Source organism: Pogona vitticeps, chromosome 2 (assembly GCF_051106095.1).
Source record: "Pogona vitticeps strain Pit_001003342236 chromosome 2, PviZW2.1, whole genome shotgun sequence".
In the NCBI taxonomy this organism is placed as follows: Eukaryota; Metazoa; Chordata; class Lepidosauria; order Squamata; family Agamidae; genus Pogona; species Pogona vitticeps.
Window position 1 is genome coordinate 310,042,658 of NC_135784.1, and position 60,948 is coordinate 310,103,605.

Here is a 60,948-nt window from a genome sequence, read left to right on the forward strand (position 1 = left end):
TTGGAAGAAACTAAAAGAAACTGGCTATTATAGAGTGAAGGATTTATATAACCCTCAGGGGACACAGATTCCGGCACAAAATGTAGTAGGACAAGTTGGAAGACAATACTGGTTACAGATTATGGCTTTATATAATATTTTGAAACAGAGAAGGTATTCTGGAATACTAAATAAAGAGGATACCCCGCTAGAAAAACTATATAATAATAAAGAGGATAATAAGAAGGGTATTGCAAGGAAGTTGTACAACTTGATAAATACAGATAAAGATTATATGATTGGGACAATACAAATGAAGTGGGAAAGAGAAATGACATTGTCAGCATACGAAATAGATGGGTTAATGGAAGGCATATTGGAAATCAAAATGGATAAATTTAGAGAATTGGAGATGAAATTAATATTGAAATGGTATAGGACACCCCCTCAGTTGTCTTATATGATAAAAGGTTTGAATTCAAGTTGCTGGCATTGTAAGAGGAGTAAGGGATATTATGCACATCTTTGGTGCGAATGCCCTAAGGTTATTGAATTTTGGCAGCTGATTTTAGAAAAGGTGAACGCCGTGTGTAATATTAAATTGCAGCTGACTGGGAAAATCTTGTTTATGGGAGTTCTGGGGAATGATAAAGTAAAAAAACCTAAACAGAATTTATTTAAAGCGATGATTATAGCAGCACATGCAGTAATAGCTTATGGGTGGAAGGATGCATCAAAATGGACTTTGGAAAGATGGAATTGGTATTTATATGAATGGATTCAATCAGACATACTGTCGATTTTGACACAGGATAAGGTATGGGAAGAAAAAACATTAGAGATAAGAAAGAAATGGTTGGGATATGTAAGATGGGTAAGAGAAGGGGGGGCCAATAATGTTATATTGGTTAAACTCCAAAAGGTGTGCTCATGGTTGCAGATTTAAAATTAAATGGTCTTTTTTTTGGGGGGGGTGGGATAAGGGGGTAGAAATAAATAGGAAAATGATGACTATGTAAAGACAAGAGAAATGGTTATGTATGGATATGTTAATTAAAAAATTAAAAATAAAAAAAAACATTGAAAAAAAAAAAAAAAGGTGTGTGTGTGTGTGTATAACAGTTCACGGCCCGAACCGGATGTCCCCCGGCACTTTGTCAATTGGTTGCAATTAGCTGCAGGAAGTTGCGCAAGCCGTCCAGGTGACACCCCTGCAGACAGCGGGTGTTGCAGAATTAATTTTATGTGGACTCGGCAACCAAACACGACTCTGGGGGGGGGTGTCTGAAACATGCCCCCTCCCACTGTTGCAAGAGGAGCAAAAGGCTGGGGGGGGGGTGGGAGTCACGAAAGCGACTCTGATTTTCGTTTTGCAAGCCAAATCCAAAAACAAGCCCTTTCAGGGAGCTGCCTTATCCTCACCGTCTTATTGAGCTGAGACAATAGGAGAGTTGTTAGAGACTCCGCATTAAATAACACAGTTGGGCAATTAGACATGCCAAGACATAAACCTTGCGAGGTGAACCTTTCCTGTCAGGCTGGTGTTTGCCAGAAGCTCTCAAAAGTCTCCCTGAGGGGAAAAGGGCAGTTTTCATTGCTTGAGTTGACCTGCAAAGAAAGTTTGCTTTTAACAGATTTACTGCCAGTTAATGGGCAGGGAGTAAAAGACGCATGCAGATGAGAGGCAGATTTCTCATAAATTCCAGTTCTGCTTCTCATCTTATATGGTTCTGGCTTACCGGCTTTGGACATTAACTGGGCAACTGGACATGGCCACAAGAGAGAGAGGGAGGAGTTGTGCGTTGCACAGGTGGGCAGAAAAGGAAGTGTCTCCCAACCACAGAGACATATAGAGAGGCAGTTTAGTGTAGTGGGTAGAGTGTGGACAGGTCCAAGTTCTCACTGAACTCTGAAAAACACCAACTGACACCCTATCTCACCCTGACTTAACTTACCGTATTTTTCCATGTATAAGATGTCCCCATGTATAAGACGCCCCCCACTTTTCTAATCCCAAATTAAGAAATCTAAGTGGGGATTAGCAAATGTAAGGGGAAAGGGATCAAAGCGCTGCAGGATCACTTTGATCCCTGCTTTCCCCTCCACTTGTTTTTGTTCTCTTCTCAGCTTACTTCCATGTACAAAATGACCCTCAATTTTTAGTCTACAGATTTTAGAAAAAAGTATAGTCTTATACATGGAAAATATGGAATTTGCTTTTATTTCTTTTCTTTATAAGCCGCCTCCCCCCCCCCAAACAAGGGAACTCAAGGCAGCTCACAGTATTAAAAAGAACAGATTTAAAAAGACAACAAATTATACATCAAAAGACATTTAAACTGTAATAGTGATGTAAAGACACTGAATGATTCAAAACGTTCAAAATTTTAAAAACAGACTTAATTTTAAAAGAGCATTCAGGGACTCCAGTCGTGATTGTTAAAAGCCTGCCTTGCAACAGATTCTGTTGAGGGGGGGCTGGCATTATTATCATCCTCGTATTGCAAGTGGAAGGCTCAGGAAAAAAGGACAACAATGACATGATTTTAACTACAGTGGTGCCTCGCTTAAAGAGCGCACCGCATAACGACGAAATCGCATAGCGATCAGTTTTTTTGGATCGCTAATGCGATCGCTTAACGTTTTTCCTATAGGGCACAATTCGCTTTGCGAAGACCGGTAAGCGTTTCGCCCGATGATCAGCTGTTCGCCGGCCAAAATGGCCGCCGGAAGCCCGGAAATGGCCGAAAATGGCCGCGCGCGTTTTCGCGCCCTCGTTAAGCGAGGCGAAAGAATAAAAAATGTGTCATTTTACTTACAGCTGAACAGATCAAACAGCAAACTGACAACCAGACTGACTGCCTCCAACAACAGACCTCAAACGACTCAAAAGAGAGGGGAGAAAAGCACTCAGCAGAGAGGCACGGCTCTGAATTCAGAGCCAGCTAAGGACTGATCGGCTAGTTCTGGATAGGCTGACAGTCACCTTAGCCCAGAAAGGCTCTCCCCAAGCCAAAACTCCTAAAGGCCGCATGCGAGGTTGCAAAAACTCCAACAGAATGCCACTCCATCTTCATTCTCCTTGCTCTCTTTTCCAGAGCTTGTCAAACTAACATTTTTCAGGTGCAATTCCTAGAATTATCAGGTGTCAATGTGGCTACTCTAGAGCTCAGAAAAGTTATTTTGGGGGGGGGGGGCTCCCTGGAACCACTCACATGGCCATGTTGGCTGATTCATCCTGGGAGCAGCAGGCCAACCCTTTTTATCGTTTTACAAGCTGGGGAAGTTTGTGCCTGCTACCGTTTCAGAGCCCCGAGACACCATAAAGGAAGGCTGGCTCCAGTCTCTTACAGCCAATGCCTGCTCCAGCTGAAGTTAACCATTTAAAAAAACCAAAGTTTATAAGTGTTAATTAAAAAAATATTATATTTGGAAGCGTTTAACAAGCGTCTTCTCTGTTTGCACACCGTGCACATTTAAATAATCCACTCCTTACCTGTTCCTTGTTATCGGAAAGGTGAAATGGGTTGCAGGAACCCACGTGCGCTGGGCTGTGCAAGGAAAAAGGGGGAAGAATACCCCATAAATAAAGACAATGAGGGCACAGGGCCTTGTATTAGTGCTGGGGCAACCCCGTACCTTGCTTTGACAAAATGTCCAGGAGGAGTTTAACCAAAACGGGAAAGCTTCAAGGTAGCGGTTGGGTTTTCTGCCTTAATGTCCAACCATTTTGAGAAAGGGACACAGAATGTACCGGCTTTAGGATATCCCTGTTTTTGGAGGAATTGCATCTGTCTGGATAGCTTTATAAGGTGTCTCAGTCCTTTTGCCTCAAACTAGATCATGACTTGGATAGCGGGCGCTCTTGTATGGCATGTCACCACAGGTGTCAAAAAGTTCCAGAGAAAACATCCTTTTATACCTGGACTGCTTTTGGAGGGAATGACGCGCTCCTTAGAATTCCGCCTGAGGAATAAAAAGCAACTTGTCAATTATTTATCTGGTCCTGAAAGGCAAAGAAGGAAAGTTAACAGTTTTTTTTTCTCTAGTAAAAGAGGTTGTTGTTTTTTAATTGGGGTCAGAGTGATCTCAATGGGAAGTTGTCTACAGAAGAACACAAGACAGAGAGAAGTTTCTGTGTAATAAAAAAATATTTTTCTCGTAAAAGACCAAGATCCAGTTCTTGGATGGAAAGACCCGGGATGGGTAGGCATGGTCTGGATGGGGCAGCCGACGATGAGGTTTTAGATCGACCACTTCTCTGTGCGAGCTTCCACTGACTGGACCAGTCCTTCGCCCAAGATCTCAAGATCTTCCAAAATGGCCTCCACGTTGGGAACAGTCATGGGCTCAGCGCTGAGAGAGGACAGCATCCGTCCTTTCATGCTCGTCACCTGTGGCAGAAGGGACAGAAACAAACGGTTCTAGGTTCAACTTCAGCTTAAAGACACCAACGGCTGACGTCCTGAAGCAAAGTAGGCTGCCATAGAATAGGTCCAACTGAATAAGGGATGTGGTGGCGCCGCGGGTTAAACCGCAGAAGCCTCTGTGCTGCAGGGTCAGAAGAACAGCCATCGTAAGATCGAATCCAGGCAACGGAGGGAGCTCCCACACTTGTCCCAGCTCCTGCCAACCTAGCCGTTTGAAAGCATGTAAAAATGCAAGTAGATAAATAGATACCACCTCGGTGGGAAAGTAACGGCATTCCATGTTTAGTCGCGCTGGCCACGTAACCACGGAAACTTGTCTTCGGACAAACGTTGGCTCTACGGCTTGGAGACGGGGATGAGCACCACGCCCCAGAATCAGACACAACTGGACAAATTGTCAAGCAGAACCATGACCTTGACCTAGGTCCAACTGAACCAGTGGGGGATTGCCCAGTCTCTTCCTCCTTAGATCTCACTGATTCAAATGGGTCTACTTCTGACTGTGCTCAACGACAAGATTTCAGCCCCTCAGTCACATTTCGGACTCATCACAGTTTAGAACCCAAACTATGATTCCAAGGTCATGTACTGAGGGGCTCCCAATACTCTGCATTACAACAGAGATAAGCAACAACAACAATACTGCTGCTTTGGAAAAGACACCCCACAATTATTAGGAAAGTTGTGATTAAGCTCAGAAGGAGCAAGGAAGTCTGAGGTGGATCGTGACACCCCTTGCCAATCAAGAAAGACCAGCAAACTGACCTTGTGGAGCTTGGCTGTTTTTAAAGTAAAGGTTCCCCCTGACATTTAGGCCAGTCGTGTCTGACTCTAGGGCACGGTGTTCATCCCCGTTTCAAAGCCGTAGAGCCGGTGTTTTGTCCGAAGACCGTTTCCGTGGTCACGTTGCCAGCGCGACTAGATACGGAACACCGTGGTGGTACCTATTTATCGACTTGCATTTTTACATGCTTTCGAACAGCTAGGTTGGCAGGAGCTGGGAGAAGCGACGGGAGCTCACTCCGTCGTGTGGATTCGATCTTACGACTGCTGGTCTTCCGACCTTGCAGCACAGAGGTTTCTGTGGTTTAACCCACAGTACCAACACGTCCCTATCTGGCTGTTTTTACATCACAGCAAAACATTGCCTGTCAGTGCAGCCACCGAACTATAATAAAGATTTTTCTTTAACCTTGGCTTGCCGTGTGTATCTGAAAAAAGCTCAGAAACGGGGACTTGACTACCCTTTCAAGGGCCGCTCGGCTGGCCAGTCTCAGTAGCGTTGACCCATTTGAGAGCAGACCTTGCCATTCCTTGAAAGGTTTACAAACTGCCTCTTTGCTAACCTATAAATGTGCCGACATGCAGGAGCCACTCAAAACGCACAACGGGTTAAAAATCCTCAAGTTGGTGGGGGATTGTTTTGGAACTTGCTTTGTAAAAGCCACCTGCAAGGGAGCAACACAAACCAGATCTTAATTTTCCCCACGTCTGCTGGTGAAATTCTTACACTAAAGGTTGTGTGTTCTGCAATCCGGGTGGGAGGAATACCGCAGCCGTGCCGTCGCCTGAATCCTCTTACTCCCGAAGTGTGTTTTCTCCACTTCGGCAGCAACTGTGCCAAAGTGCCAGCAAATGCGGCTTGGCTGGGCTCCAGAATCAGGGGCTTTCCGCCCTTCCTTCCTCATCTCCTGCCAAAAGGTCAGCACATACCTTCCGTCTCTCAACCGCCTTGCCCACCCCTGCCACCAGCTTCTGGCTGAACATGCTCCTCCTTGGCTTCTCTCCCAGGGAGGAGCATCTTTCCATTTTCAGCCTGCATCCTTACCTGCATCGGTCCAGCCCATCTTTTGCTAAGGCCTGAAAAACAGCATCCCTTCCCCACGGGAACCGCCTCGCCTCCCTTTGCTCTACAGCTCTTTGGATACAGAGGAATGATACGGCTCCTAACAGGGGTCCCTCAATCCCGGGGCTGAGAGCGCTCACCTTGAAAGGCTGCGGCTCAAAGGCTGAAGGTTTCCAGAGGACTCCGATGACCTCTCCTCCGTGCTTGTCGTAGAAGAAGAGGGCAAGGTCACTGAAAGCTTGCTGCGGAGAACAACAACATATAAGAGACAGGGTTGAAGGACAGGCACTATCCCCGATTAAGAGAGAGATACACAGCTCCAAATTCATTCTTGTTATTATAGTTTGAACCTGTTGTTATTAGTGGATGCCATGCTGGGGAAAAAATAACTCAACACACTGTGCTCCTTGTTTGCTTTGCTTTCCCCCCCCCCCCCCCTTTCTCATCTTACGACAGATAACAGAATTGTATAAAACCTCACTGTTTCCTATTCAAACAACTCTAAGAACGGCTTGGAAAACTAACTTTCAAAAGGGGCTAGGAAAGCTAACTACCTTCCTACTTGTCTCATTACCTTTGAAACACAGCATGGTTACACTCACAAGACAGAAGTAATAACTAGTTACAGGTAATTTTGTAATTTTTTACTGGTTATTTCTAAGCTCTGAAAAGTTGCGACATTCATTTCATAGCTAGTTCGGTGGTTGCAACACCATGGTTGGTCTCATTTATTAATCCCAGGGCTCGTGTTCATCTTGTCAGGGGATGAAATCTAATTCCCTGGGATTCATTTATTTTTATTTATTTAAACTTTTAGAAGCACCCCGCTTAGTAGCCAGGCCCCTACGCCTTGTAGGAAAGGTGGTGACAGTGCTGATGGGAGTGTCACCATCCTCTTTCTTCTAAACACTTTTGAAGAACCAGGTCTTGGTTCTTACTTATAAAGCCCTTCACGGAATACCTTTGAGTCCTCCGTCATTTGTCCGAGAACATCAACCCACGCCACCAGATCCTCCCAGGCCATGCGCTTCTGGGTTGCCACACCGAGGGAGGCCAGAAAAGCATCCACCAGAAATCGGGTCTTCTCGGCGGTGGCCCCAGCCATTTGGAATGAGCTCCCGGTTGAGCTGCGCCAGTCCCTTCCCTCCCTCCCTCCCAACCTCTAAGAGGATGCTTAAAACAATGACCTTGACAGAGGCTCTCAAGAGCATCTCACACAAATCAGTTCAATGTGTGCTGCCCATCCAGCTATGGCCTGGGGCTCTTCGGTTTTGACTTGATTCGATCTTATCCCTGTATGTCTTTTATGGCTTATTGTTTATTTTTATTATATTACTCTATTTGCTTTCATCTGACTCTTAGCTGGGTGGTATAAAAATGGAAGGAAGGAAGGAAGGAAGGAAGGAAGGAAGGAAGGAAGGAGCTGATGATGAATAGAAAGAAGGAACAGGAAGGAAATAAACAAACAAACAAAGGGGGCTTCAAAAGTATCATAACTGGGACCTATTTCATGTGCTGATGATAGAACACACCCCTCTGACCAAAGGCCTGTGTTTCTTTTCTATTGACCGATGCCGTTCTCTTGCCCTCCGCCTCCCTCTTGCGCCGAATGCAAGCCTCTGGGAGCCACTGGCCTTCTGGCAAAGAGGGAGATGGAGATCCTACAGGCTGGATCAGAACCTCTGGCCCTCCAGAGTTCTTGGATTTTATCTCCTAGAAGCCTCAGCCTTCCCGGCCAACACTACAGGATTTGGGGAGGGGGAGAAAAGGTTCTCCACCCCTTCCCATAACCAATTCCACCACAAAATATCAATCTTCATTTTTTTCCTATACTTAGCTGCCTCAGAGCCTGGCTACCACAGCATTAATCCTGATTAATGAACATTTGCTATGTATTAGATCTAAGCTGAAGTGATCATGTTTAGCCGACATGGTTCAGAGGAGTATCGCTATTGCCCATAAAACGGAAGAGAACGAATGAGTGGTGGAATACCTTTGAAATGTCATCAAATTAAAATGAGATTCGTCCCTCCTCAACCCTCCCATTTTTGGCAGGAATGTGACTGTTCAAAAACAAGGGAAGCTCCATCCTTATCAAGCATGTAGCCAAAGGTAAAAATCTACCAGTATCTCTAATTTTTTTTTTTTTTTTGCTTAGAGACGTGAAAAACTGAAGGTTCATCTCTGAACGCAGACTCCTCGTCTCCAGCCTCTTAGCCACAGATAAGATTTCAGCCGCTGCCGACTGCAAACCAATTCATGGGTCCAACGTGCCACCCGTGACGTGAACTGGAAATAACACGTCACAGTCAAGACTTGCAACTTTAAATAGAAACAGGACTCTAATAGTTCTGGATCATTGGTAGACGGCCCATTTTAGTGTCCTGCAGATGGACTGATCCACAACTCCCAACATTTCCGACACATATGTTGTTTTTGATATTTACTGCAGAGTTGCCCTCAACCCACGAATGAGCGCTCTCCGACATGTCCTGTCCTCAACAGCCTTGCTCAGCTCTCTTGCAAACTCAATCTGGTGGCTTCCTTTAGAGAGAGAATCCATCTCGTATCTGGTCTTCCTCTTCTCCTGCTGCCTTCCACCTTTCCCAGCATGATGCTCTTTCCCACAGAATCTCACCTTCTCAGGAAGTGCCAAAAGGAGGACAGCTTCAGCATTTTTGCCACCAGAGATAGTTTAGAACTGATTTGATTTAGGCCCCAATTGTTTGTCTTACGGGCAGTCCAGATTTTTTTTTCCAAAGCTCTCCTCCAGAACCCTATTTTCAAATAAATAAATAAAAAATTTTCTCCTGTCCAAGACAGGGTGGCTGGAAATACAACAGTGTGGATGATCTTGGTCTACAGGGACACATCCTTACATGACAGCCCAAGACAAGCAGAGAATGTGGAAAATAAAATAAATATGTGTGTATGTGATTTCTTTCAGATCCTTGGACGGAGGAGATGGTGCAGAATCCCACCAACAAGAACCCCAAAGGGCCTTACGACCAACTGGAGGCCCATCAGGGCATGCGCAGCAAAAACCAGCCATTTCGCATTCTTGTCTGGAAGGGATAACAAGGCCCTGGAGCCCCAACGTCCTAAACCCTTTGCCTGGTCGTGTTTGTTTGGCCTTTGCTGCTATGGGGAAAAAGGGAGACAAGGTCAGATGAGAGACTGAAATTGACCGATGCTTGCCAAGACATTTCTAGCACAGGGTGGCTCTCCGTCAAAGACACACCACTTGCCATATCAATCTTTGGGGTGGGTGGAAGGTGCGGTGGATTAAGAATCATAGAATAACGGATTTGGAAGGGGACTAGAGGGCCATCAAGTCCAACCCCCACAGGGCAATACAGTCTGGACATAGCATTATCGTGGCTGGGCTTGAGTGGCTAGAAGCAAGCAACACCTGGACACCAAGCAACTCATAATTAGCCAGTCGTCCTCTGCCGTTTCAGTAAAGCAATTCCCATGTCCACGTGGCATTTCCCTGTCCTCTGAGAGCTTATTGTTTACAGGGAGAGGGCAAACGGAGGACCGGAGGAGAGAGAGAAAAATATAGCTGCACAGAATTTTAACAAGGAAGAATTCAGCAATTGGGGGGGACGGGATCCTGGACAGATATTAAGGAAGCATTCCACAGCATAAGATGATCCTTCCCAGGGCAGGGAGGGTAGATGAGCCTTCGTGTCACTTTTAGGAAGGACTTATGTGGGGGTTTTTAAAGTGTAAAATAGATTGCTAAAGGCAAACCACAATGTTGCTACAGAGCGGTTGCCACCAAACGCTCCAGGAAGGAGGTGGAGGGAATCGACGGACACAAAGGAAGGCAAACCCCCTGTTCTGCCACAGAGGAACGGAGGGAACCGAATGACATGAGAGAGCCTTTGCAAGCCGTCACTCTCCACCTTTCGCCATGAGTGAAAACAGGTTCCATCCAGATCGGCCTCCTCTGCCCCCCCCCCGGGAGTGCTTCGCCTTTCTCTCAAGACACCCAGATGGGGCCATTTCAAGAGCTTCTGAATTGTGGTTTTTGAAGAAGAGTCCCCAAAGCTAGCCGGCTGGCCGGCCTACAAACCAAACATCCCCCTACTTAAATAGCAAGCATTCCCCATGTTTCTTATATTTAAGCACTGGATGTGGATGCTTGTATAGGAAGAACAACTCACGTCCACCCAAAAGGGATGGTATCGAGTTCTTCAGAGCCCCCACAGAAAAATAAAAAAATCTATAAGATCCACACACAGAAAACAAAGCTCTGGATTGCTTAACATCCTTGCTGGAATTCTCCAGAACTCATCACCAAGCCGAGATGGTATATAACTGGGGCTTAGAGTAAATAGTTCAAATATTGGGTCATGTGCGAGGCCCTTGGCTCTTGAGCCCCGAACATCGGCAAGGTCGGATTTTATATTGAGAAGTCAAACATTTCTGCCGCAAGGTCTGCATTTAAAAAAGCCAGTCACTCCTTTCCCAGGAGAGAGAGAGAGAGAGAGAAAACCCAAAGAAGACAGAGCATGGTTAGCATCCACTGAACACTGACAGGTGGGAAGGTATCCTAGAAAGCCAGGTAGGTGGGGAAATGCCACCAAGCATCCTTAGAAAAAGCATGGTCAGCTGACTGGGAGGCCAAGCAGGAGTAGCCCACATGGCAACATTTTGCTCAATGCCCCACTTTCTTTCTTTCTTTCTTTCTTTCTTTCTTTCTTTCTTTCTTTCTTTCTTTCTTTCTTTCTTTCTTTCATTCATTCATTCATTCATTCATTCATTCATTCATTCATTCATTCATTCACTCACTCACTCACTCACTCACTCACTCACTCACTCACTCACTCACTCATTCATACAGTATTTTAATCTCACTCTAAGATTAGCCACAATCTGGGTGGCTAAGAACATTTTAAAAACCTATACAAAGAAGAAGAGGAGGAAGACCATCACCCCTAATTCGCTGAGAGTTAGCTCCTACCACCACAGTTCTCAAGTGCCACCACACTTACCCGCAGCTCCCGGAGGTAGTTCTGCACCGGGTCGTAATCCACCACCGGGAACGAAAGGGCCTTCACCGCAACATCATCCTTCAACGTTCCCCGGCTGAAGGACTTGACGGGCCTGTCCACCGCCTCCAAGTGCCTTGGGATCTGCTTGGGTCTCAAGTGGATCAGGATGTCGTACAGATCCAAAGGCGGCCGGAAGGCCATCTGCAGGGAGGGAGACCCGGGAGCGCCACTGAGAACGGAACACAACGCCAGGCGCCGCCCCAAAGCACGGCCGGAAGCCAAGTCTTTCTGACCAGCCTTGTTCCTTCCTGCAAAGAGTGATCCCCCCCCTCCAGCACCGATATTTGGGCCTCAAAGCCCAGCCAATTCTGTAGGTGGTTGAAGGAACCTGGCCTTGCCCCGTTGACTCCAAGCGTGGGACTCAACTGCTTTAAGGACTCGCCCAGCGGATGGGGGTCACTTAAATCTCTAGGAGACATCGAGAAAGAGCCAGAGCTGAGAAAAGGCAGTCTCTCCCATGGAAAACATTTCAAGAAACGTGGTGGCTGCTCGGATTATGTCTACATCTGAACAGAAGAACCCAGAGGGATCAGTCTGCTCCAAGAGGTCAGAGCGAGTGTGAGGTCCCGCAGAGGGTTCGAAACAGGGAGAGTTTCAGATTTATTTATTTATTTTTAATTGCAAGACAGCCGGAAGGTTCTGCGTGTTTGGCACAGGGTTTTCTTCAGTTTAATTTATTGATTTCATTTAACGTCCTTGGTCATGCATGGCACGTTTGTTTTTGTAATTGTTCTCGTCTGTGAACCCCTCAAAGTGACTCTGGTCAGATGGGTGGGATAGAAATCAAATCAATAAAGAAAGTGTGTCTGCAAAACGTGTCAGCTCCTGGAATGGGGCATTTCACGCTGAAACAAGCCAGGTTTTTTTGTAAACAATCCATTTTTGGAGTCAGCATCAGGCCTACTGCTTTTTTTCTTCTTGAACTTTGGTGCTCTTTGTCCACCTTTACAGACTTTAATCGCTGCCTTAGAATCCTAAACCATGGCTCAGTAAGTTGTTTATAAGTGTCCCCCCTGCAAACTGGCTTAACGGTAGTCATATGGGGAGGGGGGTCAAAGGTCAGGGGCAACATTCAGAACTAAACAAAAAACAGACTTGGAAAACACCCTTGATTATTGTCACTCAAGAGTTGCAGAAGTGCCTCGTGGCGCAGTGATTAAAACACTGTACTGCAGCTAAAACTGTGCTCACGACCTGGGGTTCAAATCCCAAGTAGCCGGCTCAAGGTTGACTCAGCCTTCCATCCTTCTGAGGTCGGTAAAATGAGTACCCAGCTTGCTGGGGGGGCAATGCGTAGCCTGTATAATTAAATTGTAAACCGCCCGGAGAGTGCTTGAAGCGCTATGGGGCGGTATATAAGTTTAAAAAAAAAAGTGGCACAAACTCCCTGTGTTAGGCACGATGGCACAAAAATTATGGGATGACACAGAAAGCGCCTGTTCAAACATGTTCAAAAGCTTCTGCCATCCCTTTGATCAATGAGAGAAAGAGACACGGCAGCAACCTCACACTAATAAAGGACACTTCCAACACTCGTTCTTCGCATGGATCCGACCACGCCAGCATTCAACCTCCTGTAGACGCACAACAGCCGACGTATCCAGTCCCACCTTTGAACATTTTGCACTTTTCCTGTTCCCTTAAATTTTGCTGCTGTTGTGACAAGACGATTTTCCTGGAGTACTCAGAAGCCCATGTCATGTTCATAACATTTTAATTAGAGACGGGCACGAACCCCTATGTTGGTGGTTTGTGTTGGTTCGTTTACCAGGCACTTGGTGGTTCCCACGCCTGCTCAGAGGCAGCACCTTGGCTTCCCTGCCCCGCCTCCTCTGGGCCCTGCCTCTAAGCGGGCATGTGCTGGGGGAGGCAGGGCTGGAAACCATCAAGCACCTGTCTGTCTGGTAAACGAACTGGCACGAACCAGCAAAATGTTGGTTCGGGCCCATCATTCATTTTGATAGTGCTAAGAAAAATTACTGCATAACAATATTTTGTTTTTACTTCTGGATATTTTGATTTCTTTTAGCTTCTAATCAAATTCAATTCGCTCTTGCACATTCAAGTACAGGGATGAAACTTTTGCTATGAGATGCCAGCAATATATATATATCTCCCTGAGACCTCTTGCCATTATATTCTGGATCACACAGAATTCACGCACTCTCTCTTGGGGAGTACCAGCTTGGGAACCTTATGACCAATTCTCGAACATCTGAGTATGAATTTTGCTTGCTCGACAGAGGGGGAACTAAAACCACCACCCTGCTGTGCTCTGGCCAGCTCTCCTGAGAGACACAAGCCAAATGTCAGATGCTATACAGCAGCTTCCCCTTGACACAAGAGCAGATGCCATCTACACATCTCAACAGATGCTGACAGCTGAGTCATAAGGCCTCCAAACATTCACAAAACAAGTGGGGGGGTAAGCCCCACCAAAAAAGGGCTACAGCTGGAGTGACACATTTGGGAAGCTGGGGGTCATCACTGTCAAGGTTTTTGGGGTTTTTTGGATAATTATTTTGTACATCTCCTTGACAAAAAGCATCCACAGCTTTGCATTTTCAAGCATATGCCATCAGCTAATACGATAATGTCCCATTTCATCAAAGGTTCAGTATTTGTGGATCAGGAGAGGTTGAAGATGTTTCCCACTATTTCTCACATTGCCCCTTCATATGAGCACCCCAGATGTCAATTCCATGCTGGTACCCTCAGACCTCTGTCTAACAGAGTCCCCCCCCCCCCCGGCTCCACTCTGGACGTTGCTTATAGGTACGGATGTACCCACTGCCTATAAAGTAGCCAAATTTGCTTTGGCAGCCAAGAAAATACGAGCCAAGCATCAAACGTCTTGAGAAAGGAGGGAAGCGATGGCATCTGATATTTATGCTACATTAGTGCTATATATGTTTTACATTGCTATTGATCTATTGGGATTATGTAGGGTTTTAAGGAATAAAGTTTCTTCTGTTCCATTAAAAAAAGAATGAGTACACCCAGTTTTACAAACAGAACCTCAGGCATGTTCTGGTCACCCTCCCCACTAAATCAGTTCTTCCCAACCTCAGGTGACCAGATGTTCTTGGACTAAAACTCCCAGAAGCCTTCACCATGAGCTGTGCACTGGCCAGGAGTTTTGGGAGTTGTAGTCCAAGAACATCTGGCTTTCCCGAAGTTGAGAACCACTGCACTAAATCTAAATGAGCCTCATTGTACCTTCACATCCTGGCTTCCCAGAGGGTCCATGAGCTGCCGTTCCAAAGCCCGAAGAGACTCCAAGGCCAACACAAGAAGGCGCTGTAAGATCTGAAGGGTGGAGGGAGAGCAGAAAGAGAAGGGCAGTTGTGGTTTTTTTTAAATTAAAGGGAAACTAAATAATGTACGGGACATGGTGGTACTGCGGGTTAAACCGCAGAAGCCTCTGTGCTGCAAGGTCAGAAGACCAGCCATCGTAAGATCGAATCCATATGACAGAGGGAGCTCCCGTCGCTTGTCCCACCTCCTACCAACCTAGCCGTTCGAAAGCATGTAAAAATGAGAGTCGATAAATAGGTACCACCTTGGTGGGAAGGTCACGGCATTCCGTGTCTAGTCGCACTGGCCACGTGACCACGGAAACTGTCTATGGACAAAACACTGGCTCTATGGCTTGGAAATGGATATGAGCACCGCGCCCTAGAGTTGGACACGACTGGAATAATGTCAAGGGGAACCTTTACCTTTAGCTAAATAATGTAGCGTTTACAGAGAGTACCTAAAGGTGATAGTCAAGACAAGACCATACATTAATAGGTGCAAAGGTATAAACTCAGTCTTCCTGAGAATGGGGGAAATGAATTAAAAACAAAAAAACCAATTAGATTCTTCTTCCTTGGTTTGCTGACAAGGAGAAAAAGCAAATTTATTACATGAAAAGCTGATATCTCAATTTTCTGCTTTGCTGCTCAGCCTTCCAAAATTTGGTACATAGGACTTAACAGAAAAGCTCAAACTGCTCAAACCCGGGATTTATGAGGAAGTGGGAATGGCACACACGTTGACAGAACATCGTACCCATTTATACACGTTCTAAACCCAAAGGAAGAGGATGGTTCTCCATGCTGTTTGAGGGAAAGACTTTCTCAGTTTATTCATGGTGAACAGATACTCTGTGAAATCCCTTAATCTCACCTCATGGATTTGTTATTTTAGGAACTGAATGTTATGCATGCCATGATGTATGCATTCTGATAACAATAACACAAAAACCTTTTTTTTTCAAAATATGAGTCGCACTCTCCACCTTCCAAACACCTGGGAGGAGGTAAAATAAGTTGTTAAAACCTTAAATAAAATCAAGGAATGCTGGATCCAAACATTTGCTCTGGTAGCTTTCCATGGAGAGTTTTGTAAGGGAGGGGATTCAGTCGTGTGAAACCCTAACTATGGTCTGAAGCAGTACACATGGGGGAGAAGGACACCTTTAACATTACATTGGAGGGTGAGAAAAAAAGGACCAGACGGTACGATTCTCTAGTTGAAGCTACCATTGGCAAAGAAACCCCACCTGGAATCTGAAGCCAGGGTAACAAATCCAGCATCTCACCCACCTCTGGACAGCCAACAGCAACAACCATGTTATAGCAAACCACACAAGGACACCCCTGTACCTGTTTGGTTTCATTAAAGGGGGCAGAAGGCTGGGACGTCCCAGAGGCAGTGGGAGAGAACCGAGCAGAGGTAAGGTAAAGGTTCCCCTTGACAATTTGTCCAGTCGTGTCCGACTCTAGGGCGCGGTGCTCATCCATGTCTCCAAGCCGTAGAGCCAGTGTTTGTCCATAGACAGTTTCCATGGTCACGTGGCCAGTGCGACTAGACACGGAACGCCGTGACCTTCCCACTGAGGTGGTACCTATTTATCTACTCACGTTTTTACATGCTTTTGAACGGCTCGGTTGGCAGGAGCTGGGACAAGCGACAGGGGCTCCCTCCGTCGTGTGGATTCGATCTTACGACAGCAGGTCTTCTGACCTTGCAGCACAGAGGCTTCTGCGGTTTAACCCTCAGCGCCACCACAAGCAGAGGTTAAGGAGGGAATATTTAACCTGTCTAGGTAACTAGCACACAAAGGCAGAGGAGGTTCAGCTCACCTGGGCTGAAGGCTTGTCCTTGGTCCACAGCGAGCTACGTTGATCTCTTGGGGTTGCGATAAACATGACGGGGAGGTGAGGCCGGGCAGCGATGAAATGGTTCTGGATCTCCACATAATTTGCATCTGGATGCAACAAAACAAAGGATAACATAGCATCAAATGAGACTAACTAAAGGGCAGTAATGGAGGAACCTCCATCGTGCTTCTGTCAACCGCAGGCTCACAAGGTACACCGGGTAGGTAAGAGGTAAGAAACCAACGATCCTGGATCCAAATCCAGCCCTTCTGGGCTCAAATCTGGGCTTTCCCAGAAGGTCATATTCCTTATTGTTTCGTCGTTCCCCATCTTTCATACCCTCGATCTCGTAATTTAAAAGGGAGAAGGGTTTCTTCTAAGACACCGCTTGCTCCCGGTGCAAAAGCTTTTAAGGTAAACGATGGTGCTCTTTTGAACACCATGCTTTTGCTTTGTGATTTATCCATCCCTGAAATGCAGACCGTGAAAAAGTCTCTGGAATTAAACCCAGCCTTGGGGCTGACGGAGGCGCCGGGTTCTCGGGGGAGATGCTCGTGCCCATCTATGCCCCAAAAAGGGTGAGAGCCGCAGAACTGGTGGGGATCCTATGGATCATGAGATCTTCTCTTATGGAGGCCACAGGCCCCTATCCGAGCCTTCAGACCAAGGTTCTCCACCTTCAACACGGTCCCCTCCAAATTGACGATGCTGCCTTGGGGATGATGGAGATTGCAATCTAATGCATCTGAAGGGCACCAAGTTTAGAAAGGTTGCTATGCATACAGTCTGCAGAATGATTAAGTTCTTTCTCATGCTCTCGCTCTCTCTCACACACACACACACACATAGATACACAAAGCCACCCAACTCACAACACAAGAAAGGTGCTTAGATCAGGCCCATTTTCTCAGTGGACTATTCTAGAAAGGTGGAAAACTTCGGACTCCACTACAGCTCTTATACAAACTCATGTATACTTCCACGGCTTTGCTTCTTTCCAAAAAAAGTTGTTCTACTTTTGCTAAGCACAGCTTCCGGGGGACAGGCAGGGCACACAGTCTCGACCCAGAGAAATCAGAATCAGCTGCCTTTCTGCGTTCTGAGGTTCCGATGGGGGCGGCTCACGTGGTCAAATGCAGCCACAAAGGTCTGAAACTCGCTTGTCCGTTTTTGGCCCCCATAAGCAAACGGTGAGATTCTCAAGAAGCCAAAACTCTGAACCTTGCTTGTTTTTTCCCCCAATTATTCAGAAATGCAGGGTAGAACCAGAATCTGTTGCCACAGCAAGGCCAGAGTTTCACAGACCTGCAGGCGTACCCTTATGACTTGCCAGAATCATATTTGAATGGAAAGAATTGTGCTTCTGTCTTGCACCCTCCTGAGCTTGTTTGAGCTACAGATGCTTCTTCTTGTGACACACCTGCTTTCAGCATACGCCGTGCAGAGGGCAGCCTTCGGAGTCCAGCAGGCAGGCAGCTGCTTCTTCGAGCCATGAGTTTGAAGAGATAACCTTTGCTCTTCCCACCTGCCTCTGGTTTTGCGGACTGGGAACAATGCTATCTGCTCTTTTTCCAGCTCCTCTGATCTATGCTCCCAGCCTGGCCAAGGGAGTCGATGTCTGCCGGTGTTATTCCAAACATCCTAGTTAAATGCCTTCACATCATCATGCTGTCGCGACCGGGGTGGGGGGAGAACAGGACAGACACACATCTAAACAGCCGTATATCTAGGTTCCTCCAGAAATGTGAGCAAGAAAAACCTACAGTATCAAAGCCAAAACGACACTGTGAAAAAAACATATGTTAAAAAAAGGGGGGGAAGACCCCTTGCCAGATTACAAAGCGGAAGACAGACCGGTGAGGGAAGCAGAGCAGGATGCGATTCTCCCAGTCCAAAGTCCTTCAGATAATTCACTATTAAGGTGCTGAGGTGCACAAGAAAAGGCTCCAGAGGTCTTCCTGGGGAGCCCTGGGCACCCTTGCGTGATCTGCAGGTGTTCTAAAGTGAGACCCTTTCCTTGGAAGGAGGCTACTCCGTTAAATAATAACCGTCACATGCCACCAAGTCAGTTCTGACGTATTATGGCAACCCTTGTTAGGGTTTTCGAGGTAGAGAGTACTCAGAACGAGTCGGCCCTTCCCTTCTTCTGGAGGTGGCTCTGGGATTCCTGTGCAGCTGGCCCAAGGCCACCCAGGCTGGCTCTTCTCTCTGGAGGCCCAGTGGGGGAATCAAAGCCCCAACCCTCTGGGGCTCTGCAGCCAGAGACGTACACCGCTGAATTATCCAGCCAGCCCGAAGTCCTTTACTAGAATATAAATCCACCACCAGGATAAAGGTGGCATTCTCCCATGCATTTTTCTCAACATTAAGAACAACAACAACAAAAAAAAACCCTTTGCCATTTCCCAGCCACTTAGTCTAAGTGGGTCATCTTGCAGACGTTGAATGCAAAAGGCATGGAGCTGACAGCCCAATTCAGACACAAAAATTCTTTGCATGGTGCACCTGCTCCAGAAAGAAAGCAGCATCTAACTTGAGAACAGCCACACTTAAAAGCCACTCCTGCCTCTGAGATATTCTTGCAGGCATATTGGCGTGGGTGGCGTTGGTCATTGCTGAAAAATGATGCTCTGAGGACAGTCTTGTTAAAATGGATGTCATTTTCTCTATACTGCTACTATGTGTTACATATTGCATTTTAAAAGGAGCTCACTGCATCCTCTGTTATTCCTCTGTAGCCAGGTTGCTGTTTTAATCATGCAGGAAACTTGGAATGTTGCATTTTATCATATGCATTGAGTTAAGTTCGCACAACCAACTAGAAAAATACCAGGAAATACTCTCTGGTGCTCTCTTATGGCTATATCTGATAATGCACTTTGGAAATATTTGCAGCAGAAAAAACTAAGAAATATTTCCCTTGCCATTAAGATTCCTACTAGGACATCGTGCCTCAAAAGTTTCTGTCAAAAGTATCTCCAAAATGTCTTCAAATTCCCTTTTTTCCACAAAAAAACCCCACAACAACATGGGAAAGCTCTAAGTATTACACCTAAGTAACATAAGTCTCACTCGTGACATTAAAAAGTAACTTTGCAGCTACTAATTATGTGGCCTCTTTGCAAGCAACAGCTACTGACTGATAACTATGCTTCTTGCAGTTAATTATATCCAAGCTTTGAAAGTGAGGCTTATTCAAGACAGCTCGTAGCTTTTTTTGGGGGGGGGAGCAATTCAAAATACGATCAAGGATAAAATTCTTATGAAAGGGTATATAACGCACAGCAGGTGCAGAAAAGTAAAGTTCTACCTAATGAAGCTTAATCTGTGAGCAACTCCTCAAAAAGACAAGACTGGGTATCTTTATTTAGTATTATATGGAGAAGGTGCTTCAGAGAATTTTTTTGGAATTTGAAAAAAGAAAATAGAGTCATGTAGGGGGGAGAACAGACCGTCTCACCTGCAAGAAAAACAAGCACCAGGTGCGAGATTCCTGTCTTCAATACATGAACAACTCTTTAAACGACTGTAGAGTTACAAGTACAGGAAAGCATGCTGCTAATACACCACCTCATAGTGCTTAAAGCATTCTCTGGGCGGTTCACAATTCAATTGTGCACACTGCCCTCTCTCCCCACCCCACCCCCACCCCTACTGAGCTGGGTACTCATTTTAGCCACCTTGGAAGGCTGGAAGGTTGGGGCAACCTTGAGCCAGCTGCCTGAGCCCGTTGGGATCAAAATCAGATCGTGAGCAGAGGCTTGACCGCAGTACTGCCGTTTAACCATTGCGGCATAAGGCTCCTTCCTGGCAAAGCGATTTTGTCATGGGCTCAGGATGGAGAAAAGGAAATATTTCTTGACACAGCACATAAATGTGCTTGCAAAAATTGTTAGCAAAGGATGTAGACAGTTGTCCTCAATTAAACTAGAGGTGACCCAGGAGAGGTGAACAGATCTCAAAAGTGTCAACACATGCAAGATCAGGGTTACGGTACAGCTGGGAGGCCGGTTCCTCTGTGTCTCCTACACCAGTTTCGAGGTGGGAAACTGCCCTCATGGGACAAGCACCGTCTGCAGGGAGAAGTTGGAAACCCAATTTTGAACTAAGAAAAGAGTAGAGGTAGGAAACATTAAGGCCTTCTTGTGAGAAGACAAGTTTAGCTAGGAAAGACAAGGATGCCTCAGAAAGCGCAAGGCAGCAGAAGACCGGACATGAGATGGACTGACTTTATATAAAGGAAGCCACAGCCTTATATTTACGAGACCTCAGCAGGGCTATTAATGATATGACCTTCAGGAGACATAGGATCTCCCTAAGTTGGAAGCAATCTGACAGCACTCAACAAAAAAATTGCAAAACCTATCCCAGCCTCATGTACATAATGCCAGGATTCCCTTCTTCTCCCTTTGTTCTTCCTATGAATACTTACACGTACCTGTAGCTACAGTGGTGCCTCGCTTAACGAGGATAATCCGTTCCAGGGAAATCACTGTAGAGTGAAATCCTGGTTAAGTGAAATAAAAAATCCCATTGAGACGCACTGAAAACCCATTCAATGCGTTCCAATGGGCTGAAAAACTCACCGTCCAGCGAAGATCCTCCATAGGGGCGGCCATTTTCGGTGCCTGTATAGCGAGGAATCTGTCCAAAAACACAGCGGGGAGCCACTTTACACAGCGGGCGGCCATTTTGAAGCCGCCGATCAGCAAAACGTCGTAATGCGAAGAATCGGTTCCCGAAGCAGGGAACCAATTGTTGCAAAGCGGATTTTGCCTATTAAAACATAATTTTGCAATTGCAAAAGCGATCGCAAAACAGTTATCGTATAGCGGTTTCGTCATTTAATGAGGCAATCGTTAAGCGAGGCACCACTGTATTTTTAATTATCTGTTTTAATTTGTATGTGAGTTGCCTTTAGTCTGATTCCTGGAAGGAGGAAGAGGCATTAGTCGGATAAATGAGTACAATAAAAAAAGCAAGCACCGGCTTATCTCCCAGAAGAGAAGAAAAAGAAAAAGACGATCCATACTTACAGTCATTTTAACAGGGCAAAATTGGGTGTTCTTTAAAAACAAAAGGAGCAGTCACGGTCCAAAAGGATTAACACCCACCTGGGCTCTGCTCTGAGCAAAAGTTCAGGTAACCGAATTCCTGAGCAAGAAGGTGGAAGAATCCCGGAAACCTGGATCCATCAAGCCGTAAAGCTGCTTTTCCCCCCCACTTTTGTTTCTGTTCTGTTCTGTTGGAGGCAAGTCTCCACAAGGAGACGCCGAGGAAAAAGGACCTCTCCCCCCCCCCCGCTGAGCCTGAAAACTCACAAACAATTCAAAACCCGCCCCCGCGAAAAGGGAGGCAGAACATCGCCCGGCGCACGACCTCACCTTTGAGCTCGGCGTTCAAGTTCACAATGAGGGGGGTGTTCTTCCAGTCAAAGGTGACCAGCAGGTGGAGGAAGCGCAGGAAGCCCACCTGGGGAGAACTTCGAGAAGGAAATAGAGCATAAGAAGGAGAGCAAAGGAGAAGACACGCAACACCACACGGGCGCTGTTAGAGGGAACATATGAATCCCCGTCGCAGCCGCTCCCCTGGCTGCCCATCAGTTTCCCGGCAGAATTCAAAGTGACGGTTCTAACCTATAAAGCCATAAACAGCTTGACCCCAAGCAATCTCAAGATCGTCATTAGAGGCCTTACTCTCGGTCCCGCCACCTTCACAGGTCCCTTGGTGGGGACACGGGAGAGGGCCTTCTCTGCAACTACTCCCCAGAGACTTTGGAACTCCCTCCCACTGCAATCCAGTCTCTCTCCTGCAAGCAGGCAAAAACCTTTTTCTTCAAACAGTTTTTAATGATGGGCTGCCTGAGCAGGTTTTTTTTATATGGACCTTGTGCATTCAGGCTTTGAATGCCTTTTCGCTGCTGGTTTTCCTTACTGTCTTTCACTGTGGTGTTTGTTTGACCCTTTTCAGTATTTGCAGACTTCATGTTTCTTAGCTTTGAAACATTGTGCTCTGAATGATGAAAACCGCCTTGGGTCTACTTAAAAGAGAAACAAAAAAAGTACCAAAGGTGCCGGGTAATCTCAAACCAGAGAGAGACGCTCCATTTAATTTAACCCGTTGGTCCAGCCGAAGGAGGACTCGCGAACCTGTGTGGTGCAGTGGACATTGTCCAACGAGGACCCAAGAAATATGGCTTTAAATCCCAGCCCGGCCCGGCCATGGAGACACACCGGGGTGCGTGAGTGACAAGGATGGAACACTTTCCTGAACCTCTCACACACCTCAAAAACTCTGTTATAGCCACTATCGGGTTGGAAACAACAGCAACAAAAGGACAATGGATCACAATTGGGGCGAGCTGTCAAAATGTGCCTGTTCAGGACTAGACTAAAGCACCATCCCGAAGACCACTCATCAGATACCTATTTTTAACTTATAAAGGTCCCACATGTTCTCTCTAGTAGGCATCCTTCAGTCCCGAGACTATGGTAGAGTGCTCTGTATGGAGGTCTTGGAACAGCATCTAGTCTGGCTGAGAAGGCCAATTCGAGAGTGACGACAATCTCTTCCACACTGAAGACAAATCCAATCTGTCTCCTGTCTGGCTCCCTGATTTTGCTGGTTTCGGGACTGCTTCTTGGCCTCGGCCTGCTGGACAAGGGTCTCTTCAAAATGAGAGAGGCCATGATGCACTGCCTGCCTCCAGGCTGAACGCTCAGATGTCAAGGTTTTCCCATCTGTTGAGGTCTATTCCTAAGGCCTTCAGATCCCACTTTCAGATGTCCTTGTAACGCAGCTGTGGTCTCCCTCTGGGGCGATTTCTCTGCACTCATTCTCCATACAGGAGATCTTTTGGAATCCGACCATCAGCCATTCTCATGACATGCCCAAGCCAATGTAGACATTGCTGTTTCAGTAATGTATACATGTTAAAGATTCCAGCTCATTCTAGGAGTACTCTAGTTGGAACTTTGTCCTGCCAGGTGATCCCAAAAATGCATTGCAGGCAACATATATGGAAGGTGTTCAGCTTCCTCTCCTGCCGTGCACAAAGGGTCCAGGGTTCACTGCAGTATAGGAGTGTGCTCAGGACACAGGCTATATAGAACTGGATTTTGGTTTATGCCGTCTGCTTCTTATTGAGCCCTACTCTCTTTGTGAGTCTACAGAACATGGTAGCTGCTTTGCCAATGCGTTTATCCAGCTTGACATCTAGGGAGAGAGTGTCAGAGATGGTTGAGCCAAGGTGCACGAAATCATGAACAACCTCCAATTCTTGCGTGGAGATGGCAATAGAGGGAGGTTAGTCCACGCCCTGGCCCATGACTTGTGTTTTCTTCAGGCTGATTGTTAGTCCAAAATCTTGGCAGGCCTTACTAAAGCGATTCATGAATTGTTAGAGGTCTTCAGCAAAATGAGCAACAACAGCTGAATCATCGGCAAAGAGGAAGTCCCGCATGCATTTCAACTGGACTTTGCTCTCAACCTAGAGAGATTATAGAGCTTTACATGCAATGTTCTCTTGGGGGGGGGGAACTACCTTGGTGGATTCTCTACCTCTCAGACCCAGGGAGGGGAGAGGCTGAAAATGCAGTGAGATTCCTCTGCATGCCCTCTGAAAGGTGCAAAACACACTTTTTGGACAAAATAATAATAATTGGGGGACTGAGGTTTTGCAGGGCCATACTTTGCCCTTCCTGAATTCAAAGTTATCTTTACCTTGTATTTCCCTAACCTAGGGACTTCTAACTGTGGACTACAAGACCCATAAACCTTGTTTGGGTATCTACAGGTGTTGGCATCCCTTGGAGAGCCAAAGACTGCAGAAGAGGCCTGACTACATTTTCCTCTTCTTGCTTATGGTCCCCGCTGTAGACGGGGCATAGGACCCGAGTCCTCTTGGCCTAATCCAGAAAAGCACACCTTATTTAGGGAATATTGATAGGTTCTCTCATTTGGGGATGGACCACAAGAGAGAGGGGATGACATCCTAACGGCTCCCTAGAGACAGAAGACGCGGTTTGTTCTGGCCAAGATCGAAGCACAAGGCGTTCGTAAAACAGACGAACCAAAAACAAACCCCAAAAATCGTGCTCATCTCACACACACCCCTCACCTGGGTGCCATGAAGGGCGCCGGGCACAGGAAGAGGAACGCCGCTAACAGGTCCACGCACTCCTCTGAGAGGCCGTCGCTCAGCATCTGGGCACTGATCCAGCGTTTGGCGAGGCGGGAGGTGCCGCTGAAAGCCGGATGTTGCTGCTGCAGGCTGGAAGCGAGGGGGGAGAAGCAAACCGGTTGAGCCCCCCGTTCCTTGCAGCAAGGATGCCCGGTGAGAATCGTCTCATCCGTGGGTAGCCCACCAAAGCCATTTGAGAAGCTCGGGAGCCCTTCCTACCCTGCAAACCCCTGCGCCACCTTCGGAAGGAAGAGGCACTGGCCCAGGGACTGTCCTCCCCTAGAATTTGCCCATTCCTGCCCTACCTCTCAGAGAAAGAGACCTCTGTCGTGTGAAACAATCTTGCCTTGGAATCAGGGAGGTTCCAAATTTGGGGGGGGGGGGGGGGGAGTGAATTGCTATATATTTTTCCCATTTTATTTTAACTTACTGGTTGTGTTTAAATCCCCCTATCCTTCAGCGGGGGTCAAGGTGGCCTCTGCCACTTTCTCCTTCCCCGTTTTATTCTTACACCCACCCTGTGAGGCAGGCCAAGCTGACATAGCAAATGGGTCAATGTCCGCCCTGTGAGTTGTTCGGGTTCAAACCACCCCACTCCAAGCTGGCTCTACGGCCAATTTGTGTCCCACCGCAAAGGCCAAAAAGGGAAGTCAGCCTCCGGAGCCAAGAGAGGACGGGGACTGGAAGCTACACAGGGAGGAGGAGGAGGAAGGGCTCTGAGAAACAGGGAGGCCTGGACTTTAAAAACACGAAAAGGTGCAAGAAATTGGTCTTTCAAAAAGAATGACAAAAAAGCAGGTCTCAGGAGGGGCCACAAGGAACAAAAGCACGGGGTCGTCCACCCCTGGTCCGTAGCCCGATGCCCGTCCGTGGCCTGAACCGGCCCGGGCCGTGAAGACAGATCTCCCGCCCTGCCCCACAACCCACTCCCCTCCCCACAGCTGCTTGGCGCGCACACACATGTGCCAGCGCCGGTGTGAGCATTCCCCCACCACTTCATGCATGCGCCTGCGCAAAGGGGCGTGCGTGCGTGCAGGCTCTCCTGCGCATGTGTGTGTGTGCGCGCCCTGCCTTCCTCAGAAGCTCAGCTGGTCCATGGTCCCAAAAAAGATTGGGGACCACCGCCTTAAAACCACTCTCTGGGTGGATTACAATTCAAATATGCAGGCTATCCCACGCTCCTGCCCCCTGTGAGCTGGGCACTCAATTTACTGACCTCAGAAGGATGGAAGCCCGAGTGAACCTCGAGCCAGGTACCAGGAGTGGAACTCAGGTGGTGAGCAGAGTTTCGGCTGCAGGACTGCAGTTGAACCTCTGCACCACAAAGCTCCTACAACGGGGGGTGGATCTAGGCCATAGATCCTCACTCAATTCTTGCCCAACGGTGGGACCAGAAAGAGACCAGCCACGTCCCCAGAGGGAATTTCCTTGGACTAACAGGCCAGAGCTAGCCAGGTGGCCCTGACGGCTATAAAGGTGCACCGTTCCAAGCAAATAGGAGATTCTCCTCCCAATGGCCCCAAACTGACTTCCTTTCATCTGGAACTTCATTTCTCTCCAGACAGCTGCCAGGGGAGCTTCTCTGAACATATATCTCAGGATGTTGGAACCAATGTGTGAAGAAAATTTTAAAAAAACCTAAATGTTTTTGGACTACAATTCCCAGGGGCCCTATCGGTTGGGGCATTCTGGGAGTTGTAGTCCAAAAAAAGTGACATTTCCAAGCTCCGCAACGCCTCAGCCCCTGCCCGCCTAGGAGAACTCTCCCTCACCCGTGGAGAGAGCTGGTCAGGAAGGGCAAATGGATCGTCTCCAGTTCCAGCTGCTGGGATTCCGGAGTGTCCCGATATTTCAGCATGCCTTCCGGGGTGACCACCTCCTTCAGGATCTGGGGCTCTCGGTGGTAAGCTACTTGGATGCGGAAGACGTAGCCGTCCTGAGAAAGGAAACAGAACAGAAGGCTTCTACAGGCCACTGAGACGTCATCCTTCACTCTCATGCTCTCTCTTCCATTGACCCTGAGAATGGACTTAGCATCTTCAATGCTTTGGTTAAGAACAGTTGAATACAACTCTACAACTTTAGATTAATTGAGAGGTAAGGGATTTTAGGAAATCATAATCTAGTACTAGGAAGAATGGAACACAGGAAGCTGTGTGCGATACTGAGACTGACTTAATCCACCATAGCTTGGTTTAAAAACATAGGACAGCACTCGACAAATCCTTGAAAGGCTGTCCTACAGAGGAGCGCCAGAATCTGTTCTCAATCATCCCAGAGTGCAGGACACGTAATAATGCACTCGAGTTACAGGTTTTGGTGGAACAAGAGGAAAAACTTCCTAACTGTTGGAGCAGTATGACAATGGAACCCATGACCTCAGGAGGTGGTGAGCGCTCCAGCACGAGACCTTCAAGAGAAAGTGAGACAAACATCTGTCAGATCTACTTTGATTTGGATTCCTGCCTTGAGCAGGGGGTTTGAGGCCCCTTCCAACTCACGTATTCAATTATTTTCTGGTTACTGTATTTTTCTGTCTATAAGACTATACTTTTGTCTAAAATATTTAGACTAAAAATTGAGGGTGGTCTTATAAACGGAGGTAAGCTGAGGAGAGAACAAAAACAAGTGAAGGGGAAAGCAGGGATCAAAGTGATCCTGCAGGGCTTTGATCCCTTTCCCCTTGCACTTGCTAATCTCCACTTAGATTTCTTAATTTTGGATTAGAAAAATGGGGGGGCATCTTATACATAGAAAAATGTCATATTCCTCTCCTGTTCTTCAATCTGTATGACGACGCTTTCCCAGCAGGAACATTAGCTCCCCTTCCACTTCATCCTTTGGCATAAACTTCCTGTTCTTTAGTTTTCTCCTTAGGCATTCTCCAAGGGGCAGTGTGGCAGAATGGACGGCTAAGATTTTGGGGGGGGGGGTTGTGCTTTTAATAAGAACTCAAAATAACAAATGAGCAGAGCTAACAAGTTCACCCCTCCAGAAAGAGGCTCATGCATATCTGACGCCTTCTGTTAGAGAGCAGCACAACACTGGGAAGCAACGTAAGCAACCCTTTTTGAGATTCAGCAGAATCCAAGCGATGGAAAGGGAAGTGAAACCTGGAACCGCAAGCCGCAATTCTGAACAGAGTCATCTCTATGTCAGACCCCTCCGCAGAATACCGACCACAAAGGGAAGCAAAGTATACCGCAGAGAAAGGACCTGTGGAGGGCCAGTGTTTCTTCAAGATGACTCAAGGCAAGCCACCGAGGAAAAGAAACACGTGCAGGGGAAAATGTCAAGTTGGATAAATCAACCGTTGACACTCGCGTCCTAGAGAAACTTATAGACCTCCTGGGAAAATCAGAAGCCTATCTACGTCACAGCTGACATTTATTCCAACCAAGAGTTAATTGCAGACTGAAACTGATCATTAACGATCATATCAAAATTCATCTGAGTATCAAAGTATATGCTTTTCCACTGTTGCAATAATTCAAGGCCTCATCAGGGCGTTTACTTCTACAAGCGTTATTTATCTACATTGCTTCTATGTTCCATAAGCACAAAAATTACTTCAGAGCTGTTGTAAAAAGCAAACATCTTAAAGTTATGAAGAAAACTGTAGGCCCAAATGCTTAAGAATATATACGAAAACGGAACTTCAGTTGCAGGCAGAACTTAAATCGTGCCTCAATCCAAAATACAGGAGGAAAAGTACAATAAAATATCAAAAAGGATTTTAAGTTGCTTTCTAAAAATGCAAGAGCTTATAACCTAATAATAACCATGTGCTGTCAAGTCAATTCTGACTTATAGCGACCTTTTTCCAGGTAAAAAAAAATAGAAGTGGTTTACCATTCTGTGCTTCTGGGGATGCCCTGGGACTGTGCAGCTTGCCCAAGGCTACACAGGTTGGCTCTTCTCCCAGAAGGCACAAATGGAGGATCGCACGTCCAGCTTTTGGCTCTGCAGCCAGATCCCTAAACCACTGAGCTATCCAGGCAGCTATAGCCCAACAAGGCACATTTAAAAATAAAAGACAGAGAAAACATCTCATAAAAGACTGAAGTTGTTAAAGCTTAAAAATCTACTAAGGAAAATAATTTTCTTAGCCTTTAAACGCATATTAAGAATACACCTACAAAATATAACACATTTTCTAAATGCTCACCTAGCCATCCACAATGTGAACAGGATTCAAAAAGCCAGCTAACGAATCATGAGATCACTCAACAAATTGATTTGCTGAGATAAAATGTGGAGGCTGCACAACCAGGTCTTAATACACAGAATGAAGAGTCCAAAAAGACGAGGAAAGTGTTTCTGGACAACGCAGCTTCAGAAAACTATTTTCCCCATAATCCCAAAGTCAACATGACCAAAGCGGAGTGTTAATCCTCCAAGTATTATTCCCTTTAGGCCATGTTGGCTGATGAATTGTGGAACCTCTACCGCTAAATAAATAAATAAATAAATAAATAAATAAATAAATAAATAAATAAATAAATAAATAAATAAATAAACAAACAAACAAACAAATAAACAAACAGCTTTCTCCATGCTCCACACACAGGGGTAGGCACAAACAGTCACAGAGAGCGCCTGTTACCTTATACACATCTGTGTGGGTGGGGGCGGGCCGACACAGGAGACGGTGCTGCTTGCGCAGCAGCTCTGCCAGCTGCAGCTGGAACGCCGCTTTGATGCGTCGGATGGCTTCTCGGTCCTGGGGCCACTGACCACTTCCCTCCATGTGGCAGAGCACTGGAGCGAGCGAGAGAAGGGGGAAGGGACAAGAAGAACCGAATAAGCCACAAAGCGGTCAGACGGATAGTCCAGAGCAGAAGAAACGTCCTGCTGTTTCAAAACCAACGTCCAATCAATTCAGCACACTCTTCACAGAGGGGTCAACCAGAGGGTCTCACGGAAAGCCCCTAAGAAGGGAGTAAGGACAAGAGCATTCTCTTGCTCACGACTCCCCCCCCCCCAAATCCTCACAGCTAATCAGGGAAATGCCCTCCCATAAATTCCTCCAACCCAGTGATTCCTGACTTTGGGTTCCCAGATGTTCATAGACTACAATGCCCAGAAATCCTGGCTAGTAAAGCCCTTTTTGGGACCACTGCTCTGGCTCCTTGCTGAGTAAGCAGCCTCTCTTTTCGATCTACCCCGACGGCTCGACCTTCCAGAGCTACTGTATGACTTCAGCTGCTACAACTGAGACAGGAGCTTCTCTTTTTCCACTTCCATCCCTAATCTTTAATACACCTTTATCACATCTCTCCTTGTTTGTTTGTTTTAATTTCTGTCTTGGAACAATAGACAGAGGGATTATATCTGTCTTGAAAGTGTCCCAAGATTCCGTGTTGGTTTTGCTGCAACAGGACTAAGCTCGGCGGCTCTACCCTCATGGTTACTTCTCATAGTGGTTGAGAAAAATCAAGGCAAGAAAGACGACGAAGAGTTTTGTAACGGAAACACGGCCGTGTAAAACCGAAGAGCAGAAGGGAGTTGGCTGGGCAGCCACTCACACCTACCCCCCCCCCCAAGAAAGCCTCTTGCCAGTAACTCTGGTCCTTGCCTTTCACGGGGGCTATGTAAGCCGGGCAGGGTTTCTGCATCAAGGGCAACAGTGACTCTCGGTTCTTGATCCTGGCGTGGTAGGCATAATCGGGCTTCACGGGCACCGGAGGAAAAACCTAAGAAAAAAAATCAGAAAGGAATGTGAGCAGAGGAAGGAAGACGCCACGGAGATGGGGCTTCCAATCGCTTGATTCCAATTCCTTACATTCCTTTAGGGAGTCAACCTATTTCCTATGTGATCTTCCTTTTTTTTTTCCTGCTTCCTTCAACCTTGTCTTTCAGGAACAAGAATGGCAGGAAAAGTTGAAGGCAGCAGGAAATGAGGAGGACCAGACGTGAGATGGATTGATTCCCTAAAGAAGGCCACAAGTTTGAGATTACAGGAGCTGAGCAGGGCAGTTGAGGATGGGAAAGTTTGGAGATTATTTATCCGTATGATCACCGTATGACAATTGGATGGCCCATAACCATGAGAGAGAGACACAGACAGAAAGAGACAGAGAGAGTGAGTGAGAGGGAAATTCTCTTGGTTCAAGCTGAAGATGTTATTATTCTAATTGAAAATTATTCTAATTTGCTGGCCCGAGTAGACCTTTGGTCTAGATCACTGGTTCTTAACCTTGGGTTACTCAGGAGTTTTGGACTGCAACTCCCAGAAGCCTTCACCACCAGCTGTGCTGACTGGGGTTTCTGGGAGTTGCAGTTCAAAAACATCCGAGTAACAAAGGTTAAGAACCACTGGTCTAGATGGGCGGGGTAGAAATCTAATAAAATAAATAAATTTTAAATAACAACAACTTAGCCGCCTAGAGTGGTCGAAATGCCTAGATAGGCGGGGTATAAATACAATAAATAAAATAAAATAAAATAAAATAAATAACTTAGTGTTGTAAAGCCTTAGCCATTCATTGCTTAAAAGTAAACAGTTTTAAATGATCCATTAAAACGAGGCTCCTAACCAATCAGACCAATGATTTGAGAAGATAACAGACTTAATTATTTCTGCTAAAAGCATTTGCAAACTTCCTAAGTAGCGCCCCCACCACCACTTTAGCACAGCCACTTCCCCATCGCTCTTTTTAAAAAAATGGTACTTTCTCCTCCATGGCTGTATCTGAGGATGCTGTGGTATGGACCGGTATTAACCGAACTCAAAGGGTTAAATCCCAGCTGTTCGGCCCAACTGGTGCTTGGTAAGTCATGACTTGTTTTTAACTACCACTGATTCAGGGGGCCTAACTCCACCTGGGACTAACAACTGGATTTAGCCCCAGGAATAATCACTCTTTTGTTAAAATGCCAAACAACTGCTTTAGTCATCTACGGATGCATGCAAATTTAATCTGATTCAACCGATGCATGCAAATTTATTCTGATTCATGTACTGCATTAAAACTCACAGGGTTTAACAACTAGTACTTGCGGGCTGTAAAAAAAAAGAAGCAGCAGCAGGCAGCTGGAAGCACATATTGTAGATGAAAAGGCAATTTAAGGACTGGGGACTCAAAGAGCTAAACATAGTCATTAATGGTTCATTTGTTTTAACTCTTGATTTGTTCTGAAAAACCTGTCCTTGCAGGTTGTTTGCCAGGGGGCATGATTTTCATTTTGGGCATGAAAACCCTGGACTAAAACCGCAGACGAGACTCCTAATGTGGAGGTAAATAAGGCAACGCCTCTTAGGAAGGTTGGGGGCAGGGGGGGCCATCACTGAGTGTCCTGCATGCAACAGGCAGAAGGTTCGAGCCCAGGTACCTCCCACTGCAGGTTAGAAAAGGTCGCCTCTCTCTCTTTCTCTCTCTGCCTGCCTGACATGCTGGAAAGCTCAACATGTTCATCATCATCACATTCCTCCTCTTCTTCAAAAACTCCAGGCATAATCAAATCATAAAAACATTGACTGGTATTATATAACAGATGCAAGTTTTAACCAAAACCAAAGTACAGTGGTGCCTCGCATAGCGAGGTTAATCCGTTCCGGATTAACCTTCGCTATGCTGAAGCATCGTTGAACGGGGCAGGGATTTCAATTGGAACGCATTAAACATGGTTTAATGCGTTCCAAATGAGCCAAATACTCACCGTTCAACGAAGCTTTCTAATGGCCGGCAGCCATTTTCGCGCCCTCGCCTCGCTTAACGAGGGTGCGAAAACGCTGCGCGCGGCCATTTTAGGCCATTTCCCGGCTTCCGGCGGCCATTTTGGCCGCCGAACAGCTGATCGGCGGGGGGCGTTTTGCGAAGATTGGTAAGCGAAACGCTTACCGGTCTTCGCAAAGCGAATTTTTCCCTATAGGAAAAACGTTGTGCAATCGCATTAGCGATCCGAAAAAACGGATCGCTATGCGATTTAATCGTTATACGGTGCGCTCGTTAAGCGAGGCACCACTGTACCTGTTAAATATCGGTGCAGTATGTATGCTGTTCTTAATATTGCCAGGGTTTTTTTTGTAGCTCTGATGGTGTGATTTCTGAGATCTGCAACTGCTTACAGTACAGTACTGTGTGAAGTTTGTTGATATTGTTCCCAAAGCCCCGATGACGACGGGGACCACTGAAGTGTGTTTCTTCCAGAGGCAAGATGTTTCCATGGCCAGGTCTCTGTACTTTGTTAGTTTTTCCAATTCTTTATTTTCGACTCTGGCATCGCCTGGAATTGCAAGGTCAATTCTTCGTTCTATTACTACTATGTCTGGTGTGTCGTATTCAAGGTCTCTGCCAGTTTGGATCTGGAAATCCCACAAGATCTTGACTTCCTCATTTTCTGACACCTTCTCTACCTGATCTTCCCATGAGTTTTTGGAGGCTGGCAAGTTTTATTTTTTACATAATGACCAGTGCACTAACTTTGCCACTCTGTCATCTCTAACTTTGTAATCTGTTTGTGCCATTTCTGGACATTCACAAATGAGAGTGACACAGTTTCATATTTTTCTTGATAAGAGTCAAAATTTGCTATTAGCACTAATTGCTTGGGTCTTAGCTTTCATCACATTGGATTGGAGTGCTTGTTCTTACTTAAGGCTCCCCAGTTTTAGCCATGCCCATATTGAATTATGATCATGCTTTCCATCAATATTTCTCTAGTGTTGTCCATGTAGTGGTTTATTTTTCCAGCTGTTTCTTTTCAAATTGTTTCTTATATTGAGCCTTTGTTTCTGTTTTGAAAATATTCTGTTTTCACTGCTTTCAGTAAATTTTCTCTGCTTGTACTGATATAGTTATTTAGGCTTTATTTTTTCTTCCTCTACTACCGGCTGTATTTGCAGTAATCCGTGGCCTCCAGTTTTTCATGGTAAATAGAGTCTGTCCACATCACTTTTTAGATGTAGTGTATGATGAATGTTCATTAGTTTCAGTGTTTTTTGATCCAATTACTCTAATTTGTTTTGAGTCCAATCTATTATTCCAGCTTGGTATCTTATCACTGGAACTGCCCATGTGCTTATGGCTTTGATTGTATTTCCACCATTTAATTTTGAATTTAAGATTCCGCAGTCTTTAGATATATTCACTTTGTCAGTTCTTTAACTGTGTGCACGATATTATCTGCTTCTAGTATTCCAAGGTATTTATAATTTTCATCACTTGAGAGTGATTTTATAATGTTGCCAAGTTTAACTCTATTCCATCTAGCTTTTGGATCTTGCCACGGTGTATGCACAGAGATGTGCATTTGTCAATTCCAAATTCCAAATTCCATTTGGATGTCTTCACTAAATATTTGCACTGTTTAACAATGATTCTATCTCCGTAGAACTTTTTGCATATTGTTTTAGGTCATCCCTGTATAACAGAGGATTTTTCCTGCTTGTTCTCAAATATGGTAGCGCAATCCAGTTTCATTTAAAATTACTGACATGGGGATTAGTGAGATGTTAAACAGCCGTGGTGACAAAAAAAACACCTTGAAGTATTCCTCTTTCGATGCTAACTTCCCCAGTTTCTTCACCATGGGCCATTAAGACAGTTTCCCATTTTTCCAAGTTTTTCTTGAGGAACTTCTGAATGTTTTTACTAATCCCAAACATTTTAGGCAGCTGTTAATCCAGCTGTGTGGCAATGAATCAAATGCCTTTTTATAGTCTATCCAGGCCATGTTTTGTTTTTCATCTTTTTGCATTCTTCAGTATCATTTTATCAATAAGGATGTGTGTTGGTTGGGATTGTTCCGATGACTACCTTTGTATCATTAAGATGATCTTTTACTGGTTTACTTTGTAATTGGTGCAAATTGGGGAGCCTTTATCTTTCTCTGTTCTGGCTAATATGCATTAATATTTTTTTCCCTCAGTGATGTTTGCCGCTCTGTCAACTCATAATTTCTGGGTTGTTTCATAAGTTATTCCTCTACTGATATGTTTTCTTCCATTATTGTGTCTACCACTACCCTCCATTTATCTTCCATACTATCGTCATTTGTTCTGTGTTGATTTTTCTTTTGCCACCTTTTCTAGTTCTTGCAATTCCAGTTCTGAAAACACTTTACTCCAGATGATGATGATAATGATTAACCTTAGAACTGCAGAGCTGGAAGGGACCCCTCTGGATCATCCAGTCCAGCCCCTGTCAAGGAGGCATGGTGGGGAATTGAACCCTCTACCTCTGGGCCCGCAGCCAGAGACCTAAACCACTACACTATCCAGCAATTGATAATTTATTTTTTATTTAAGGTGTTATTAATGAGTACTACCGAATAGGATATCAGGTGCAGAATAAAACAATATAACAAAGGGCCTTCTCTGGGGCCACTCTCAGGCTACAGGATGCTCCCCCTCGGGAGGTCAGGATGGCCCCTTCCCCTTTTATCCTTCTGAAAAAAGCTAAAGACCCATCTCTTCAGGCAGGCTTTTAAAAACTATAACTAAATCCCTGAACCCCACTGCAGCAGATAATTTTGATCTTTTTCATGTTTTAACCTTTTAATTTTATTTTAATCCACATCTTATTTAATCTGTCTTTTGATATTTAACTTACTGTGTTTTTAAATTGTGTGAATTTTAATGTTGTGAGCTGCTTTGGGTCCCCTGTTGAGAGAAATGTGGCATCATCTTCATTGGGTTCATTTGTTCTGGGTTAGGGTTCATAATTACTCTTCAGTTTTTATGTATATTATGTAAGCCACCCAGAATAGCACCTTTCACTAAGTCGGGCAGTATAGAAGTTGCATAAATAAATATAATATAGAGCTCTGTCTCAGGAGATCCAGAAGACACACCCAATGTCTCTTCTCCCTGCTTCCAGGAGACACTCACATCCGTGTATCGGAGGGCTGGGTGAGCCCCCTGCACAGCAGTCACCGTCAGCGTCAGTCCCTCCAGGTTCCACAGCTTCCGGCTCAGGTCGTCATAGGATCGGACCAGGTTCACAGTGGCCTCCTCGCCCGTACCTGTCGGCTACAAAAAAAAGGAAAAAAAGAAAAGAATTCGGCAACCTTTTCTTTGCTGTTTCCTTGAGGAAGACGCTCAAAGCACAGAGGAGCCGAAGTGCCGGAAACAGCACAGATTCAGGGCGCCATCTCAAGGCAGACCGAGGCTCCTAAGACTGAACTTGGAAGAAAGGACTTCATCCAAGCAGAAGAGGCAGAAGGTTTCAGAGCTTGGGGGTGGGGAATTCCTTCCAGAATCCAAGGAGAAATGCTGAGGGCATCCTTCTGGAAAGCACAGTATTATGTATTTCATTTGTTAAAATTCCCCCCCCCCTTCTTTTCTCCTTAAAAAGGACCCAAGGTGGCTTCCCTCAATGAAAAGCCAATATTTGAATCTAAAAACAGCAAAGTATACAAATACTAACAAGGGTAAAAAAAAACACCACATCAAAATGTGGTAAACAAAAACACAAATTCAAAGCAAGAAGGCACAACCACCGATTTAAAACAACACTCAGGTAGCCAGTCATTGAGGGAAAGCCTGCCTGAAGAGAAGGATTTTTGCCTGCTTGAGGAAGGACAGCCCAGAGGGGGCCAGGCTGGCCTCCCGTAGCAGGGAGTTCCACAGTCTGAGAGTGGTGACAGGGAAGGCCACCTCCTGGTTTGGTTGGAAGCAGGGGCAGCTGTAGGTGGTGTGCAGCCTGAGTTTCATTTCACAGCTTCAGAACCACTTTCTCCAAAGCCTGTGCCCTCCCAGCGGGCTGGATAACTACACCCATCATCTTCCCACCACTATAGCACGATCACGCCAGCTGGCGATAATCGGAGCGGCAGATCATCACGTCTGGAATCCATAAGGGCAGAACACGCTGCTTGACTACTTATGCAAAAAAAGAGACAAAGATGAGGGCATTTAAAGGGTGTTCTTTGAAAAAATTAGGAGGAAAAAAACTACAAGGCCGGTGCAGGATCAAGAACGATGAATTGCAGGACGAATACCGAGGCTAGGCAAGAAAGAAGGGTGCAGGAGCCGAAGACAAGGGGGTTAGCCGGGTTCTAGATCAGAATGCTGCATTTCCAAATGGCATGATTCCTGTCGCCTGTGTAAGGCAGGGATGGTGGGATCTCTGCAGCCCCCAGGCTCAGGGAGAGTTCAGGGTTACCACCTCCCGTGACCTCACCACCATCCTCACGGGGAGAAAAGAGCGATCCGAAATGGAACGTCATGGCTCCACCGGCTTTCAGGGGATCTGATTCTACCTTTCAAGTAGGGGTGGGCAGTCTACAGCAGTCTGGGGGGGGGCTGCACAGGCCTACGGCAGGAACGTGGAGCATAATTCCATTCTTGTGAAATCCCACCTACCCCATTTCCTTTAAAAAAAATTTATTTATAAAACAATAAATATATATATAAATAATAAACAAATAAAATAAAAAATATAAATAGATAGATAAGTAAGTAAATAAAAGTACATTTTATTTTTAAAAAAATTTAATTAAAGCCTCTTCCACCCTCTAGTGGCCAGAAGGTATGGTGTGTTTTTTTCTTGTTCAATTTTTGGAATACGTGAGGGCAGGGGGTGCTGAGAGTCCACCCAAACAGGGCAAAATTGCCTCCTACACTCCCTAGAATGCATGAGAGGGCTTTGTGGGCTACACTTTTACTTGGGGGGGGGGGGGGGCTGGGAGCAGGGACGATGACACCTGCTCAGAGACCACTGGTAATGGCATGGCTAAAAAATCTTGCAAATAAACCACTGTTAAAAACACCCCCAAAGGGGTTTTAAGCTCTTATTTGAGGTTTTCAGTTTACAGATTCTAACAAAATCTGTCTACATTAATCAAAGCATGAAAACACAAGATTTGGCTGGTTTTGTATATGATATGTGGTTCTCTTTTGCCACATGCTATACAACTGAATTACCATATTTTCGTGGGTGGGGAGACAGTGAGAGAGAAAGATAGAGGAAAAGACTCACCTCACGACCAATTTTAATTACGGACTCCAGCTTGGCGCCTGTGTAACAGATGGCAGGTTCAGGAATGTCCATGTGTCTGCAGAGACAGATGAACACAAACTGAGAAGGACTGTTAAGTATGGAATCCCCTTCTTCATCACCACAGATTTCCCCTTCACCTTTTTCTTAGAAGCAAGGATCTGACCCCTGCAATCTGCTGAGAAAAGTTTGGGCCAAGGGTGGCTGTGGCACCAGGTGAAAAGTTAGGAGCCAGAAACACAAGGAGCTGAGTGGGGTTCACGGCTGCAGAAAAGCCGCGTTTCCGTCTGCAGAATCTGGCCAAAGTTTTGTGAAAGCCGGGATTGTCTGGCCTTGCTCTGCCTCCAGGCAGCGTCTGAACTTATTAAGGTCCCAACCATCAGGGAAATGCAGAAACAGACATGGAGAAGGAGCAACTCCTTCCTGGCACTTGAACTGCATTGTTGAGCAAATCACTTGAGCGAAGTGTTTTGGGAAGAAGTCCCTCCTTTCGCTAGTTCGGGATGTGGTACCAAACAGATCTACTGACCCTTTGGCGGGAGGCAGCCACGGAGAGGCCTGTGTGGTCAAATACCAATCTGGCAAGCAGGTGGTGACCACGGCTGCTTGGCAGCATCTCCCACCCTGCCAGCTCGCTCTCCCTCCCTACGGGAGGGCAGGGCTTCCACCTTGTCGTCACAAGGCCCTATTGCTGGGTCGGAAGAGTCAACCTTGGGCAAGGGTCTATGTTCGCACGTGCCCAAGGCAGGAGAAAGTGCTGATGGTTTTGGACCACCTTCCATCCTTTCCGACATCCCTCCAGCTGGGACTGGCAGGAATGAAGATTTCAGCAACAAAAGGAGAGCCAGAGGCTGGACCCACAGAAAAAGGTCCTGCTCCGACTTCCAGCTGTGTTCTATCAACAGAATGTAACCCTGGAAGCGCTCTTACTCCTTACTGGGAAGAAGGGAAGTCCTTGTTCCTGTTCCACAGTTGGGTTCCTCTGATGGCCCCGTTCACCACTCCCCATCACAGCACCTCTACGGTCTCCTTCTCGGGGACGCCTTCCCCCCACCATCCTCAACACAAGTCACCCACGGGGGGCACTCACAACCGCAAGAGGTGACGGATGATCTGCTCCGGAATGAGGCGTTTCTGGCTCATGTTTGGCGCCTCCCACAAAACGGCTTCACAGATGGCTCCGTCCTGGAAGCGCCTCAGCTCCGAGCGCTGCCCCCAGAACTGCCGAAACGCCAACGCCTGCAGGAGCAGAAGTGGAAGGAGGTCAAAACATTGACTCTCTTCGACCGCCCTCGCTTTGTTCAAAGTAAAATACATGAACCCATGGCCAGACGTTAATAACATTATTTTAAAAGAAGAAACGACACCACGATCCCCCAGGACAGGGGGCACATTCTGATGCACAGTGGAGGATTGTGGCTGAGTGTCAGAACAGGTTGTTTGCACAAATGAATAAAATTATTCATAAAACAATAAAAACCATGAATTAAACCGACAATGTTAGCGTTGGAAAAGATGGAAAACAGAACAAAAGACTAAGTAAAAGTAAGAGTCAGGTAACGACAGGAGGGAAGGCCTGCCTAAAGAACCAAGTTTTTAAATATAGGACACCATCTAATGTTCCCAGGTCATGTTGAACCACCACCTTCTTTGGCATTTCCAGCCACAGAAGAAGGAAAGCAGAGCGAAACACAAATATGCACGTCAGCATTACAAGTGCTGACTATTATCACAGATAAACCGAAATGTGGGGAAAGTTATCCCATCTTTCTGGAGTTAGGTTAGGAATCCCCGAATCAGCACTGAAGTGATTTGGGGGGGGGGGGGAATGAACTTTTCTTAACACTGGACGAGCTTAATGCTTTTTGCAAACCATGCAGGAAACATGGTTTAGAGTTTCTATAAATAAAACAGAGTAAGAACTTTTCCAGGTATTAAAGCCTAATAGGTCACTGAACTGGCGGCTGACAACAAAGTCTTATTTTTCCTGAAAGAAATACAGAGGGCAAGGTGCTGTCCTTGGAAAGGCCAACTTCAATCCCATCCAACAGGCTCTCCATTCAAGAGAGAAGGAGATGGGCGGGAAGGGTTTGCAAGCAACCAAGCCAAATCCCAAGACTTAAGAGTGTGGTACGAGCCTCACCTCGGGTTTATCCGCTTCAGGTCCCCTCTCCAAGACCCTGGACGCAAAATCGGGGCTCAGCAAAAGTCCAAATGACAAGGACCCAGCATCTTTGTGCTTCGGGGGATCGGTGTCGATTGACCACTGGGAAGGAAAAGACAGGAGAAACAAAATCAGCCAAGCCAGCTGGGAGGAGATGGGTTTTGTAGCACTTGTTTTTCCAAGAGTTTCACAAGTGCCATGGCCCGAGAAGCAGCCTATCGTTCAGGCTTCCAAGAGACCACTTCAAGGTCAAAGATCGAGAGTGATCAACCTTGGATCCCTTCCTAATTGCTTATCAGCCTGGAAATGGGAGTACAGTGCTGCCTCACTTAACGAGCGCACCGCAGAACGACAAAATCACATAGCGATGAGGTATTTGCAATCGCAAATGCGATCGCATACTGATGGCCCCTATGGGCAAAACTCGCATTGCGAAGATCGGTAAGCGTTTCGCTTACCGATCTTCGCATTGAGATGTCGGGGGAACAGCTGATCGGCGGTTCCAAAATGGCCGCTGGAAGCCCCAAAATGGCCACGCGCAGTGTTTTCGCGCCCTGCCCTCGCTTACTGAGGGCGCGAAAATGGCTGCCGGACCCTGGAAACATTGCTGAACGGTGAGTTTTTTGCCCATTTGGAATGCATTAAACGATGTTTAATGCGTTCCAATGGGCTTCCCCGTTCCGTACAGCGATGTTTTCACATAGCGAGGGTTAATCCGGAACGGATTAACCTCGCTATGCGAGGCACCACTGTACTAGACTGGGCTTCGGGAAGTTACAAGCTGTGCAGGGACTTGCAAACAAAGGACTTTATGCTGATTGGATACCATCACGAAGCAGAGACTTTGATTTATAGAAAGGAGGGGTTAAGTATGTGAGAGAGCTGGAGAAGAAGAAGAAGAAGAAAGGAGTGACAGGTTTTACAGCCTTTGTTGATTGAGTAGGAGACTTAGCAATGGTAGCGTAGAGTAACACGGTGATCCCGTATAAGTTAGCTAGATGGTTATTGTTTTACTGGGAATTGCTTTCAGAAGTTCATCCCATCCTTAGAGGCTTGGCATTTTAACAGTACAATCTGTCACTCTTTGGAATATCTTGTTTTAAAACTTTTTCATATATTTTTTTAAAAAACAAACCATGTTTTCTATTTTACTCAAGTGTGATCCTACTGGTTTGAGCGTCTAAAGAAAGCGCCTTAGCCACAGAACTAGGGCTGGCTAGTTTTGTTCTTTGGGTGTCCTAACTGGTCAGGCATAAAAGTACACAGCCAGTAATATTTTACCCCAAATAAAGGAAGCAATTGGAAATCTAGGGTTAGAAACTTGCCCATAGTTGCCCATTCACGCACCTTCTAGGTTTCGCTTGGCCAAGGGTTCAAAAGGTGGTGGAATTTGGGAAATAAAGCTGGCACCTTCTCCTAGTGGAATAGTACCCTTTAAGGAGGGGCATTCCTGACACCAGCCAGAAAAAACATACACGGCAGCCCATAAATCCCTTCTTAATCCTCCCCAAGTAGAGAGTTACTATAGGATGCTGTATAAAAGGTAAAGGTTCCCCTTGACAATTTTTGTCCAGTCGTGTTTGACTATAGGGGGCGGTGCTCATCCCCGTTTCCAAGCCATAGAGCCAGCGTTTTGTCCGAAGACAATCTTCCGTGGTCACATGGCCAGTGCGACTTAGACACGGAACGCCGTTACCTTCCCACCGAGGTGGTCCCTATATATCTACTTGCATTTGCATGCTTTCGAACCGCTAGGTTGGTGGGAGCTGGGACAAGCGATGGGCGCTCACGACTGCTTGGTCTTCTGACTCTGCAGCACAGGCTTCTGTGGTTTAGCGCGCAGCGCCACCACGTCCCCAGGATGCTGTATAGTACTCAATATTTAGGAATGATTTCAACACAAAGGATCACAATAATGACCAGTGCTCAAAAGGCCGGTCTCAATGCTCAATCAGATCGGAAGCCAAAGACAAGGGGTCTCTCTCCTCAGTGACATCCTTACTGGGCTACCCCTACCAGCTTTCAAATGGAGTGATGATTCTGAAAAATGACTGATTTTGGTTTGCCTCCTCTGAAAGGATTTCTACTGCTTTATGCTATTACAAATTGTCTTCAGCTGTCTTAGGGAATCCGATAATGCTGCATTGCCCACATGTTGAATTTACTCTCAACTGTTGTTCAGAACGAGCCTCATTGCGTAGTGGTTAAACTGCAGTACTGCCATCAAGACTCTGCTCTCGATCGGCGTTCAATCCCAACAGGATTGGATAGCCAGCTCAAAGCTAAACGCTCAGCCTTCCAATCCTTCAGAGGTTGGCCACTGAGTACCCTGTTCACTGGAGGGAGGGGGGCAACATGTACTTTGAGTAATTCAATCGTAAATCGCACAAGAGACTGACTTAAGTGCCACGGGGCAGTATAGGCAGCACGCATTGCTTTCGTATAGTCCTTTTAATGGAAAAGCAACCTCTATACTTGATAGTTGATTTTAACACAACATGCCCTGCAAGAGTTTTGATCTGAAATCATCATCATCATCATCATCATCATCACCATCATCATCATCATGTGCCAACAAGTCAATTCTGACTTACGGCAACCGTTTATAGGGTTTTCTAAGTAAGGGACACTCAGAAGTAGTTTACAATTCTCAAAGGCGGCCTAAAAAACATTTAAATAGGCAAATATAAAAATACGAGCAAGTAACCGGAAGTTCCAACCAACATGCGAGTCTGAAGCCCGCGGCCTAGAAGGGACTCCTGCCTTGAGCGTTGCATTCGTTTAAGAGTAAGGCAGAATAAATTTGACTTGCAGATGCAATTACCGGCTGAGTCTGGGGCAAACTGTGTGTCAAGAGGACGACCCGCTGGCCCAGCCCACGTTCCAGCAAACTGAGGAGGAAAGGCAGCGTTGCGGCCACATAGTTCCCACCACGGTCCATCAGTTCGTTGAGAAGCCGCATCTTCTTGGAGGCGGTCTGAAGCTTCGAGAGATTGCTGAGGCTGAGATAAGAGGGAGGGAGAGGCACAGATGTCACCACATGAAGACAATCATGGATGACCCAAACCCTCTGGCATGATCCTTGACACACACACACACACACACACTGACGTAGAAAAGGAGAGAGTGAGCCAACTTAACTCTCTTTCTGTGCCAAGAAATGCAGAATTCGGTAAAAAAACATTACACAACTTCATCTCTCTTAAGGAACTATATCGACACATTTGCATATGGAGTTCACCAGCTCATTTTTGTTAAGTCTGGGATGTTACAATTCCCGTTGATTCGATGGGCATCTGAGCGCCCCCGGTTTCGATATTGTGGCAAAGAACGTACTGAAACACATGGTCAAAGGTCCGGATCCAAGGCTTGGGGGTCATAAGCAGCAACTGGAATCCGTCCACGGTTTTGTCATCTAAAACCTCCATGGAACGTTTGGCTTCGAACTGGACCTAAAGGAAGAAGGAAACCACATCACGCACAGGGATCAGGAGCGAGCTAATTAAAAAGGAAGGGGTAATTAACCGAGAAAGGGTAGCCACTTCCTGCTGTGTCAAGCAGAAAGGATATACAAGGTTGTGCCATCATAAGCATTCTTAGAAGAGAGAGCCACGGCTGTGACAAGTCTGCATGAGACTCTCCTAATCTCTTACCCAAGGCAGCTTAACTAGTGGGATGTCTTGAAGCAGCAAATTCTATACGTTAACTATGTATTGGAGTTCTTTTCCTCCATTCAACTCAGAAAATCTATTTTCTTGGATGACCTCCAACTCACGGGAGATCGTCTGGCCCATTTTAACCATACCATGCACATATCTAGAAACATTTAACACTCTAGCATCGTGGCACAATAGCTGAACTGCAGCACTGCAGTGAAGACTCCGCTCATGACATGAATTTGATCCCAGCGGGCTCAAGTAGCTGGTTCAAGGTTGACTCAACCTTCCATATTCTTCCAAGGTCAGCAAACGGAGTACGCCGCTTTCTCAGGGGAGGGGGGCAATGGGTAGCCTGCATAATTAAATTGTAAAAACCCACAGAGATGGCGTTAAGCGCCATGGGGCAGCAAATAAGCAGCACTTTTTTTTTTTGCTTTGGCGTCTTTCGCCCTTCAACAAAGAATTTCAAGAGCCTCAGCACAGCAGTTCTCAATGTGTTGCCTTTCCAGTTATTTTGGACTCCGATTCAGCCAACCACCTTCACCGGGGGAGGTCAAAAACTGCTGGAGGCTCAAAAGCGAAGAACAACAACATGGGCACATCCACATTAGAGAGATGCTTGAAACTCTTGAAGAAATCAGGAGGATAGCTCAATGGTTTAGGCCTCTGACTGCGGAGCCAGAGGGTTGGGAGTTCGATTCCCGCTACTGTGCATTCCAGAAGAGCCAGCCTGTGTAGCCTTGGGCCAGCTGCACAGTCCCAGGAAGACGAAAACCCTGGAAAATGTCATTATAAGTCAAAACTGACTTGGTAGCACACTATTATCGTTGTTGTTGTTGTTGAAACCTGAACTCCTCCAGTTGTTCTCTTCCACACTCTGAGCAACTATGGCTTCGTGTTGCAATTATTCCTTTCCAGCAAAGTAAGACTAATGAACACTTTCACTGGGCAACCTCAGATTGTAGGTGAAGACCCAAGGCCGCAGAGGAAGTCAGCTTCAAATCCGAACTACGTAGAGCGAATCTCCTCGGGGTCACAGCCAACCATACACGCTTGTAGAAAAAGTGTGCATCCCCAACTGAACACGGACTTAAAATCAAGCCAGAAGATGTCAGAACCAGCTTCGTTTCCGCCGCGAGCTCACCCATCAACGCCTTTACCTGTTTATATGTGCTGGCAGTCATATCTGCACACAGGTTGACCAGTCCGGACGGGTCCACAAAAACCACCTGGAATGCCCCATGGAAGTCCGACAGGGAAGGCTAGAACACAGAAAGGAGGTTTAGATTTAAAAGGCATTGATCTCAGAAATGTTTAAAAAATGGTGCTAACGGGGGCAAACAAATCCGTGTCATGGATCCCAGACTCCCTAAGAAGACCTGGACCATTCTGCAACCACAGCAGCCAGACAAGCTTCAATCAGGAATCATTGCAACCCTCCTCTCTTCTCATCAGCCACGAACCCCAGCCCTTCACTTGATGACCCTTTGGGGCCATGGCGTGCCAAATGTCACCCGTTAAGGGCAGGCCTGGGCTCAACGTTTTGCAAAATAAAGTCTTTGTCTGGCAGCGCTTCGGGCATCAGCCATTTGGTCTTCCACAACCAGCACATCCGAGATGGGAGAACCTCAGCGACGGCTGTTTGGGGTGGACCTTTTGGGCCAACCCCCGCTGGGACGGCAAACGTGACCCTCCCAGTAGCAACAGCGACCCTCTGCGAGAACAGTGGTCCAAGGATGGATGCTGTCACCCCCATGCCCTCCCAGCAGATTTCCTACAGGCCACCAGCTGTCCTGTAAATAGAACCTTGGACCCGAGAGGGACGTGATCTAATCCAGTGGCTCCCAACCGTGGGTCGCCCAGGGATTCTCAGACGGCCGCTCCCAGATGCTGCGGCCAGCACAACTTGGTGGCGAAGGCTTCCGGGAGGGGCCACCCGAGAACACCTGGTTGACCCAAGGCTGGGAATCCCAACAAGGTTCTCTGTATATTCTTAGCAACAGACATGTAGAACCTCCCTTATATTCAAATTGTAACATGCACACACACACACAAAATCAGATAAGATTTGGGGTCAAGTCGGCAGGTGGCTGGCCACCCCCACGCCCTCGGCTATCTTCAAGGCAATATATATCCAACAAGAAAGACTCTCATACCAGCGTCGCCTCTTCATCCTTCGAAAGACGGATTCCGGAACAACTCAGGTCTGTCGTAGCTAGACAGAAAGAAAGAAAGAAAAACACGTGCCAATCAGGCAATTAATTGCCCCTGGGGGATGCCTGGAACCTCACCAATAAAGATATTCATGAACTTAATGAAGAAGGTGGCCAGCAAAGGTTCTCGGGGGGAGGGGGGAGGGGGAGCAGGGACCCAAGGCTTTTGAGGCAAAGGAACCGTTTTCCACAATGATGGGCTGCTCTCCTCTTGCCCTTCCCGAACCTTCAGAGGACACACCGACCCCATTTCGCAAGATCCCCCAAGAGTCTGGAAGGAGTTTGATGATGAGGGAGGATGATAAACCATTCCACGAAGGCACAGGAAGGAGTGTGAAAGGTAATGCCATGGGGTTTGGAGTGGGGTAGGGCTATCATCCAACAGAAGGGAGGGAGGGAGTGGGCCCGACAAACAGATGAGGGTTAGTTACTCCTAATTGTTTTTAAACATAAAAATATTTTGATCCCCTTTTCTTGGACTCCCTCAACTCCTAACAACTAGAAACCTACCACACCACAGAAAACAGGCTCCCCACAATAAGGCTGCACTTTCTGCAGGCAGGAAATTTCGAGATGGTGAAACAGTCGCCTCCCTATTTGCAATATTGAAAGCCTCCTTATCAGCAGCAGTGAAATCCAGGAAGGAGCGCCCTGTTTGATTTTTCCAAGTGGTCCAGAGTGGCAAAGAGCATTTTCCCTTTCACACAAATACCGGAACCAGGGGACATCCACTCAGAGTGAGTGTTGGGAGAGTGAGAAGAGACAAAAAAAATCTTTCTTGCCCCAGCATGTGATTAGTCTGTGGAACTCCTTGCCACAAGATGTGGAGATGGCATCTGGCCTAGAGGCCTTTCAGAGGGAATGGGACAGATTCCTGGAGGAAAAGTCCATCGCAGGTGACAAGCCATGATGGGGATGTACGATCTCCAGGCTTCAAAGGAAGGTCCCTCCAAAGGCCAGAGGCAAGGGAAGGGAATTAGGAGACAGGTTTCTCATGGTCTCTCGGGTGCTCACAGAGCATCTGATGGGGGCTATTGTGGGATCCAGGAAGCTGGACTAGAGGGGCCCTTGGCCTGATCCAGCAGGGCTCTTCTTAGGTTCTTATGTCCGCCTGTCTCAAAGTCAAAGCAAAGCGGAACTTACCCAAGAACTGGAGGGTATTTCTCAACACTTGGTAACCGCTCATCATTTTGTTGATTTTGTTAGTGGTTAAGAGGTAGCCCACCAGCATGGAAGCCAGGAAGCCACTGAAGCATCCGAGACCCTGGGAGCCAGCAGGCAAGAAAAAGACCAATCGTAAGAGTTAGCACAGAATTCTGTCCCGCTACAGATTCCCCTCCATCGTTGCTAAGATCTTCCAGATCACAAGTCATTGCATGGCAGTTATGAACTTTCTGTGATTTGAGAGGATTAATTGTAACTAATCAGGAGACTTTTAACGTACTGCAGAGGGATCGCAGCTTTCAGCATGCAGAATGCCGTATCATCTTTGACTTTTCATCCTTAAAAATAATCGCAAGAGGAAGGCTGCCGGTGTTGCTATTTTAAAGATTGGAAGCCAAGACCTGAAGAACTGGGAGGTGTGTGAGATTCTGCAGGAGAGCTTGGGGGGGGGGGGAATCCCGCACAGCATGAAGTCTTGGCTGCATGGGAATCTTGGCTTTCATGTAACAATAAGTCTGAAACCTTTAGGGCTGCAAATACAGGCATGGATAGCAGAGTCAGGGTGTTAAGACAACTTTCTTTAGATGATATTAGCAAAAAAAGGACATCCATGCTGCCCATCGGGCTTGCTCCTCAATGTGACTAGCATAGCCAGAATTAGTTGATTAAAAAACTGCAGGACAGAATATGCAGTGGAAGTTCCTTGTTGGGTTAATACCATGTTTTCCTGTGTATAAGACACCCCCGTGCATAAAGCACCCCCCTCCACTTTTCTAAATCAAAATTTATTTCTTTGCAAGAAAGTGGAGGGGGAAAATCTCCTGATTTCCCCCCCCCCGTACATTTTTGTTGCAAAAAGCAGCTTTCTGCCTCCAAGTTTTGCATAGAAAATGCAGGGGGAAAGTGATTTACAATGAAAATGTAGGGGGGTAATAGAAATCGCTTTCCCGCTGCATTTTCTTTGCAAAATGTGGAGGGGGGAACAAGGATCAAAGCACTTTGATTCCTCCCCACTCCTTACTTCCAGTTATAATAATGATAATAATAATTTATTGTCATTGTAAGTATATACACATACAACGAAATTCACAGACACCCAGAGACCAGACACATGCACACACATAAAATTCCCCAAACGCTCCCCACCCACTAAAAGTCCCCCACTAAAAATACAAACATCTACACCGCAGGCCAAGTAACACAGTCCAACTAATTATTCACTACTGGTGGTCTTTAAGCTCATTATTAATTGCAATTATAGCCCTGGGATAAAAACTATTGAGAAAACATGTGGTCCGAGTCTTAATTGTTCTCTATCTTCTGCCAGATGGCAACAGTTCAAAAAAGTTATAAGCAGGATGGGAAGAGTCTCTCAGGATGCTATGTGATTTCCTTAGACAGCGGGATGTGAAGATGTCATCCAGGGTTGGTAGCTGGAGCCCAATGATATTCTGGGCAATTTTAATGGTTCTCTGTAGAGCTTTTTTATAAAACAACCCTTAATTTTTCCTTCAATTATTTTAGGGAAAAGTGTCATTTTATACACAGAAAAATATGGCATATCACGGTTTATATGATATGAAAAGTTAAACTTCTCTAGTTGTAAACATGGAATCCACCCAGGAATAATTGTCTTAAGAGCTGGAAGGGACCCTACAGATCGAGTCCAGCCTTTACCAAGGAGGCACAGCGGGGAACCAAACGTCCAGCCTCTGGCTCTGCAGCCAGAGAGACCGAAATTCAACTATAAGAAAAGCTTTTTAATCTTGAACTGCACTTGGAAAAGAATTACAGAAAATCTGTGCAGATTCTGAGAAACTCCGAGAGTGGTAGTCACAAATGAAAAAAAAAATCACCTTTCCAAATTCTGAGTGCGCCCCAAACATGTCTCTGAAACTAATTCTACTTAACAGACCTGTGCTTAATATCCAGCCCCAAGAATTTGGAAAGTGGATTCTTCTGGACCCAAGACCCCAGATCAGTCTGAAAAACAAAAACCTTTCCTACTTCTCGTGTCAGATCCTGCAAAAAAGAGACTAGTTTCTGGAACTGGCGAACCCAGAGGGGCCCTCTCCAGCCGCTCCCTCTCCCGGGACACACCGCCACCCACCTTGTCGAGCTCCCTCTGGCGCAGCCAGACTTTAAGGAGAGCCACGCCATCTCGCATGCCTTGGAAACCATTGGCAGCCCCTGAGAGGAAGGCCAGGTGGGATTCCATCACCAGATCCCACAAGATGGAGTTGTTGTAATGGGGGGTCGGGGGCTCAGCAGCTCCTGGGGGGGGGGGGGGAAAACCAAGCAAGAAACAGAAATGAACACAAAGTCAATAGGCAGAAGTACAGCTAAAGGGATAGGACTTGGTTTTTGAACTTCGTGCGTTGATCTTACCTTTGTTTTTATTTTTTATTGTCGATTTACCATCTGGCTTTTAGTTGATTAACCCCCAAGAACAGTGCCTTGCGCAGTTGGAAGTGACGTAGAGCAACCCTAATTGGGTTTTCAAGGTAAGTGAGATATTTAAGGAACGGTATGACAAATTTCACTCCCCCAGTCAGCTTCCATGGTTGAGTAGGGGATTCGAACCCTGTTCTCCCAAGTCCTAATCTGTCCACTCTATCCATTGCACCACTCTGGGTACCAGTATTTAGGGGAGGCTCACGGCAATCTGTGGATGGAAAGGCCCAAATCTGCCAATCCTCACCACATATTCAGCCTTCAGCCTTTTTTCTCTGGGCTGAAGGGAAAACAAAACTGGGGGCCCCCACGTGTCAAAACTAGGAACGACGCTCCGTCAGATGACTTTCGTTGCAGTTTCTTTCAGCCAACATTAAAAAAACAGCAACACACAAATAAATGCAACTGCAAAGTGTGCAACAGCGCATCTCTGACTACAGTGGTGCCTTGCTTGACAATAACCGTTCCGTTCAAATCGCTGTTAAGCGAAATCCTCGTCAAGCGAAATGAAAAACACCATTGAAACGCATTGAAAACCACTCAATGCATTCCAATGGGTGAAATACCTCAGCGTCCAGCGAAGATCCTCCATAGGGCGGCCATTTTCTGGTGCCTCTAATGCGAGGAATCCATCCTAAGCACAGCAGGCAGCTATTTTAAACAGCAGGCGGCCATTTCGAAACCCGACGATCAGCTGTTTTCTAATCGAAAAATCGGTTCCCGAAGCAGGGAACCAATCATCGTGAAGTGATTTTTCTCATTTAAAATATTGTTTTGCAATCGCAAAAGCGATCAAAAAATCTTTATCGTTAAGCGATTTCCTCATCTAACGAGGTAATCGTCAAGTGGTGCACCACTGTAGTTTCTTGTGCTCTTGGAAGACAGCCAAGGGTTAAGTACCAAGAGACATAAAATGCCACAGGAGTTATTGTGTCATATGGCCTGTACTAGTCAAAGCAGAAGCCTTTAAGGAGAACAGAAACCAAGACCGAAGGCACTCTCAGAACCCAGAAATGCTGTTTTTAAGGACCCCCACTCCTTACATTTCCCAGTCCATGAAGTCACGGACTATGGCGCACGGTTGCGGAATCTGTAGATGGCAGTCCGGGGAAAAAAGTAACTTCTATGAGTGACCAAGCTCTTCTCCGAAAGTGGAGGCTTTGTTAGCTGTTGTTGCCAGAGAGCTTCACCTCATCACAAATTTCACAAACCTGCTTTTAAAGCCAATGAGGATACCGGCAAGGTTGTAGCAGTGGGTTCCATAGACAACTAAATGATCTTCACCGATGGAAGAGAAACTCACCCTCTCCTTGACCGGGTCTGGCTATTCTTATTCTTACCGGCACATGAGCACCTAAAAACACAGGACTGCCACCATCATCACATCATCACCTTCCCTTCTCTCCCAAGCCTTACCTGCCACAGGTGAGTCCTTCTCCAGGAACCAGGCGGTGCGGACGTTGTTCTTGCTGGGGTGCAGGCGGCTAGGCTTGAAGACCCCTTGGGCCGGGCAGGCGAAGAGGCGGACGGTCACCATCTTGGCATCTTTGCCTGGGAACCCACCCAGGAAGGAGGAGACACGGAAACCAGCAGAGTTGAGAACAAGATCCAGCCGCGCTACCGTGGTTATTATAAGCTGCTTCTTCCCCTAACCCTGAATGACACACCCACAGATGGATCTTCTCTGCCTGAATAGCTTTAGAGACTCCATCAGTGAAACAAAAGTGGCATCAAAGAGAGATAAAGAGGAATAGGGCCGTGAGAGGAGTGATTAGCAATCGCAGGAAGCAAAAGACACGGTTCCTTCGGAGTAAAACTGAGCTGACCGGCCTTTGTTCCACCAGGTTACCACACTCGACTCAGGCTTCCGCTCATATTTCTTCGTCCACCATGATGACTCAAACATCAAAACAACTTCAACAATGTTGAGATATTGATGTTATTTTTCAATTGTTTTTATTCTATTTGCTGTGAGCCGCCCAGAGTAGACATAGTCTAGATGGGGGCCATATAAGTTCAATAAATAAATAAATAAATAAATAAATAAATAAATAAATAAATAAATAAAATGTAAATCACTGTGGGGCTTCAGTGGGTGGGTGGGTTTTCCCTTCCTGGTTTCACAAGCATTCAGCTTCACAAGACCTACAAAAGCAGCAGGAGAGCAGAGTGGGTCCTTCTAAATACAGTCGTGCCTCGCTTAACGATTATCCCGCATAACGACAAATCCGCTTCACGACGATATTTTTCCGATCGCAACTATCGCAAAACAATGTTTTAATGGGGTTTTTTCACTTGCGACAATTGTTTCCCTGCTTCGGGAACCGATTCTTCGCATTACGCGATCAAAACAGCTGATCGCCGGGTTTTCAAAATGGCCGCCGGCTGCTCAAAATGGCTCCACGCTGTTTTTAGGAGGCATTTTTCACTTAACTGGCACCCAAAAATGGCCACCGTATGGAGGATCTTCACTGGACGAGCAGGTATTCAGCCCATTGGAATGCACTGAACGGTTTTCAATGCATTTCAATGGGCTTTTTTATTTCGCTTGACAACGTTTTCGCTCTACAGAGATTTCACTGGAACGAATTAACATCGTCAAGCGAGGCACCACTGTACAATCACAAATTCTGGTTTTTCTCCATCCCAGAATGTACAGATGCCAGATGAAATTTAGCAACCGAGACACACACACCTTCTTCATCCTGGAAGCAATACTTTCATTAATGCAAACTGTCACAGCAACATCCAACAGGTGTCTGCTCCATCGGTTATCAATTATAATTTTCAGGTGGCTTCTCGAATGCGCTACCCAACAAATGAGTGGTCCGCTCCCCACAGAAGACACTAGAGCATGAGAAAAAGAGGGCTTGGCAAGCACAGGGGAAGCCGGTCCTCACCTTGAGGCTGCAAGAGCACAATCGGCTTAAGATGGTTTCCATTCATGTAGGCGAACTTCACACTCCCCAAGAGCTTCTTCTTGGCCAAATGATGGGCGATGTGGGCCAGGTAGAGGGCCCTCTTGCGGTGATAGCGCTGGTTCAAGTTGTCTTTGTCTTGAAAAAGCTCCTAGTATCAAAAAAAGCCACGCATTAAGTTCCACCACTTGGAAACGCTGAAGCTCTGATCACATCCCTCCACCAAGCGCCCTCATCAAGAGACCGCAGCACACCTACACCGTGCGATCCATGCTCAGAAAGACCTTTTCCTGGACAATAACTTACGTCGGTGGACATGCTTCAGGAAGATCCATGTGACCGAGGAGGGCCTTTCAGGCCACTGGGTCCCAAGCCAAGCTGTTCAAGGCTTTGTCGGCAAACCTTAGCACTTGCTCTCTGCTTACAAACAGCCCGGGCAGGGGACTGAAGACTGGGAAAGGTACCATCTGCACGCCGGTTTTTCCCAAGCTATGTCGAACAACAAGCTTCATCTTTCAGCAGGACGACGATCCTATATAAAATGAGCTGGATTTCCCCTTCACGTATGGGGACATCACCTGCCAGCAGGATTTTTTATCAGAACCGAGCGCCAGTTTATTAAGTGCCCGCCCAGTCTATGACAGGTCTTCGATACAACTCTGACCTTTTCCATTATGGCTCCTGTCAGGTCTTAAACATCCCTGTAGGAATTGATGATCAAAGTTTGTAGAAGGAGTTTGATCAAATACTACAGCTGTGCTAGCAACAAGCTTACCTATTAGATTTAATAAAGCTGTGGAAATAAAATGCTAAAGAAGAAGCCTGTAAAAGCTAATGAGCTAATTGGCCACAAGGGGTAATAAAGCTGACAGCCTCAGATTACTGGGGTTTTTTTTGGGGTCGAATGGAGAAAAGAAGGAGTTACTCTGCAGGATTGATTTATAAAGCAGAATATTACTACGAACTCTTGATTTATGCTATGGTAAACGGACTGACATTGAATGCTGTAATGTGTATGACCAAAGGACTGAAGAAAGGACAATTCTGTATGTATTACTACTGCTACAATACAATTTCTTTACTTTGCTGCTCTCAATATCATTGTCTGTCTGATTACTGACACCCTGAATTCGATAAATCTCTGCTGGGGCATAGGAAAAGGCACCGCCTCATCCATAAAGCCCTTGTCACCTCCCCTAAGTGGCCTCAAGTAGAGCTGGCTGGATAGCTCAGTGGGTTAGGTATCCGGCTGTAGAGCAAAAGGTTGGGAGTTCAATTCCCCCGTGGCGCCTCCTGCAACGTAGAGACGTCCTGCGTGGCCTTGGGCAAGCAAGCAGCCCAGTCACAGAGGGAGGGAATGGGAAAACCCCCCTCTAAGCATTTCTACTTAGAAAAGCCTGGAAAGGGTTGTCATAAAGTCAGAATAAACCAGGATTAAGCTGGTTGGATAGCTCAGTGGGTTAGATATCCGGCTGTGGAGCCAGAGAGTTGGGAGTTCAATTCCCCCACCGGGGGGGGGGTTGTTTTGTGATAGTTCGTGGTTCATAGGTAGCCATGGACCACCAACCATCACAGACAACAGGTTTTCCAATTCATGCCCACCTCTAACCTCCCCCAGAACGACCAAGCTATGGAGAGTTCAGGGCTGAGAGCAAAGCGTCACGATGGGATGGCAAACCAGAAACAGAAACCAGCAAAAGATCATCACGGACAGTACGGACAATTCTAGAAGCCAGATCACTTTAACCCCTGCATCCCAGGCGGGACGGCGGAGGACATGAACCCAGAGAGAGGCTTGGAAGGAGAAAAGAAGGAACCAGGCCTTCTTGGCAGTCATTCCTTGGCTCTGGAATGAGTCGCCACCTGAAATCTGCCTGCCCCTTCCCTCTTGCAACCTTTAAGAAACCTCTCGGAACATTTTTATTCCAGCAGGTTTTCCAAAATATTCCATCTGATCAGCCCACAGAGATTACAAGCCTATTATCTTTAACCACTGCCTGTTTTAAAATGTAATCTTAATTTTTCACTTTTAATTATATTGTGTTATGTTACTTATCACCGCTTGTACAGTACCTAGAGCGACCATTGGTCAGTGGTATAGAAAATCAATGAATGAATGAGTGACTGAAGTAATGAATTATAATTCATTCATTCACTCATTCATTCATTTTCTATACCACTGACCAGTGGTTGCTCTGGGTAGCGTACAAGCAGTGATAAGTAACATATAACAACACAACGAGTGAAAAATTAAGATTACATTTTAACATGTAATCTCCTGCCAGAAATATCAGGAAAGAGATTAAACAATTAATTATTGCAAAAGTGATTAATTAAAGAGAGCTGAAGATTTTCGTTTCACTATTGAGCAACACTCAGTAACGGTAGTGGTTTGCCAACAAATTTTTCATCCCCAAGCGGCACTACCAATTTTCAGCACTAAATCCACCCATTTCTGGCAGGATTATTACTCCATGTATTGGGATTATTATTCCATCTATCCCGAGGCATTTAGCACATTTAAAAAAAGGACTCGAGGGCTGCATGTGCTCCTCCTTTACCCCACGGGCAAAAGTTCACACCAAGAGAGCAAACACAGAGCCCCTTGGTACAGCCGGGGTGAACGTTAACCTTCCATCCACAAACTGCCAACCAAAGCTATGAAAGTCACTTTTGACGGTCCCTGGTTTTTATCGAGAGCGGCTCACTCACCCGGGGCATAACCAGGGCCATGTCGACGTTGACCTCGGGCTTGATGCAGGTGCCCAGCAGGTAACTTCCCACCACCTTCACCTCTTCAGGAGGCAAGAAATGGAACTTGCCCTTCACGCCGAAAGGAAGCTGCAGGAATGGCACCTTCACCCCTTTGGGGAGCCAGGATTGGTCCGTGATCTGGAAAGAGAAGGGGGGATGGGGAGGGAGAAAGGCAAAATGACACAGGTAGAACCGAGAGCGGATGGGGCTGAAATCTGAGGCTGACTGGCTAGAAAAGGATCTCTGGCAAGTGGTCAAGAAAACGCCTCTTGATAGCTCTGAACCAGAGGAAGAAGGTCGGAAGGAATGGTCCTAGAATTCTGAAGACGTGCCAAGCGCTTTAGAAGCTCTGCTATATCTGACCTTCTCCCAATCCCCAGCAAGGACCCGAAGCAGGGGTTCATCCCTCAATCATGCACTGTATCTGTAGGTGCAACACAAGGTGAGAGACAAGACTTTGCCTCCGAGGAAAAGGCGCCCAGACCACAAATCTTTGGTTGGCTACCATGGCCTGTCAGAAGTTGGGTCCCTCTGTGTTTCACCCTGCTTCTATCTATATATGAAGATGAGGAACAGATGTATTTTCAGATCTCACTGGACCGCAACATCCATCATCTTTCATCATTAGCTATTATCCTGGTTAGAGCAGACAGAAGTGGCAGTCTTCAAAGAAGAAACAGGACTACTCAGAAAGAGCAGTCGGAGAGGATTTTATATCTACTGAAGGTAAACTTCAGAAGCAACAGTATATAATGCCGGACTGTGAAATCCTAACCGAATTGGCCTGCTTTAGACCGAACTGTGTAAAATCCAGACCAAAATGGAATGGACAGATTCAATTTCAAGATGAAATGCGCCCATCTACAAATACTTTCAGATTTGGTCTACAAACTGACTCGGCTGGGGCACAGGTGATTTCAACCTTCCCTGCCTGCCCCCCCTTTACAGCCAATTGCCAAGATGCCTACTACAAAGACTATTAAAGCTAGCTCTCTGAAATTAGCTACATTTCTTTCAGGTCTGTCGGGTCTCCAATTTCCCATACACTAGCACAAAAAGGGAAAAAAAAATTACAGCCATTTTGGTTTTCTAACCCAATTCAAAGGCAGGCCAACCATTTGAATTCAGAAATCAATTTGTATCCAGGACACAGACCTTGTTCTCTAGACCGATGCAGGGTCCGTTCCATCCCAGTGGCCTCAGAACTGAGTCAGAGAACCCATGGAAAAACCACATTAACCAGTGGGCTGTATGTTTCACAACACCTTGCAACCAGCAATAATTTTCCTGCAGTCTCCTGAAGAAACCTTTGGGACATGAACAGGCCAAAACACACCAGGCATTCTCATTAATAAATACTATTTTGCACCAGTCCACACAGAGGGATTGCAACCCAACACTTGGAAGGCCATGTTCCTCCCCTTCTACAGGAAAAAAGATCTGACCCTTAGAAAGGGCCTAGAACCAACCTCACACCACCTGGAGATCAGACAGTCAGGCTGCATCCCACATCAACAGCCCAAAAGCTGCAGGCGCTGATCCAATCTGCCATGCATTTTGCTTTAAGAGTGCAAAGTATTAGCTGGCTGAAGCCTCTTCCTTCCCAATGTTACTGCCATAGGAGTAAAGACTTGGAATGTTAGCAGGAGGCAATGAAAGGCCATGATCCTGGATGTAATTACGGTGCAGAGAGCCCTACTTTCAAACAAACCTGCCTATGTACCTCTTTTTCGGGAGTCTCAGGCACTGTCTTGAGCACAGCATTGATTTCATGGAGGAACGAGTTGATTTTCTGTTTCCTCTTCTCCTTGAGGGTGACCTCTTTTAAAAGCTCCTCTATCTGCGCAAAACAGAAACCACGCAAGACATCACAAAACGCTACGGTTCCTCTCACAACCGAAGATAGAACAAGCCACCGGCGCTACTAATCTAGGGGATGCAGCAAATTAAGAAAGGATTTAAGAGCACCCAAAGGACACTAAGAGGAAAACAACAGAGAATATTATAACCGAGGACTAGAAACTTGAATAAAATGGAAAACTGTCAGAAACATAGGTAAGGGGCTTAGGACAACATGATCTTAACTACAAACGGAACATGGGTTCTGAACACTTTGCAGGAGACTCAAACAGTTCTGGAAGAGGGAAATATGGGTCATCAAAAGTGTTGAACACAAGCTATTTACACACTCCTTAAATATGCAGGTATATACAAAGCAGCATGCTTTGTATGACTGAAAGGGGTCCCTGGGCAGATTAATTGTTCCACATTAGCAGGAAAAGGAGCCCCAGGTTGCATGCAAGGAGGAGGAGAATGTCAAGAAAGGAAGACTCTTCCTTTTAGTTACAAGCAGGCCCACCCGAGGGACACGCCTGCCTCGCCAAGTCCACTTCCCTGCCCAGACCGACCTGCAAGCGCAGAAGGTTGGAATGGAAGAGGTTCTCTGTCTCCTTGAGGCGACTCAGCTCTTCGCTGGTGGGCGGCTTGTACAGTTCTGCTTTGCACAGCTTCGCCGGTTGCAAGGTGCCTTCGGACGCAGGAGGCCTTTTCTTCCCTCGCTGCCTCCCCTCTCGGGTGAGAGCCGTCTCCTCGTCTTCTCTCTCTAGACCTGCCTCTCTCTCCCCTTCTTCAGGCATCTGCAGTCAACAGGAAGAAAGTGAGTCTCAGCTTTTTTTAAAAAAAAAGTCCTTCTAAACAATTAACTTGCAGGAGCAGCTTTACAAGCCTGCCCTGTTTCTGCAGTAGCTGCAGAGGGGCACTGAAGCACAGAGTACAAGCTTCTTTGCAGGCTCATTATATACAAGAAATTACATTCCACCAGGTCACCGGCAGGGAAGGCTGGAAGGCTCTACCCCATCTATTCTGTCAGCCTGACGTAGCTTCAGACTCACCAAAGGAGAAAAGGCTGCTGTTTACCTGGACAGAGGGAATTCTTGGTCACTTGAAATAACCAGGGAGGGTCTTTCATAAGAGGAAGGTGGAGACCATAGGCTCCCAAAGTGGTCTATATGGACCCCCAGGGGTCGATTTTGACCTGCAGGGGGTCCATGTCAAAGAGAGAAAAAATTGGGGGTGCACAAGATATAAATGGGGGTGTATGTGAACAGATCATAATAACTATTTAGTAATTACACCACACATAGATTCTGTGTACATAATATTTCATAATATTATTTAATTAGGTACTATGTACTATCTCTATTGTGGCGTGCTACATTCATGTGTAAGTTCATAAAATTACTGGTAAAATTTTTTGGTAAATGTTGGTGTTGTAAATGGGATCAATAACATTTTGTCATTTCTCATTACTGAGCTATACAGGCACACACATAGGCAGGCAGGGGGTCTATGGAAAACAAATAAGTTGGCAAATGGTCTAGAGGGCAAAATAAGTTTGGGAACCTATGGTGTAGACAGACATCTGCCCACCCTGAATCATGTGAACATCAAGGGTGACCTATCTGACTTTAGCATAAGGAAGGGCCAAGCTAAGTAAGGCCTTTTTGAATCAGCAGAACATCAATCAAACACTCATACTTTAAGGCCGATGGGAGCTGTAGTCCAACACCTGGAAAGCCACCTCTTGGACATCCCAGCTACCCATCACTGGAAATCTTCAAACAAAAAAAAACAGGAGGCAGCACAAAGTAATGCTACCTAACAACATTCTAGTTCCTGCCTTGATTCAACTCCGCTCCCCTTGGATTCCGGGTGCGAGTCTCTTCATCTGACATGTTCCTTTCGAAGCATTTAAGGGCACCCTGGGATCGTACAGTAAGAGTGTGGGCCTGGCATTCAGGAGGTCCAGATTCAAGTCGCCCCAATCACCCTTAAAGCTCACTGGGTGACTTTCAGTCAGTCCCTCTTCTTAGCCTACCTGCTTCACCTGATCCTTCTGAGCCTCAAGCACCAAGAATTCCAGCTGTGGCCACTGCAAAATATACTAGCAGTAAAACAAAATAGCTGACCAGGCAAAATCAGGCCAATACACTCTCATATTATTTTTAAAATGCATTTATACACTTCTTTAACTGGCAAGACCAGTGGTTCCCAAGGTTGGGTCACCCAGGTGTTCTTGGACTAAAACTCCCAGAAGCCTTGACCATGAGCTGGACTGTCCGGGGTTTCTGGAAGTGGCACTCCAAGAACATTGGTGGAGAGACTGAGGTTGACTTGGGAGCCGCAGATCTTCAGCGATGTTTTAAAAAATCCCACGTGTTTTTTGTCATCCTACTTAGTGCAGAAACTACCATTAAATATTTAGCCCTTCAGCTTGGCTCGGCAGTCCCTCCAGGTGACCCCAGGACTCCTCAAGTGCCCAGAAAGCAGAATATTTACCAGTAAACAGAAGAACATCCATGTCTAGCCATCAGCTGCCTATCAGCTTTTGGGGGGGGGATTCTGCAGTACAAAGCCCAGAATCCCCCCTCCCGAAAAAAAGAGAATAGTTCCTGTCTGGTGGATTCTGGGACTTGTATTCCCAGAAAGTTACTTTTTCCCAACTACTGCACCCACCTTTAGATACCAGCTATTAGGAGGAGATGATTAAAAAAAAAACAGAAGCCTGGAAAAGTTATATTTTTTAAAGACTACAAGTCCCAGAATCCCCACACATGCCAACAAAGGACCTCCAGCCTCGCTTATGGGCTTCAGGGAGGGGGAACAGCTGGCTGGGCCTCGACGGCTCTCGGTACCGATCCAGAAGCGCTTCCCCCCCCGCCGCCGCCGCCGCCGCCGCCGCCGCCGCCGCCACCCACCTTCAGCCCGGCAGCTTCTGCGCCCACGTGGAGAGAACTCCGGCCAAGCCACGCGGAAGCCCCCAGGACTGTTCCTCACTTCCGGGGTCCCACGTCCAGCGCGGCCTCTGATTGGAGAAAGAGAAGCACCTCCCACTTTTCACGCCCACCAATCGGAACGCGAAGCGCGCCTCCCTGCGGGTAGGAACCTCTTCGGCTTCAGAAGCCACAAGCCTATGGGCGCCGCTTTCCGGATGACGTCACGACATTTCCGAAAGCCCCTCCCCCATCTCCGTCACACAGGAGAATAAAAAGATAGAGGTGTTCGTCCATCGTCCGGATTAAGAGGTTCCGGGTGTATGTCAGGAATGGTTAGGGCTGGTGGTCACGTAGAATTTGGGAAGAAAGGCAGGCTTTCGGGGGGGGAGGGGGGAGGGAGGGGCTCCAGGCAAAACCCAAAGAAAAACATTGTTTAAAAGTAGAGACAAAAACCTTGGGACGCCTTGCAGGACTTAATGGTTGCATTTTAATGTGCACCTTGGAACCTGTCCACGAAAGCTCACCTTAAAAACAGAAAAATGTAACATTAAATCTTTATTGTTCTTGTTATATAATAAAATATAATATACGAAATATATTTAAGGTGCCTCAGGACTTGGTCCATGAAAGCTCACCTTAAAATAAGAAAAATGTAATATTAAAATGTTGTCATCATTATATTATAATATATTTAAGGTGCCACAAGATTTGATCCACAAATGCTTCCATTAAAACATAAAAATGCAATATTAAAATATTATTATATATTTTTTATTTTATATGCCTGATTTTATCATGATTTTATTTGATCATATTTGTATTTTAAACAATTGTGACAGCTTTTGGCTAATACAATAAACTTGAACTTGAATATTAAAATATTATTATTAAAATATTGATAGGATATATAACAAGTTAGTCTTGTTAAGGTGCCACAAAAGCTCATATTAAAACATAATTGAAATAAAGTGTAGCTGTGTGAGACACCTAAAATACAGATGCAAAAATAGGGGATACATTTACAGAGCACTTTAAAAATCGCCATACAGTACGCGAGCTTTCATGGATCAAAACAGCCCTTCGTCAGGGTTGTACCTGTGTGAAGAAATCAAAAGTCCAAACGTTCTTGGCCAGATGGAATTTGCCAGACCACGGTCCGGTCGCTGTTTTAAGGTCTGGGCTGAAATAGCTGTGGATGGAGTGTAACCACCCAGTTCTCTACACACAGGACAAGTTGTGAAGGTGCTACAAGG

At 46.2% G+C, this 60,948-nt stretch overlaps 1 protein-coding gene across 1 annotated transcript; it reads right to left on the reverse strand.

The window, feature by feature from the left end:
• Positions 1-4,037: 4,037 nt before the first annotated feature.
• Positions 4,038-59,811, reverse strand: NOL6 (nucleolar protein 6). Its single transcript, XM_020796454.3, has 26 exons — positions 59,678-59,811; positions 57,329-57,556; positions 56,644-56,760; positions 54,879-55,058; positions 52,149-52,317; positions 50,665-50,799; positions 48,905-49,068; positions 46,774-46,894; positions 45,574-45,632; positions 44,578-44,679; positions 43,095-43,210; positions 42,583-42,760; positions 39,738-39,860; positions 38,685-38,833; positions 37,577-37,652; positions 35,485-35,625; positions 30,229-30,346; positions 29,257-29,411; positions 26,423-26,586; positions 24,588-24,740; positions 21,853-21,950; positions 16,451-16,575; positions 14,538-14,627; positions 11,259-11,459; positions 6,396-6,497; positions 4,038-4,373 (listed from the first exon to the last, which is right to left on the reverse strand). The coding sequence occupies exons 2-26, from the start codon at positions 57,554-57,556 to the stop codon at positions 4,224-4,226; spliced, it is 3,414 nt and encodes a 1,137-aa protein (XP_020652113.3). The 5' UTR covers positions 59,678-59,811; the 3' UTR covers positions 4,038-4,223.
• Between the last annotated feature and the right edge of the window lie 1,137 nt (positions 59,812-60,948).

Bases quoted from the DNA above. Each gene is read 5' to 3' on its own strand.
- NOL6 (XM_020796454.3), bottom strand. From the start codon at position 57,556: ATGCCTGAAGAAGGGGAGAGAGAGGCAGGTCTAGAGAGAGAAGACGAG. The intron at 46,895-48,904 runs GTGGGTGGCGGT...GCTGGCTCCCAG, and splicing joins GCCAGAGGGAGCTCGACAAG to GGTCTCGGATGCTTCAGTGG. The intron at 35,626-37,576 runs GTGAGTCTTTTC...TTTTTTTTGTAG, and splicing joins TAATTAAAATTGGTCGTGAG to CCGACAGGTACGGGCGAGGA.